This window comes from Desmodus rotundus, chromosome 8, assembly GCF_022682495.2.
Source record: "Desmodus rotundus isolate HL8 chromosome 8, HLdesRot8A.1, whole genome shotgun sequence".
In the NCBI taxonomy this organism is placed as follows: Eukaryota; Metazoa; Chordata; class Mammalia; order Chiroptera; family Phyllostomidae; genus Desmodus; species Desmodus rotundus.
In genome coordinates this window covers 13,994,670-14,066,758 of record NC_071394.1, presented here as the reverse complement: position 1 = coordinate 14,066,758, position 72,089 = coordinate 13,994,670, and the positions used below count along the sequence as shown (strand labels likewise).

Genomic DNA, 72,089 nt, shown 5'->3' with positions numbered 1-72,089 from the left:
AACAGAGAGGATTTTTCTTTGTTGGACACAATCATTTTCTTTGGCTTCCCTGATGCCTCTGCTCTTGTTTGTTTGTTTTTTTTTTCCTTCTATTTTTCTGGCCACACTGGTCTTCATATGGGTCACAGTCCTCCAAGTGGTGATGAGGTATTGGAGTCCCTTGGGATTTTGTCCAGTGCTGCGTTCCTGAGCCACCACTAACGTTTTAAAAACTTCCGTTACTACGTGTGACTCTCACCCAGACCGATGTCTGAGTCCATGACTTACCGACCCATCTGCTCACACAAGCGCCTAGAACTCGGCTTTCCCAAAGAAGGGTTCCTGCCCTTCCTGTTTCTCATGGGCATTCTGGATGGACAATAGGTATTCGTCCTCAGTCCCCACCTTCCCTCATCACCTCGCACAGGGAGTCCGTCATCCAGTCCCTGGTGGAAACTGTGTAGTACTTGTCTCCTCTGTCTTCTGGGTAGAATGGTATAATGACAATGTATTATCCTCCTAATTGGTCTCCTGCATCTAATATTGCCACTCTCATGCCACCACTGACCCACTCTCCTCATAGCAGCCAGAAGTATCTCTTTAAAACCGTAACTGTGATTAATGAAACTCCTCTGTTACAGCCCTTTGACATCTTCTTATTATTTTTAAGATTAAGTCCAAAATCCTTAATAATTTTTTTAAGAATCGACCCGGACCTACTTCCTGCTCCTTTCATATGATTGTCTTTTCAGCCCTATGATGCTCTCTCGAGACCCTTCGAACACACAATGCGTGTTTTCCTGAGTCAACCTACAGGCAGTTGCTCCTCTCTTCTGTGCCACCATCCTCTTCACCTTCCAAATGATCTCCACTCAGGGAAGTCTCCCTCTGCATCCCCACTCCCCCAGATCAGGACTTACGTATCCATGTATCCTGGTGAGTGATCAGGGCCCCAAAATATTTGTTCACTGAATTTTTAATCCACTCTTGGTTCCTCAAGGCCTGAAAGCTACTAAACTTCAGTGTGAATCAAGAGCAGTCGAGGACTCCTCACCCTAGCTTGTGCCCACGGTCAGCCATACCCGAGGGAGATATGTAGGTGGAAATGGAAAGCTCCCTTCCACCCAGCTGTCAAAAGAGGCCCATGGTAATTTGCAACATGGCCAATTGCTGTCAAAATGCTCAATTTCTCCTTCTACTGTGATGTGGTAACTAGGCAACTTCAATAACATTTGGAATCCAACCCACAAGCATCTCACTCACTCCAACATGGAATAAAATGCCAAAAGCAGTCAGTTTCCCTTGAGAGACACGCTCCTAAAGCCATGAATATGGGCCAAATGTCTGCAAAGAAATTTTGTAACCGCATAGATTGTAAGTGTGCACAGGTGTGTTTTATTGACTTAATTATGTAACATAGTATACCTGATACACTATGTGAAAGCATTGTATTTTCCTACTGTAAAATGAAGTCCATATGTAAATAATTATCCTGTTTTAGTATAGCATTTATTTGAAAAACTGGCCGTATATTGCAACATTGTAAATTTAGCAAAACAAGCAGATATTTCAACAGGACTTTTCCAAGCATAAAATCCTTGCTGTAAGATTTGTCCTGTAAATAACAAGCTTAAATGAAGTAATAAATCAAATGTCTTGTGCATACACACTTTGACTGAAGAAAAAGGCCTCAGCAAATAACCTTGCCACATAATGATTTTACGATGGTAGCAACTATTGCAACAGGCTTATTTCAGACAGTCCTTTATCTTTTCACAAATTCAAATTAGCTGGAGATTGAACATATCCACTAAGGGAGTCTCTGAATGTCACTAGCACTAATATGATTGAGTTATTATAGATTTTAAAGATGAGAAATGGCGGCTTCATGCTCTGCCCCCTCAAAATTCTCTAGTGTGAAGTGATTAAGTGCTTCCTTTTATTTTTTTTTAACTTGTAAATGTATATTTAAAGCTGTAATGAGAAAGTGTTAAGCCTAATGATATCCATTCCCTGGTCCAAACAGTGTTTTAATACATAATTAAAAATTCCCATTCGGGGAATTGCAGTGATATGGTTGGTGCAGCTGCTTGAATACAGAGGATTCATTTTTCTCGAGTTATTTATTAAGCAACCTAGATAAACAACTAATTTTCTATTTGCAATTATAAGCTCATTCTAACTTTCCTTAAAACTTTTGATTAATAATAAAAAAGCATTTTATTTCTAACAATGTAATAATATTTTGTTGTTTCCTAAATCTATCCATCAATTAAAACAAAGCAATCTCATTGCCTTCTATGATTATTCTTAGCCTCTAATGAATTTTTAGCCTGGAATTTGTTCAATAAAGCAAACACATTGCTATAAACTATAAACGTAATGATTATATATTTCTCGAACTCACATAAAATGTATGTCCATAGTGTATATATAAATATCTAAAGTATAATAAAACCTCTTAAAATATAATAAAATATCCAAATATTTAAACATAGATTTAACTTTTTAAAATTCCTCTCCAATTTATTTATGCAAATTTAACAAACAAAAGCTCCACTCCACTCTAGCATACACTTCAGCTGGTTGTAGAAGACACATATTTCGCTAAATCAGTTGAATGCAGATAAGTAGCACGACTTAAATTACCAGATGGAAATTGGGGCACATCTATCAGTTATCAGACAGCAGAATCCTATCCCAGTAAAGTCAGTTGCCAAGTAATTGAGCAACTGCCTAAGTGCATTTCAGGCTTTGATTTCTGAGCAATTGTCAAGAAGTTCAGTCCTGGGCCAGTTATACAGTATCATGACTGGAAAACAGCAAACCTCATTAAGAGGAAGTTTTACTGTCATTTGTGAGCTATCCCAGACAGCTCACTCAAGGACAGATAAGGTATTTGCTAGGAAGTAGCTGTATTGTACTAGATAGCAAGATAGTCACAAGAAACGGAAATGGATGTTGGCTTTCCTGTGTACTACTCCCGTGTAATCATTTACTATTCCAGTCATTTAATGTTCCAGCCTCAATTTTATTATCCTTCCAAAAAAAGGCTGCAGTACCCACTTCAAAGGATGGCAGTAATACTCCTATACAATTGTAAGGGAAAGTTCTCTGTCTAAAGGACTACTTATCAAAAAGATGATGGTTATTATTCTCCATACGATAGTCCTTGCCATAATATTAGTGAATGTATAACCTTGACTGTTGAGTTCTAAAGTCCCATTGAAAGACTCTACAACCTTTTCCTCTTGATCGTAGGTAAGAATGAATCAATATATAGAGAACATCTGAGAACTGTTAAAATAGTAATCTGGAGTGAGGTAGGTTTATGTCCAAACTTTGAATGCTTATATAGTATCTATAGCAGACTAAACTATGCAATATTAAATACATTGAACAATTTTTTTGTGTGCTCACAAAGGTTTGCTTCCTTCATGTAAGAGATGGATCCTGAAATATTAAATACAAAGTGACACATATTTAACTATTAATATATTTTTAAAAAATAGCATTAATCCATAGCATTAGATTAAAGAAATGCTATGGTAAATCTTTTGCAAAAGAAATAATCCTTCCGGTAGAAAAATAATGATCTTGCAAATTTGAATTTTTATATGCCTAGTATTCTAAAAGTGGGAATATAACTTCATCAGGATACTTTTCTTGACTTGGGAGCCTCATTCATGAACTAGAAGGCCAACGTTGGATCAAGAGACAACACAAATGAAGAGTTAAAACCTGTCATTTGAAAATTCCTCACTGAAATCATTGTCTTGAGTGGGTTAACACTGTCCCTATCCATGCCACCCATTTAACAGCACCTCTCCCTTCTGCAAGTGGGGTCACACTCACCCATTAATTGGATTCTGGCCTCTGTGTATCAGTACCTGAACCCGGACCATCAGCCTCTGTGCCATAGACCCTGCCTCTTAACAACTCATCCTAGCCTGTTTGCTCTTTCAGAATCCAGCTGCAGACTCTGGCTTTTGACTCCTTTTATGTGTATGTGTGTTTGTTATTTTTGTTGTTTGTTCTCTGATTGTGTCCCTAAGGGTTAGAAGATTTATACGGATGGCCTCTTAGTTCCTAATTTTTCTTTGCCCCTATCCTCAATCCCTGACCATGTAGTTCCACTCAGAGCCAGGTAAAAGCAGCATGCACTCCTCAGCCAGCCCTGACTTCAGGCTCGCTTATTTGTTCAGAGCCTGTTGGCCCTGGAGAGAGGATTTATAGGGTCTTGATTTTTTTGTGAAGAATTTTCTAAGTCAGGTTTACTTCTAGTTAAAAGTGACAGCAAGCCAACAGAAAACTAGATGAGCCAAAAATAATGGGAATTTATTGGAAGGCTTGAAACCACAAAAAAGAGTAAATGTGGCCCAGAAAAATACTACATGTCTTCTATGCACATGTTGGCTTCGTTTTCTTAGGACAGGTCTTCTCACCAGCAGCGAATACAGAATCTGGCAGCAGCTCCCTCTTCAGTCTCTCATTATCATCGCCAGGAAATGACTGACTCCTGCTGTCTCTTTTTCCAAGTTAAACAATGAGAGAGAAGATCTCTAGTTGATCCAGTTTGAGTGAAGAATGCATTCCCAGACCGATCAGCTAAGGTCAGACAGTGAGTTGTCACTCTGGATTTATTTACTCCGCTCGAATACTAAGTGTGGCTGGGACTTATAGGAAGTGGCAGCCCCCATTGAAACTACATGGCTAAAATGATAGAAAAACCATTTCCTGAAAGGATGGAGTAAGAGTGGAGAAACAATTTCCAGAAGGTGGGAAGAACAACTGGCCAGGTAGAGCGATGACTGTTCACTGGAGTACATAGCCAGTTGGCCTATTACCCTTTGACCTTTCAGTTTTCCTATTTTCCCCATTATCCCCTTCTTCTTGGTTCATATTAAAAAATTTTAAGATCAAGCTAATAGTTATAAAAGCAAATTAATCTTTAAAAACTTCGTAGGAGAATGAACACTTTTTGAGTACTGGCCATATTTCAGAAATATCTTATATAATCTTTTCTTTCCTCATCCAAACACCCCTGAAATGAGATATCTTAATTTCCAAATTAAAAAAAAAATTAACCCTCAGGAATAATAACTAACCACTCCAACATGATAGAATTAGCAGGGATGAAGCTAAAACTGAAGACCTGTGTCTATTCCACTGGGAGAGGAGGGAAAATGCAGCGGAGCCGGCACGGTTTTCATTCAGGATGACAGTTGTGAGGAAGTAGAGTTTGGTGTTCAGGGCTCATCTGCACACATCAGCCCCATAAAACAGATTTACTGCTTCTCAGGGATCACGTCCAAGAACAATTCAGGCCATATTACTGGATTGTTAGTACAAGAAATTTAAGTAAATAATTGCTCTCCTTTCTTTTTGAGAAGATCTATTTTACTCACCATCATAATATTAAGATGGAAAGTTGAGATTAGGGTGTAGGTCTAGAGAAATAAGGCCAAGGAGACAAGCTGTCCTGCTGACAACAGCCTGTGCTAAAAAGGCTTTCTCTTGGCATTAGACAAGAATACTATACCAGGATTTGGTGTTAAATCTTTAAAAAATAAACAGAATGACCTTTGCTAGAACATCCTCTTGGTATAATGCATTCTGAACTGATGGAGGCGGTAGCCAGCTATTGGAGAACTCCTTGGCCTTGGGTTCTTGTCAAGTACAGTTGCAACCCCAATAAGAATGGACAGAAGATGCTGCATATACAGAGCATGAAAGCTGAGAAGATAGTCACTCTGTATCCACAGAACATAGCTGAAGTCCTTCCTTACATCTGATTACGTTGTACAGGCAGACAAAGATGTGTCCCTTGCCTCAAACTCAGTCACATGGATGCACTTTGATGCATTCCTGAGTTCAAAACTGTAAATGAACCCTGAAGATAATTTTGTGGTGTGAGTACCAAGTATGCAGAGTGTTAGGCATAGACTATAGGCCACCCTGACAACAGGTTTATACAGCATCAAACGTCACTCCCATGTCATAGGCGAAGGAACCATCTGAGAGACTGAAAGACACATACAGTGAATAACTGGCCGGGGCAGCACTCGAGTCCATCTGCCCAGCTCTGGAGCCACGTACTTACCCCATTCTTCCATGCTCCCCTGTCCAAACTGCAAGCTGGGGATGAAGTCTTACCTTTCTGGTTCCCTCTTCTCACCTCACATATATGGCAGAGGCCTGGGAAATAAATCTGGACGTGTGTTTACAGATCCAAGTGTTGACACCCAGTAGAATTAATTTGCTTTTGACACTTTGCTCCATATTTATTCAAGCTTATATTGAATTCATTATAAAATTATAAAAGAGCAAAGCCTGGAAATCTGAGATAAAATTAGAAATGTTTGCCTACCTAATTTTCAAGCCTAGAATTACAACCAAATCTAAGGAGTCAATTTGTTTATTAAAAGAGTTATGAGATAGAAAAATATTGCTCAATTGAACAGTAACATGCAAAGAAATGGCTCTGATGTAAGAACAACTTCTTGATTTTAGTCTTTCATTCTTGGGTACAGTCTATTTTAATGAAAACAGAGAGAGTTCATCCACCCAGCACTAGCAGAGCCAAAAACTAGACACTGGGAATTGCAGTGAAGAACTATTGGCTATTTTATTCAATATTATGAAGGGCGCCATCGAGAAGAATGGGAAGCTAAGACTCAAAGGCCGACCTCCCCGGTGGCATGCAGGTTACATATCGTACAGGGTAAAATCACATGAGGCACTGTGGGTTAGAGGGCTTGGGGTCTGCTGGGAGCTGATTGGTCACAGGCAAGGTAAGAGTAATGTATCATTTCTTCAGGTCTTGAGGGCAGCTCTGAGATCTTTCCCAGCATCCCTCCGTCCAGTCTCATGGGAAAGTAGCCAGGGAATCCTACTACCCTAGGGCCCAGGAGCTGAAATATAATTTAGGTCAAGAAATTATCTTTAGTCTGCCAGAGGTCTAGACCCTGTGACCTTAGGTCTGGGCTACTGTCCTCTGCTTCCTCTGGGGTTGCTAATTTTTTGGTTAAGGGCAAAGTCTAGGAGGCGTATAGACAGAAAAATAGAGACAAAGACAGACAGAGAAAGAGAGAGATATGATTTCTAGAGCTACAATTTAAAACTAAATTTAATCAAAGTCATAAGACTCTTGGTTTCATGGGAACTTCTCAACTTACTTTTTACTATATGAACTCTCAACTTTTTCTCTTTTCTTCAGAACAGTCTGATTTCCCTGGTAGTGTTTTGGATTGACAAACCCTAAGACACTTGAACAGAACTTCATCATTTTTAATTTTAGCAAAGCCTCCTGATTCATTTCTGCTTGGCCAACAACATGTTATACTACCTACTTTGATTATTCACCTTTTATACAAAAAGTGGGTCTGTATAGCCTTCAGCAGTTTCAAAAAAATTAATTCTTTCCCAAAGGATTAAGATTTCCAGGTTCTTAGAGTATAATCCCAGCAGCGGAATTGCTGGGTCAAAAGGCAGTTCCATTTTTGAACAACAATAAAATAATTTTTTTAAAAGATGTCCCACTCGCTAAAGGAATCCAGGGCTGATTCTGAAAAGGGTGTATGAACAACAGCAGCTTTTCCAAAATGTGCTTGCCTACCGACCAGCCATACCCCGAGGTGGTTACTTTAAGTGACAGCACTCATTAACTGGGATAAATTCTTGAATACTTACCGAAAATAAAAAGTAATACAGAGAGAAGCTACGATAATTTACTTTTGTTTGTATTCTTATGCCTATAGTCATTAATTTGCTCATTAATTCAATACATGGTTATTAAGTCTTTATATTAGGACCTGAGCTGTGTGCTGAGAACAGAACAAAAAATAAGTAATAACTCATGCTAAAGGTAATTCAGCGCCTAATGGTTTTCCTTTAATAGTGTGCAGATTTATATAAATACACATGTGAATTAAAGTGACTTAAACCAAATTTCTGGCAAAAATTTACCTACCATGTTTGATTCTCCTTTGTAGTCTAATAAGCTTCAACTCTCCAAAGAAAGAAAATAATGGAAAGGGAAGATGAAAAAGTGTTCCCCACATATTCATGTAGTCACACTGGGGAGAATGTCAGGGCCAATCCCTGCCACGGCCCCTCAGTGTATCTAGCAGCAAGCTCTCAAGAAGGGTCAAAATAAAAAACACCTGAATGTCTCATGCCTACCTGGCCTAACTCTTCAAAGAGGTATTGAGGAGGGTCTTCATTACCATAGATTCTTTACTGAGCAACCATGTTTACCAAATTCTGATTGCCCTTCAAGCAAGCAGCCTATTTACACATTCCATTCCCTTCCAAACTTATTCTTTTATTTTAGAGAAAGCCACACCACGTGGGATGGTCTCTTCTAACCCCGAATGTTGGGTGGGGATGGTGTTTAAGATCTTCCCGCACTACTTCAGCTTGGTCAGTGGCTGTATTAAGCATAGCTATGCTGCAAATTAACCTCCAAATTTTAGAGGCTTAACCCAACAAAAGTTCATTGTGTGTCAGCAGAGGGCTTTGTTTCACCTGGTGATTTAGAGACTGTACAATCTGCGTGTCAGTGCAGATAGAAGGTACATATACAGGGAGAAATTTAAGAACAAGTAAAGAAAAGAATCACTCACAAGATGTCAATAGGGTGAGGGAAACCACAAAAATACTGTAGCATCTCAGGGCTATTAACAGTGGGCTGAACCCTAAGACCTGAAGGGGTTAAAGGGGGGCGAAGCTACTGGAATTTGGAGAGGGAGTGTGGAGAGGGCTACCTAATAGGATCTGTGAAATTAGTTCAAGAGGAGCTCAGCTAGCCTGCAGCAATTTCCCAGGGAAAAAGTTGGTAATAAATAATTTGACCTCACTGTGTTCCCCTCTTCAGTTCCCTTGGGGTGGTCTCTAAGCACAGCATGAAGCCAAAGGGAAAGGGTAGCAATTATATTGAGTAGCAGTTACAGACCAGTCTCCTGGGTGCAGAGGAAGGTAGACAAGATGGGGAAAGGAAGTCTGGAGGGGCAAATAAAAATAGTGCTGGAAACTGAGCTAACCAAGGCTCTGCTGTCACCTCTTGGTGGCACATGTTGTCACAGGCATATTCTTTGAAGCAGGGACTGAGAATCCAGCTCACATTGAATCCCCTACATTCATCGTGGTGCCTGGTACATGACAGGGGCTCCAGAAATACACCCGACATGTCCACTGAGTTAATTATTCAGAGCTTGTGCTTAAAGAAAGGCACAGAGCCCCTACACAATAAATATTTATCAAATTCACTCATTTGAGTAAATTCCTGAGCTTAGACTTTGTCCACAGAAGCACACCCCCGACTAAACTCCATTCACAATTCCAACCTCCAAGTATAATAAATGTGCACAAGTAGTCCTTTCGACTTTCAGTGTGCTCCAGAAGAAGACGCTTCATAATAACAATCATTCAACAGCTTTAGTTATTTGCAGTGACTATCAATGTGTCTTGTAAATAGCTGGCTTTCAACACATACTGCCTTTGACAAAATTGAATTGAAAGTTGCATTTAACTTAAACAGAGTTACGCGTATAGTTAATATGGATCCCCAGTGCCCCTCACCATCTGTCTCATTTCTGGAGTGATAAGGCAGGAAATTGCAAGTGGGCATCGCAGTGAGGTCTGAACATCAGTGCTCCCCGCAATAATAAAAAGGATATTACGCCGTGGTAAAGCACACTGCGGGAGATAAGATACAGCAGATTCCCTCACCTTTGCCATTTTTCATTTTCCATGTAAACATGCTCTCTTGATGCTTAGAATCTCAACTAAATACACCAGAATAAACATCTTAGACATTTATGTCTTCAAATGTTGACAGTGTGGAACATACCAGCATCATTAATTTAGTCGCAGTAGACTAAACCAAACAGCCTGATTTATAAGAAAACCCCCGGGGTTCTCAAATGGTTACAAGTAAGGCAGCGACGTATCTACCATCATTATTACCCAAAACCCACCTAACATATTTTTTGCTAAACTTGTTTAATTTTACAAAATGAGACATCTCAGGAAATTGTCTGCAATATAAAAATATAAAAACTTGTTTATGATAAGTCAGATGTAAAAAGGCAAACGCTGTGTGGTTAAGACTTGTTTATAAAATCTAAAACATCATTGCTATAGAAACCGAGAGTAGAATGGTAGTTACCAGGGTTGGGAAATAAAATGCTGGTCAAAGGGCGCAAACCTCCAGTTACAACATGAATGTGTTCTACGAATCTAATGCACAGTATGGTAGCTAAGTTAATAATGCTGTATTTTACACCTGAAATTTGCCAAGAGAGTAGATCTTAAGGGTGCTTACAACAAAAATAAAAATAAACAACTGTATGAAGTAATGATTGTCTTTTTTTATTTTATTTTTCAATTTTTTTGTATTTTTTTCCATTATCATTTACTCTCCTTGTGCTCCCCCCCACTACAATCACCCACTGGTGTCCATGTCCATGAGTCCTTTTTCTCTTTGCTCAATCCCTCCACCCACTAGCCTTCCCTCCCCTTAGCTGCCATCCTGCTTATTTTGACTGTAGTTATCATTTCACAGCTATACACATACCAAATCATGACACTGTACACCTTAAATATATACCATTTTAATTGTCAGTTATACCTTAATAAGCCTGGGGAGAAAAATAAACCTTTCAAGGGAAACTATTCTAAAAAAATCATCTTGATAAGGAAATAATAATAGTTTAAATTTGTTAGTTTCACCCAAACATTATTAGTGCTCCAAAGAAGCCTTGTATGCAATCATTTTGTTTTCAAACAGACCCGTTCTCTTCGCCTCTTGTTTTCTCTGACCTCTCTGAACTGTTTAAACTTCCAGGTCGTGTCAAACGTCAGTTTTCTGGTGATAAGTATTAGCTCCTGTGCTTGCAGAAACCAGGACTCGATACTTTGCAGGACAAAAAGTTATTGGCAGAACTGCGTCCTTATCGCTCTGGGGCTCACCGTACCCAGGTGTACTAGGAAATCCTGCCATGGAACTTGAGGTATCAACCCTCCCCAGCACACACACGTTCCTCTTGTGTTACCACCCTGTGCTGCCAATACCTCAACCAGACTGGTTTCTCAAAGGCAGTGGAGGGCGGGGTTTGGAATCGCCCTGAGCTTAAATCTCAGCACTGCCACTAGCAGGTGACATGGCCCTGGACAGGCTACTTAAACTCTGTGTCTCAATTTCCTTGGCTGTAAAGTGAGAATAAAATAGTGTCGACTAATAGGGCTGTTGCAAAACACTTTATATGGTGAGATCCAGGGGCCTTTTCTTTGTCTTAAAACGCTGTTTGCTCACATCCGGTAATTAGGAGTAGCTATTGTATTTACAGGGCACGAAGTTACCAGAAAAATAAATGGTTTCTAGCAAGGGGCTCCTCACCCATGTCATCTTTGCAGCTTCCATGATTAGGGGGCTGAAGAGGTGCGGTTCAGGAACAGCCCCAGACACTTAAAAAACTCTTCTGTATAGATGTTTTTATTCAACACACTTTTATGAAGAACCTACTAGGTTGAATCATATGAAATCGCCAGTGGTCTACATGGGTAATTGCTCATGTTTGAATGTAATATCGTGCCCCAGACAAAAGGTTAAGGAAGCCAAGATTAACAAGACAAATGTGGACTCCATCCTCGCAGAGCTGATGATGTAGGCCGTGAGGAAGACAAACACCACACTGGGGGGTAAAAAGAAGTGAAGAGGGTTTTGGCAGCAAATAGCATTTACCCACGAAACAAATCCAGGAGTGTTCAGAAAAAAATCTCTCTTCATGGAAACCAAATGAATGGGTCATAGTGGTTTAGAAGGTGTATTACTGTAACAAATGACCACAAATTTAGTGATTTAAAACAACACATATTCATTCTCTTACAGTTCTGGAGGTAAGAAATCCAAAATCAGGTTTATTAGGCAAAATCAAGGTTTAGGGAAAGTCAAGCTCCCTCCAGGTAACAACGCCATTAGGTCAAGTTAATAGCATATTTTGATTCAAACCTGAAAAAGTGGCATTTTATTCAGCAGAAAATACCACTAAGTGAGAAGCTTAAGAGAACCCCTTGATAAATGACTGACATAAGACATTGAAACTGCTTTCAGATATGATAACATGATTAATCATTGTTATTGTTAGTATTCATCTGGAGCCTAACAGCAACATTGAGCAGAGGGTCTAGAGATTTCCCACACACCCCTTCCCCCACACATGCGTGGCCTCTCCCACTACCAACAGTCCCCACCGGAGTGGTACATTTGTTATAATGGAGGGACCCACGATGACACAGCATTGTCACCCAGAGTCCACAGTTTATATTAGTGAGTGTATCTTTTACATTATGGGTTCTACAGCAGCTGACGTATAGTAGATTCTCAGTAAACACACGTTGCATTAAACAATATAAGGCTTTTGACTTGATCTGCCACACCACTCTATGGTCATGGGAAGGAGAAAAACATGACTGCAGCTAAAGAGGGACATCACTTCAAGGGAGTCTGTTGTTGGTGTTTGGTATTCTTGAAGATAGAAGAGACCTGAGCAAATTTAAAACCTAATTGGACAAAAGAACTATGAAAGGGTAAAATTCAAGATGTGCGGGAGAGGCATGTCTGATGAACTAAGGTGTCTGGGCAGTAGGGCTGCTGGGGATGCGGAGGCTGCACGCACGAATGGACCTTCAGGACAAAGGTCACTGGTGCTGGGGGCGGAGAGAGAGTGGCTGCAAAAATCTGTCAGAAAAAGGGTGGTGTGGCAGTGGTTTAAGAGGCTTGAGAGAGATCGTGGAGGTTTTGAATGCAATGCGCTGTATCATCCGTGTGATAAATCTGTTCTTTCCATCCTCCAAGAATTTCCATGTCAAGAGAAGGAAACCAATTTTTCAATAACCCAATGGAATATCCCACTCTCAGCTTCAGAAAGGCTCCTGAGTGAATGGAGATGAACTCGCACAGAAGAGTTTGGACCTTTTCTTTGGCAATGTTTTTCCTTCGCATACAGAACTCCAGGATATAAGGGAAATGGGTAGGTCTGCGCAGAACCCTGGAAACGGAACATTTCACTGACATTGATAATAAGAATAACATTAAGTGGTTACCTACCACTTATTTACTGCTTGTTATGTACCAATATAATGTTAATATTTCACTGTGTTATCCCATTTGAGCTTCATGAAAACCTCTAACGTTCTGAGTAATTTTAACAATTTTTTCATAATTTCAGTAAGCTTTTATGAAAGCAGACACACACTTACATCCATGAGTATGTAAGTTTTACTCTCTAATGGTACTCCATCGCCTTATAAAGGCTTTGTTTTGGGCATCTGCACAACTTTAAATTGGTTTTATTCAAGGGTTACTACTGATGCTCCAAGATGTGTTTTATTATCACCAGAATTGCTTCGGATTATTTTTCTTGTTGGAAAACATTTTCCTTGAGGTCATTTTATTCTATAATTAATTTAACAAGTATTTATTGAATATCTACTATCAGGTACTCAGGATACAGGGTGGACTGGAGAGTTCTCCAACATCCACAGTTTTATGAGTGGAAAAGTAATAGTATACAGATAATTACTGCACAGTGTGATTTTTTTCTGCAATAGAAATAAGTACTGGACACTATAGAAGCACTTGGTGAAGATGACAACCCAATAGTAAGAGATTCAGGGAAGACTTCCTGGAAGAAGGGACTTCTAAACTAGGATATAAAGCCTAAGTAGGAGTTTGAAGACAAGCAGTGTGGAAGGAGAAAAATATTGCAGGACTGGTGAATATAATTTATAAAAACACAGAGAGAACATGGGATACTATTTGGTCCTTAAATGGTTTAGTTAGTCTTCAGGCTAGTATGGGAGTGGTAAGGAAGTGAGAGAGGAGGCCACACAGTATGCTAAGGGCAGATCATGACAGGTTATCTGTCATATTAAAGAATTTGGATTTTATCCTTGGGGTGCTGATGTACTGGAGGGGATGTGGATCACTGAGGTTGTAACCAATGATGACATCAACAGAATTTAATTTCAGTTCAACTTTTTGTAGTGGAAAGTTATCGTCACCAACCCTCCATTGTAAACCCACCCTAAATACCACATTATGTAAGTAAAGACAGTGTACTTACTTTGCAAACACAGCTTGTAAACGATTCTCCTATCTCTCCATACCTGCCGTTGCGCACTTACGTGCCCTTCCTACCAGCTGGCCATCTGCTCCCAGAAGAAACTTCATTAACAATGGAAATAAGGTCAAGGGATCACAAACAGAAACTGACTAAGATTTCTTGTTAAGCAGTAAGTTATTTTAGTTCAAAATAGAAAGTAACCCACAATCCTGTCCTAACAGGAATTTCCCGCTGCTGAAAGCCACTTCTGAAAGGAACCAACAATTTAAATACACTTCTCCCTGCCCCTGGCGAATTCCCAACCCTGTGTCAGTTTTTCAGTCTTTCTCTCCTACTCCTCGCTTCCCTTTCAAGCTACATAAACCCCTGATCTTTACTGGTTCTCATTCTTCCTGGTCTCCTGCCCCCGCTGAAAGTAAATATGGAAGATCATTATCGAAAAGAAGAAAAAGGAGCTAGTATTTACGGAGCACCGGTTCAAGGCATGTTAGGTATTTCCTGATACCTTCCCTACATTCATTGATTGTGTCCTTGTATCAACCCTGTGAGGCAGGTGAAATCCCTATTCTGCACATGAGACATTGGCTCTCATGGTGATTCATTTCTCCTATCTCTGTGCCAGGCCCTGGGGCACTGGGCTAGAAGTTCAGGGTCACAGGGCGTGGCTGGGGAGGAATTTGAGGGCAGATTCTTTTGGCTCATGCCTTCCCACCTACATCATAAACAGGGCTTGGTCCCTGTTATCAAGGTCTTTTGTTACTGGTGCCAGAGCTCACTCAGCTTGCCGAGTTTCTGGTTCCCTGGTTTTCCCTGCCTGTGGTGCTCTCAGTTTATAACTACCTGCCCTCTCAGGCTTCAGAACCCTCATACCACTTTCCTCTTGGGTGCCTGTAGTCTCCTGATTGCTGGCAGCTCACCTGGGCATACCCCCTTTCCTCTTTGGTCCGTGCCCAGCTCTGAGCTCCACTCTACACCTCCAAACCCCTATCTGCCAAGCATAGCCCAAGATCTTCCTAGTTTCCAAGCACCTGTAGAACTCTCCAATCCAAGGCCTGCAGCCTGTTTTATCATATCCTTCAGCAAAAGATCTTTAGAAACTGCTATTTCCTGCATCCCCTACCATTGAGCATTTAAAAAAATTTTTGAGTTACTTTTCCAAATTAAGTCATAAAGAGCTTCACAATGAAGTAGTAATGCTCTCTGGTATTGATCTAATTAAATCCAGTTATTTCCTAAAGACTGAATGCAATACAATACAATCAGGCTTATGAGTAAATCTGGTCAAAGAACATCGCGAGAGAATCACAAAGCTATGAGATCTCTGAGCAGGCATTTAGCCTACCTCTAACCTGCAGGTAGAAATGTGGCTAAAGTTTACAGAAGACATTGCAAGGTAGAGAAAGAATAGGAATGATATATTTGTTTAAACTTCAGAGGATGATCTATTTAGGATATTCTTCATCTAGGGCCATTCATACTGGAGTTCAGCAGGTTTAAGAAATTAAACAGAAAACAGGGTTTGATTAATTTTTATAAAGGGAGTCTTTCCAGCAGCAGTTACCCAACTTGTAAAAATCAGTATGCAGTGGCCAAAACTCAGAACCTAGTGCTAGTTTGCTATTTAAAGAAATGCATAGATAAATTTTTAACTAATAATAATAATGTATTTTGTGATCCAAGGCAAGATACCAATGATCAAATCTCATGCCTCGGGCTACGAAGTAATTACTGCAGAGTTCTTTTGCCTGTGTTTCAGGAGAGAGAGAGAGAGAGAGATTGAGAACCTTGATGCACACTGGGTGAACCCACCCTCCCTCCCTGGAACCCTGACTCACTCCAGTTTTCCAACCAAGCGGCCCTGACTTTGAAACCAAGGTGATGGGCCCTGACTTTGAAACCAAGGTGATGTAGATTAACCACAATATATAAAGCTCTGATTTCTGCCAATCCTTTCAAAGTCTTCCCTTTATTTGTTCAGATTAACATTCTCTGCCTAAATAAAATAAAAGTATTATTTTGCTAGTTAATATAAAGAAAAGAACTCAATGCCTGAGTTAATACATGACTTTTTTTAATCAAGAGAAGCCTGGTGCACAGGCTCTTTTTAAAATTGATTATTATAACTTCACAGCAGTGCAGGCACGGTGCCAGGTGGCACTGATTTATAACCTACACTTAACTTAGACTTGTTATATCAATCACGGTAATCCAATGCGTAGTAAGTTTATTTGACTTCTTTTTATTTCTTAAGATTGCATTAAAACTAAAATACTAAAGCAAAATAATAAGCGCAAAAACTGTACTGTTGGGATTTTAATTTGACAGGCCTAGATTTAAGTGAAGACTTTTCCTATTGCTAGTTGGATGGTATCAAATAAGTGATTTAATCTGAGTTTCTGCTGCAGAGATTAAAATTAAAAAGCAAAAAGAGTAATGCTGACTACATAGTGTTATTGGGAGAATTTAAGGAGATAACAGGCAATATCCTGCATATAATAAGAATTTTCAACCAATGATATTATATTCCTATAACTAATACAATGTTTTTCTTATCCTTGCACTTAGATTTAGAAATTAAGAGAAATTTCTATACTGCTTTCACCTTAAATACATATTTTTGTGAGTAGCATATTCAATAAATAGGAACCTTAACACAGAAATTTAAGACTGGGTTCCCTTATCATTTTGTAGTTACTTAAAAATTAAACCTACTTATGCCATTGAAATCAGACTCCTTGGCTGAAAGTAAGGTTTCCAAGTTCTTATTACCCAGACGGAGTTCAGAGATTCAGCAGCAGTAGCGGCATCTGGCAGCTTGTGAAAAATTTAGAATCTCGGGATTTTCTGGACAACTGAATCAGAAAATGCATTTCACCAGAATCTTCAGGTGATTCATACGCACGGGAAGGTTTGAGAAGGCTTGTTTGAGCAGAATGGTTCTCAGACTTCAGCACGGCACGTACCTGGAGAACTTGCTGAAACACAGAGAGCTGGCCCCGACCCAGAGTCTCTGATTCAGTAAGTCTAGTGTGGGCCTAAGATTTTGCATTGCTAACCAGATGCTGCTGATGTTGCTAGTCCATGGACCACACTCTGATAATGACCAGGGCATCAGTAGGGACTATGGAAGGGTCATACTTTGACAGTAAGACTGAAGTAGACCTAGTGTAAAGGCTGCTCCAGACCTATTCTAACTGATATGAGATCACTCTTCAACTGATACAGGAAGAAAGAAATAGAGAACAAATGCTCTGCCCTTTGGTTGCTCATGTAGGGTAGTGGCTTTGCTGTCTGGCTGAGAAGATATTGCTCAGAGATCTCTAAACCTCTCCAACACTTTAGTACTAACCTGGGGTGGTAGTGGGGGTGGTGATACCTGTGTGATGGTGTGGGGAGACCATCCTTCTCAATGAGAAGGTGACAATTCCCACAAGGACACCTGACAGTTTTGAAGGCACAGCAGCTATGGGGGTTGATCAAGCCAAATTTAGAGATTTGAAAACAAAAGCTATAAGCTCAACCGTCTACAAGGTCCAGGCAATTAATAATAATAATGTCCAACATGTATTGAGCTCATATTATGTGCAGGCACCAGACTAAACATTTTATATCTGTCAACTGAATTGTCACAACAGCCAAATGAGGTAGGTATTATTGACCCTCCTTGACAGGTCGAAAGAGCATCGAAGTACACAAAGGTAAAGGAACTCACCAAGAATGCATTGTGAGCAAGCTGGTAGAGCTGGTTTTTGCAGCCAGAAGTCTGACTGAGAGCACATGCTCTGACCCATGAAGTTATACTGTCTTTCTTCAAAGAGATACAAGCATCACAGTGGGGTGGGCCTAGGGGGACAGAAGGGCACACACTGGAGGAAGCAGCCGTCTGGCCGACCCATTCCTAACATGCCAAAATGTGGGCTCCCTGTTCCCAGATCATAAGATGTTTTCAAAATAGAAGGTAAAATCTGAACTTGTAAATAAAATCTAACAACTTGTAAACATGGGCAGTTTACTTTTAAAAGTTTATGTATTTATGGCAACATGTCCCCAGGCCAAGTATGGCTCACGATGAGCCAGAGCGTGTCCTCTGCTTTAAAGAGACCGATAGGCTGCTAAGGTGTCCAAGAGGAGGAGAGATGTACATACACAATATGAACTTTGATAACTTCAGAAGTTCTGTGCATCTACAAACGGCATTTTAAATGCACAGTGTAAAGGGGAAATGTAAACACATTAAGAAATAAGCAATCACACAAATATGCACCAAGAAGAAAGTCAGGTGGGAACAGCCCAAATGCAAAGAAGAGAAGAGGGCAGGCAGTCTATTGTTTCAGAATAACGAACCGCCACCATAGAAGTGCCGGGCTACTGTCATTGACAAAGACAGCTGGGATCTCTAGCTTTAAAAATCCTGTCGCTCTTACATCAGGCATACTGTACTCAGTGAGGGTAAACTAGCAAGGGGCAAATCCATCACTACCTCACAAGGTCATTGGGAGAAAATATGAGAGCAGATAGGTGTGGGTCTGATGCACCTGATACAAACAGGTATGGGCCTAAATACATCCCTTAAAACACATCACTCAAAACTGTCAGGCTTTTCTTAGGCAGATCCAGCCATAAAATGTATACAGCTCCAAAATCCCTCATCTCCAAATAGTTTAAATGTAATTTTTTATTACTAAAGGTTGAACATTTTTCATCTGTTTATTAGACCATTTTGTTCTTATTTTATGAATCATCTCTTCTTACTCTTTGCCATGTAACTATTTAAAATACAATTTTGATTATTAAGTTCACAATTTTTGGAAAGCAATTTGATCTATGTATAAAGAGAGTTTCACATCTTTCTGCTTCATAATATCACTTTTAGAAATATATGCTAAGAAAATTAAAGACAGAAAAGTGTTTTATGATCAAAGATATCCAAAATAAGATATATTTATAATAGTGCAACACTAAAAACAGCCTACAAACACACAAAAGTTAATCTTTTATGAATTTTTTTAATAGTATAGGAAATGCTTATAATACCTCATAAAAGGAGAAAGCAGAAAGTTGTTTAGATGCTATTATTACCACTGTGCAAATACGCATAGAAAAATGACTGAAAGACAAAAATACATGTATTGGCTGATACAATGATGAATCATTTTCTTCTACTCTAATGTGTTTCCCATATTTTATACAATGAATAGACATCATTTTTAATCACACACTTTCTATCATGAAACCTGAAATGTCATCATTAGAAATGCATCTTTCTAGATCTTGAAGAATTAGACTGTAAAGACTCATGTAAAGATGGCTCGATGCTCAACGGACGGATGCCTGGGTGATGTACATGCTAAGCGGGAGGTGGTTGGTAGCAGGCAGGTCACAGAGCGTTTGTCCTAGAAGATACAGCCATTAAGAATCTTATTTGCAATTGAGAGAAACTCTCTCATTGTAAACATAAAACAGTATTCTTAAAGGCTATTGAGTTGCTCCAGGAGTCTCCAGGAGAACCCAAGAATAAAGGTGGGAAGCAATGCACCTCAACATAACACCGGAAGTCATTCTGCATCCCTGATGAAGACACCATTGCTGCCTCCACTGGCTGGGCTGTGCATTTCACTCCACGGATAATGGAAGTCGTTACTAGAGCTGCTGTCACCACAGCCACGGGAAGTTCGCCGGTATTTATGCTACAGAGATGATCACCCTCATCAGGACGGATTCCATGTGGTCTCGGCTTCATTTCGACACTGGCTGCTGTGTCAAAGCCAGAAGTGGACACATCTGATACGGACTGTACAGAACATACCCAATCCAAACCGCAGGGGAAATCAGAGAGTATCTAGCAGTTTTAGCTTCTGCACTGGGAGGTGGGTCTTCCTCAAGGTGCAGAGGAGGCTCCAAACTTAGAGAGGATTCTTGTACTACTGACAAAAATAGTGACAAATGTTTGCTAAAGAGGATGTATTACTCTGGACTTCTAAGGGAACCCCTCTATCGTGTGTGCCCTGGAGAGCCCACATATATCTGTATGGGCAAAGGCTGGAATCACAGTTTTTCTGAGTCTTGGAAGAAATTGTGATTCTCTAGAAACACAAGATAACAAAGGTCTCTAAGAAGCAACTAGAAAGCCATCTCCCACTTGACCTCCTGTCTCCCATCTTGCCTCTTGGGTTTCCTATAACATATGGGGCTTTTATCCACTCTCCTCAGAACCTAATAGAGATGCAGAATATAAACCATCTTAGCTGCCATCTAGAATGGGCTCCTCAGCAACAGGGCAGCTCACAGCTTGGGTTTCATTCATCTGGCTCCTTTTGTTTCCATGCCACTCTTTTTGGGGTGTGGGACACAGACCTGGGAGCTGGCACCTTTGGTGTACTCTCCTGATTGCTCTCTGTATAAATAATACACTGTCTAAATCCGAACATGGTCCACTGTGTCTTTACCAGTCAACACAGTTAGGCTTCGGCCTTGGCCTCACCTTGTCTTAGTTGTGTGTCCAATCCACCTGCTCAAACAGAAGGAAATGTACTGACCCACAGAACTGAAAACTGGGCCCAGGAGCTCAAACAAAATGATCTTGATGCAGTCTCTCTTCTCATTATAGACTCAGTTTACCTCTCTGTTTGGCTTCACTTCCAGACTACCAGCTCCACAAGATGTCCGCTGAATGACTGGGTTCACAAAACCCTTAGGATTAACAATCCAGCAGAATCCCAGGTTCTCTCTCCCAAACAAGTCAGCAGCAGCCATGGGACTGAACCTCCCGGGACTGGTTTGGTTTCTGACTAGAACATGAAGATCATCTGCGGCTCTGCCATGTTCTTACCCTCGGAGGCAAAGGTAGAATTATCCCCACCCAAGCTTCCTGGACTGACATGGGGGAGTTGTGGCTTATTCAAGGAAATGTAAAGTGTTAAGAAAGCCAGAAAACACTGACTTTGTGAACATCCCAGTATCTCTGTACCACAGGCCAAGGTACCACTTATTGTGTGAGGCACAGCCTACCCTGGTGCAGTTAAATAGGTAGACACTTGCAGTCAGAAAGAAAACATAGGCACCAGACAAACATTTGTGTGAGATGCGTTATTATCTGTGCACCCTTGGAACCTGGCTTAAATGCAGATTCTGATTCAGTGGGTCTGAGGTGAGGCTGGAGACTCTGCATTTCTAACAAGCTCCCAGGCAATCCTGAGGCTGCTGGCCCACACTGGTAACAAGAATCTCGGAGGCAGAAACTTATGGTGGTCTAGGCACAGCTGCCCAAGTAGTGTAAATCAAACCCTGCTTTTTATTGTTGCTGGTTTTGCTCTCTGTGCCTAGAAGCACAAATCTAATTGGTCAAGCTCGGATCATATGGTCACCCCTAGGCCAAGGAACATTGACCTTTCTGCATTGCTGGCAGAAAGCAGTTCCCCAAAAGCAAAATTAGGCTGCCAGTACCGTGAGAAGGGGCAATGGATGCCATGTGGTCCTGCAGGGACACAGGTAGGAAGGTGCACAGCTGGCATCTGAAAATAGATCGTCAAAGTCAGGACTATTCCACGGCCACCCAGGAATGCCAGGCCTAGAGCGATGTGTCTAAAACAACACTACACAACCATTCACGGCCTACTTTATAACACTCCTGCCTGCGCTGAAAAGACGAAAGGCAGAAGGCAGTGCGAAAGTAGCCTGCAATCGTTACAACACAGGCCCTAAGACGGCACCAAAGGTATCAACCCACACAAGAGTCCACTGCTATCACATTATTCACCCGGTTGCCCTTCCAGCCTCAGTCCCTGTCTGGGAGAAACTGTTTGCTGCCCCGAGGGAGCTCTCTTCTATTCTCACAAGGCCAAGTTGTCTTTTGTTCCAGTGAAGAAACGCTTGCTGCCAGTGCAATCCCGTGCTACACTTCCTACCGCTGACTCACATCTCTTCATCAAAGCCCACAACCCCCGTCCAGCAGGCCTGCTAAAACCACCCCAACAACACAGTGACACTGAAGCGTGGCGTTCTGTGGGCGTGGCCTCTCTCTAGGAGCTGCTGTAAGAGGGCACAGGCACCAAGGATCTCACTTCCCGCACCGTGTAGGGTTTAGTGCTGGCCTGTGCAGCTCAGCCGGAACTCCATTTCCTGGAGTCCCTTACCTGTACAGTTCCAGGTCAAGTGTGACCACAGGAAAGATTTGGCCAAGATCGGAGAGGTGGAAGTGAAGTGGCTACGCTTCTGCTCTGGTCATCATTGGCTAAAGGTGCTGAGGGACAGGTCCTGAGGTGCTGGTGGGTTCCAGCCTATTCTTAAATTTCCCTGGTGCATGCCCAGCTCTCCCTCCCAACTTCTGGCCCTGCTGACCAAATGTGACTGAAGACTAGGGTGGCCAGATTCAGCAAATTAAAATACAGGGACATTGAGCTAAATTTAGATTTCAGATAAGCAGCATTAAAAAAAAAAATAAACCCATAAGTATCTCCCATGTAATATTGGGGACATACTTATACCAAAAAATTGTGTTGTTTCTTTGAAGTTCAAATGAACTTGGCATCCCGCAGTTTATCTGGTAATCTGCCACAGACCTAACTCAAGGGTTTTTCCTGAGAATTCACAGAGGCTGCAGCCACGAAGAGCCTTCCATAGGCCTCTACAGCTGCGGGGTGTACCCAGCTTCTGGAACCCCCTACCCATTCACCCGTGTCGGGGCTGCCAGTTAACATTTTTCTCCTCTTCTCAGACCTGTATCTCCCCAGATCCCTCCCACAGTTGTGTAAGGTTAAATCCCCACAGTGCATGCACCATTCCACTACACACATAGATTTCTACTCCCCGACGAAATGCTAATACTCACTCTGACTTTAGGAGAAAGGTGCTGTTGCTATTTCTATTTCACAGGAAAATAAAATTTGATACAAAGAGGCAAAGTTACTTGCCCAAAGTCACACATCTGACAAGCAAGCTTTAAACCCAGGCAATTTACTTAAATACCTGGCTTAGCTATCATAATACATTGCCATAACAGAATATAGAGAGAAGTATTGCATAATTGCCATAGTGGTATACACAGAAATACCATATATTATTATATCTAGTATATATCATATATACATACACCATGTAGAATTACATATATGACATACATAACATGCATTATAAGTAGTACATATAATACATATACAAACTATGTAACGGATCAGATATAGGTATAGATATTCACCTTATATATAAAATTTAGCTCCAGGATTTCATAGATACTGATTTTTGACTGTATTCACTAGTGGTTAGCAAAATGCCACCACTGTGAAACTGAAAACATGCACACACATATGTGTGTATTTATATTCTTACCTGCACCCATGTGGGATTTATTAGTAACAACACTTGAAAAACCAGTTTCTACAAAGTCCTGGAACTAGATTGTCCTATAAACAAAAAGTAGTGAGTGAAATTGCTTCTTTAGGTGATATTGGTGACAGAAAAAAAGAAACAGACTGAGCTCATTAACGCTGGGATGGGGATGCACTTGAACAGAGAAGGTTAGTAAGTTCTCCATGTGGGAGGGTTCCTGAGATGGTTTAAGGCTGTGAAACAAATTCAATGTTTAGGAGAAAATGATAGGTAATTCCACTTAATGAGTACACTAATTATTGTAGTAAAATATGTGTAATTAAAGAGAAGCCTGCTTTCTAATGATCGCACCTCCATGCACCGGTTGGGAAAACCCCAAAGACAGCTGAAGATAATGCATGTAGAGGCTGCAGGGAAAGTTCACAGATGGAGGATAAGTATATGTGCTTATTATTGCACTTTAGAGTTAGCATTCTAGCAGTCCTAGGTTCTTTTAATAAAATATTCCCCGATTCCTTAAGGCAATGCCCATTTGAAGAGAAAAGAGTGTAATTGGAAATAAAAGAAAGTCTTAAGAGAATCACAATACTTTTGGAAAAAAATATACTTGAACATAAGTTTATAGACAAATGGGAAATTATAACAAGTTTATTCAAATTATTGGTACTAAATGACACAGATCTCGGCCCGCAAGATCCGCTGTTGAGGTTTCAGTATTCCAATACACATACACACGGACTACAGACGTCCTGTGGGGGAAAAGGTCCTGTGGGGGAAAAGGGACGGCACGGCCACTCTCTCAAGAGGAGAGCACCTCTCAGCGCCTCAGCCACTCCCTCAAAGGGGGAGCGCCAAGAGCCTTGGAGTGACCAGCCTTTATAGGTTTTTGAGGCCCTTAACATCAAAGAAGGTCCTCTTTACTATGCAAAGATTTGTCTTGGGTGTTTATCTTTGCAGACACAGGAGAGGAAGTCACTGAATACATCGAAGGAGGACATTTGCAATGTAAAAGGAGAAATGGTCGAAAAGGCTTTGTCCCAAACCTGGAGGGTCTAGCCCAGACTCTGTAAAGATAAAGATACTCAGTAAACATTTGCTTCCTCAATTCAGGGTGAGGGAGTTTTTTTAGCAAGAGCAAGTCTCATAGCAGTCTGGGTGCAATGCAGGCCTGATTTCCCACTGGAGAACTTATCCATGGACGTGGGTCCTGCCCGCCAACCTCGCTCCCCACTGGTTTTCCAAGTGGGGGCTGAGCCACATTTCCCATGCTTGGAACGGTTCCCCACAACTAAACCCCTTTCACGTAATCCAAATATCAACCAAGTCCATGCAGCCCCGATTTGCTGTGGAACTTAGGAATGACGTGTAAAATGCATTTTCATGTTCTACTTCAGTCCCCCAACCATTGGTGGCTCAGGGGACAGGGAACAGCATAGCCACTGCAGGGAGTACAATTGGGAGTTTTAAACCAGGGCTACGAACACGTGACCCTTTCTGTCTTGGATACCTAGTGGTGCATAACAGCATGTGTGTGAGTTTGGAGTGTGGGGAATGTTATCAGACACATCTTCATGAGAAGTTCAGTCTGGGGGGAAACACATCCTGATTCATTTTGTGGGTATATCTGCCCTTGAACCATCTACTTCGCTTGCCTCCTCCGGAACAAACAGTGGATGGAAGCAGTGGTGTTCTGGGGCCAGCCTGTACCAGCTCATGAGAGCTGACTGTCAAATTTTTGAGAAACCTTCAGGCTGCTTTTTAAACAGAGCCATTAGTAAAATTTAAATTATATAAACTTACAAGTAGGGAAAGTATACTATAATAAAGGTAACAACTACTTGACAATTCCTAATTATTTTACCAGTTTCCTGTTATCTGTGCTCTTGAGGTCATCTATATCTGTCGTATCTGTACAGTGGATAATACTACATGTTGGTGTCACCTCTTCATAACTCCGCTTCCAGTGACTTCACATTGATAGTTGGAAATTGACCACAGTGGAAATATTTGCACCATGGAAATTGGCACATGCTACAAATGAGAGCTCACTTCCGTGTTATATGGTTGTCAGCCATTTAGCAGCGCACCTCTGGATGGAGGCCGTGTTGGGAATTGAGACAGGTATGGAGCGGGGCACTCGAGCTCTGGCTGCTCTGTGGAGCAGAGGGAAGTGATAACAGGTGAGTCTGCAGAAGGAACCACACAGATGTGATCTAAATAGGTTGTCATTCTGTGCAAGCTAGGCAGACACAAATTGAATTTCTGGCTAGAAGCAGTTAAGATAAGATCATAGAAAAACAAGCAAAGCAAGAAGGTCTAAAGAATTGTCTTGGTGGTGAAACCACAAAATGTTACTGAACTAAGGAGATTAGCAGGTTTTGTGAGGTGGATCCTGGGCACGGCCAGGAAAGAAGCACTTAAAGGCAGGGGCACTGATTTCCACATGTACCCTACCCAAATCCCTTCAAATAAAACCCAATCTTTAAAAAAGTATTTTCCCTCTACTCAAGCTCTTGAATCTTCACTGTCTGATCCCACATTAAAAAGGAAAGAGCCAGGTTAAAACAACTTACACAAAGGTATGAGTAAGATTCTTTAATATGAGAGCAAATGTTCGCCCCCACATACACACACACACAGGCACACACCCCACGTACGGTCAGCTAGAATAGTATGTATTGGGGAAAAACTATTGGAGTTAAAATTAGCGGCAGATACATAGATTCCCAGTTGCTCATTCATTGTAGCAGGGCCAGACCTAAGATTCAGATGACTCTAAACCTTGAGCTGTGAACTTCAGGCTCCATTTAAAGAAGCACTGGCTCCTCCCTAATGTGATCCCTACTGTGATGTAGGACAAACTTGGCTTCAACTGTATCCTGCTGGTTTAGTGGTCATGAATGGTGGGAAATAGTCTCCGCCCTGAACACTAGGGTCCAAACCTTATAGTTTCAGTTATATGATACACTAGGGTCTGGACCTTATAGTTTCAGTTATACGATACACCAAACTAAGCAGTAATTGCAACATCGGGGTTTATGGCTAGGGAAGCATCAGTCCTTCATTAAGGGTTGGAGACCAACCCTTGCATTTGACTAGGCTCGCTCATCCTAAGGCCTGGAGTAGAGCCAGCTGCCACAGAGCTTGCTCCTTTGTTTGGAGTTGAGTCTGCAGGGTATCATTCTTGGTCACATTTATCCTAATTTCTCACTGACACATAGCCTAGATCTTCCAACAGATTGGGGAATGTAATAGAGGAGTTCCTCAACACACTAGTAGCCTCTATTAGACGGAACGTTCAAGGATTTTCTTTGAAGCAGAAAGGTTTTCTGCTGCCTGTTTCCCAGATTTCTAGAATATCTCATCCTCCTAACAGAACAATTATTAACAAATTAATGACCTTTTTATGAACACCTGGAACAAGAATAAAACATTTCTTTTTTTATTCCCACTGTTTTGATTATAAAGGAATCTTGAATGTGTTCATGGGGGGAAAGATTGAGTGTAAAGTAGAAATTAAAAATTGAAGAGAGAGAAGGGAAAATTAATGGATTAATTTCCTAAGGGAAGTACAAAGGGGAAATAATGAAAAGCTGAGATGGAGCTCAGCTGTGGATAAGGCAAGAAACACTTCTTATGAAACAGGAAGAAAGGAGGAGATTAGTGTGATGAAGCAGAGAAATTTAAATGTGGAGTTTATTCTGCCAGCCGATATTACTCGAGCCCCTATTATGAAATGTGAATAAATCTCAGGCACTCCCTGCCATGTGTGGGAGGGAATGGAGGAGGGGGAGAGGAAAGTGTGATTCCCAGCACAACTCTCCCTGAAATCACCTTTCCAAGCCCTCATTCCTGAGCTTTCCATATTCTTGATAGAAACAAAGGGTTTATGGATTATCTGATCTGTTCTGAATCAGCCCACTTTAAAACTCCTGGTGGCCTGATTTGCAGCTCACATTGGTGTCTGCTATCAAGCATCTCTTAGTGCCTCCACTAAACTTTTCAATGTAATATCCTGCTGCACACCACTAACGAAGGGATAGGAAACAAGTGAAAACACAATTTCATTTTAGTAACATAGATGTTCTGTGCAGAGTAAGTGCATCAGATGATGGAAACACATTGGGTGGGAGGGGACCCTACATGCTCTTCGATGACCGGAGAAAAGCTGCCATACAGAAATGCCCTTATGACCCAAAGGAAGTATCCAGGGACCCGATGTAAGAGTGGTAGAAAAAAGGAGGTTCCACTGGAGAGAAGAGAGTGTGTGAAGTTCTGGAGGCAGGAGAGTTATTGGAATTACAAACGGGTTAACAGGACTTTGCGAGCTCTGCCCCAGAAATACTTTGAATGCATTCCAGGGTGTTTGGAACTGATCCTGAGAACAGTAGGGGACAGGAAGTAGAAGAGTGACAGTGATCCATTTTGTTTTGAAATCACTCTGATGGCAGTCTAGAGCACACAACGGAGGGACACGAGACTGCTGGAGTATTCGCTGTGGGAAGGGGTGGTATCCCAAGGTAGAGTGGAATGGTGGGAATGGAGAGGAGTGCATACATCCTAGGCAGCGAGATGGCAGAACTGCCAGACACGATGACTGAGTAAATATGCGCCATGACAGGAGCTGCCAAGAGCAATGCCCACACGCTTGTTCTGGATAACTGGATTGATGCCCCTGTTTCCAAAGGAACAAGTCTTACTGGTTGGATGTCCTAAAACTTCTTGTAAAGTAAATGAAAGTGGGGAAGGTTGGAATTGTTTAGATTTGCTTTCATTCATTGGACATACTGTCTACTTGTGCCAGGCATAAAAATGGGGAAAGTGAAAGAAACTATGAAATACCAAAGAAAAGAAATGGAGGAAGGGGAGGTGGAGGAAAATGACACCTGGGAACCCCTAAGGCCCAGTCAAGGTTAGATAATATGACTTAATAGTGGAAACGTAAGTCCAGATTATGAGAGTCTTAGAGCAACCCTGAACACGTGAGAGCAGAATCAAAGAGGGCAGATGTGGGTGGTGGGTTGCGCCCAAGCTGAAGAGTACATGGGGCAGGGTGGGTAAGTTTATAGTAAAGTACGAGATGGGAGGCATGGCTTGGGACTAATACCAGAATCTATAAAATGCCTTCCCGTATGCAAGCACGAATAAGGAAGCCAGAAAAGCCAGGATGGGGCCAATGAGAGAACAGGAAAGACTAAAAGGCTGGAGTCCACTGGGCTGAGAGTGAAGGAGAGTCAGATGAATAGGATGAAGTCATCAGAGAGAAGGTCAGCGTTCAAGGGAATGGCAGTAGCAAAATCCCAAGTAGAAGGGTGGATCCAGATGTTGTGAGGCAGTATTACTCAGTGTCATGAATACGAACATTGACATTCCAAACAGTGGGGTCTGAAGGGTGTCCGCGAGCAACGTAAGAGTCACGCTGGAGGTCAGTAAACCGTGGGAACAGGATGAATACAGAGCAGAAAGGTGAAACTGTTCAAAGCTCAAGGTCCATTGTGTGGAGGAAGAGACAGAGTGGGGGAGTGGAGTGGGAATGACTACTTCTCTCCCTTTGATTCCAGAGCTGTGGCCTTTATTAGAAGGCAGGTGGTATTATTAAGAGAAAACAGGTTCAGGTAGTGGTCATAAGAGGGAAACTATTCCAGGGAGGAATTAGTTTACAGATAAATAATATGTTACAATAATAGAAGGGGCCTTAATGACAATTGTTTTCACTCCACTCATCACTGTGGATGCAGGCAGAAGAGGGAAAGCAGGATGGCTGAGGATGATCGGGACACATGGTATTATAGCAAGGAGCACGCTGGAAGGGACACAGTGAAAAACTTTCCCCTTGGTGGCAATTTTTAAAACATTGGCAACTGAGGCTCTTCTGGGTCATTAGCACTTCTAGAAACTCCAAAACCATTTAAAATTTATTCACTAAAATTTTGGTGTGGGGCATTATAGCTACTGAGCATCTCCAACAAGAATTTTTTGTAGAGGTCTTCCCTTTTAAAGGTTCTTTGTTTTTTGTTTTTTATCCTCACCCAAGGAGAGGCTTATTGATTTTAGAGAGAGGGGAAGGGAGGGAAAAAGAAAGGAAGAGAAACATCAATGAGTTGTCTCCTGTATGTGCCCCAACAGGGGGGGCAAACCTGCAACCTGGGCATGTGCCCTGGCTAGGAATCGAACCCGAGAACTTTCGGTTTATGGGACAATGCTCCAGCCAACTGAGCCATACCTGCCAGGGTCCTTTCAACATTCTTTAGGTGCATCATGAGAAATGTTAGGCAGGAAATAAAATAAAACAGAAAGATTATTTCCTTCCAGTTGGGGTCTGATCACACAGAGGGTTTACTGATGAAACCCAAGCAGTTCAGAAAACTTTACATTTCCTATGAAATAAATACCACACATTGAATATTACAAAGAGATGACTAAGAGGTGGAAAAGATAGGAAGGTGTAGCTTCAGAAGGTTTCACCCACACCCTATCTTGTGGTTTTCACCCGGATGCTGCCACCACACCTATGAGTTTCGCTTATAAAATAATAAACAGGTAGAATGACTGAAATCTGCTGAATAGTGCATAGTGGTAAACAGTTCCTCAAAGGCTAAACCTGACTGACAAGATCAGTATTTCAGTTTGGAGAATGTCTGATGAAGCCAACTAATATTTTTCCAACCTGGTCTACAGGTGTACGCTGGTGTGTGTCGTTTCACCTTCAGCTGATCTTTGAGAATGTTCATCTCATCTCCTTTATTTCACTCACAAAATGTTGACATTAAAACCAAGGATTAAAGTGAGGATAAACTGGGATGGGGAAATCAAAGCACACATAGACTTTGTAAATATACTTATTTATTTATTTATTTATTTATTTACAGTATTACTTTACATTGATTTCGGGCGTACACCATAGTGGTTAGACAATCTTTACAAAGATTGTATATACTTTACAAAGTGTTCCTGTTAACGTTCCCAGTGCCCACCTGGCACCATACATAGTTACTGCGATATTATCAACTATATTCCCTATGCCGTACTTTATTTACAACCCCGTGGCTATTCTGTAACTACCAATTTGTACTTCTTAATCCTTTCACCTTTCCCACCCAGCCCCCGACCCCCGCCCCTCTGGCAATCACCAGTGGGGTCACACACAGTTTAAAAATCCCTTTTAAGTGAAATTAATGATTAAAGTTTTATATGGAAAATATAACATCTGCATCATAGGTACACAAAAACGTGATGTGTGTATGTAAAAATTCAAAAACTAGCAGTCATCACGTTAGTTATCACTTAAGAAGCGCTTAATATACGCTAAACTCTTTTCATGTTGTGTCATTTTAATCCGGGAGTCCGTACCAGGAAGACACCCTCATCGCCATGTCACTGAAGAGCACATTGCACCACCTGCGCGCAGAGCAGCAGGTTGCCTGCCCAGCCTCCGCCGCCAACAGGTTTTGGAGCTGAGCCATCTGACTCCAACGCGCGACCCTATTCCTGATGAAGTTTGAAACTTACCACTGGAATCCCACTTAAAGCAGATCCACTCCAATTTTTAGGTGTGACTGGTGACCTTGATTTTATCTTCTGATTCACAGCTCCAAGATCAGTTTGCAGTTAAATTGAAGAAAGTGGAGTAGGGGAGCTGTGCGAGTGGGGGCAGACAAGTGGACAAGACCAGGTGGGGACCAGGAAGAGGAATAGAAGGAATACCTAACGAGCACAGCCGTGGAGCTGGACGTTGAGAGCATCCAGGGAGGCAGGGCGCTGGTCCACAGAGGGGGCACAGAAAGCGGAGCGGGAAGGATCGCGCCAGGTGGAGGCCGCACCTGTGCACGTGACCCGCGCGGGCACAGGGGCGGTGGCGCGCTTACCTGGATCCACGTGACGGGGCGGGACCGCGAGGTCCGAGGCAGTGCAGCCACGCCCCCTTCCGCGCGGCGCGCCCGAACGCAGGGACCCGAGCTCCACGGCGCGGCGGGAGCCCGCGAGGTGGAGGCGGGCGGAGGAAGGTGGCGGCGCGCGGAGACGCAGCAGCGGCAGCGGCAGCATGTCGGCCGGCGGAGCGCCAGTCGTGCCGCCCCCGAACCCCGCCGTGTCGTTCCCCGCGCCTCGGGTCACCCTGCCAGCGGGCCCCGACATCCTGCGGACCTATTCGGGCGCCTTCGTCTGCCTGGAGATTGTAAGTGGGGCAGCCTCGGCGAGGGTCGCGCCTGGGCGGCAAGGACTGGCGGCGGCATCCTTGGCCCCGGGGCCGTCTCCCTCCGCGCGCGCCCCAGCTCCCGTCCCTTTAACTTGGCATTTCCCTGCGCGCCTCCGGGGTCCCATAGGAGCCCAGCGCGGCGGGGAGCTGGGCGGCGGCGGGCCCTCGCGCCTGGCACCTGTTAACGCTGGCACCTGCGCCCCCGCTGGCGATAGAAATGGCCCCGAGAGAGCGAGCGGGCGGTCCGGCGGGACGGAGGTTTGGGGACTTTGGGAGAAGAGTGTTGGGCTTGAGGGAGCCATCAGAGACCCCCGGAGGCTTGGCCGGCGGCCGCGCTGGGCTGGAGCCAGAGCTGGCGCTCTCGGCCTTGCCTGTTGCTAACCTGCCATTTTGTTGGGTGGTGCAAAGGTGTAGCCGACGAGCGCCGACCGGGAGGCTACCACGCTGTGGAAGGCGGGCTGGAGGTAACAGGAAGAAGAGGAGGAAGGCTGAAGACCTGGGCTTTTCCCCTTCTTGCCATTATGAGTGCCCCTTGGATTGGGGAGAGGAGCAGGGCTCTCGAGGCAGGGCAGAAAGAAAGTGAAGTGGGTAAGGTGCCCTTGGCAGTTTCCAATCAAGTGGGCGTGGGAATGGGGAGGGAAAGGTAGGAACGGGGCTGTCGGGTTCCTCGGCCTGCCTTTGCGCCTTCTTCTTTGGTTTACCTATCTCGGCCCAGTTTGTAGCGCCCAAGTGAAGGTGAGGTCACCTGGCCTGTTGTGACGCCCGCTTGATCTGGAGACTGGAACTTTTTTCAGAGGAACTTTTCGGAGTTGGGAAGCTTTTGAAGCTCCTTGTGGGCCAGGGGGGGATTTGCAAACATAAATTGGGCAACCCGAAGTTGCGTCATGCCCTGAGAACTACAAATAGAGTGAAAATGTCAGCGCCTCCGCGGGCTGGTTTTGTTTGCTCCGTGTGGGCTTTTCATATCTCTCCCCTCACCCCCTCCTTTTGAGTTTGCATAACCTGGATTTGGGTCGCTTCGGTTTCCCTTTTGTGCTTGTGGGGCTGGAACACCTTGTGAGCATTGGTTTTCTGCCCTATTATGCTAAGGTGGCTAGGGCACCCTAAGTTTAGCTCAGATTTGAATCTGAAAAAGGAGATAAGTGAGTTACAGGCCATGACATCAGTAATCGGATCGTGACTGCGAGGCTAGGAGGGGCTGGTGTGAGTGGAGCCCAGCTCAGAAGCTTGTAAATGCTTCGGGTGAGGCGTAGGCCTTCCTGTGAGAAGCGTGGGGGGTAGATGGCGTCGGGCCCACTGCACCGCGGAGAACAGTGAAGAAAGATTGTATAGGCTCTGGGCTACTTCAGTTCCATGTTCCCTAAGCCCCAGCTGTCAGCCTGCCTCTTTCAGAAGTTTTTGCCCCATCCGCATGCGCTTGTAGTAGAATCTACAGACTGTTCACTTAAATAGATTCACTTTCTAAACGCCACTGCCTACCTTAGCCTCATCCTAAGTAATAATATGTGTGAATTTTCAAATTTGATATGTTGGTTACGTTTTTCTAATATTTATTCAAGAATATACTTACGTATTTACATATGTATGTATATATGTAAAGAAACATATATACATACATGGAACTACTGGGCTGCGTTCTTTTAGTTTTTTCTGTACGATGGCTCTAGTCGTGCTTAATTGTCTTTAACTTCATTAGAAACAATTTTGTTACATTGCATTGTGTGACAGCTGTCATATCAGTGTGCATATTTTAAAAACTTATCAAAATTGGTGAATTTTTGTGCAGCCATTTTAATATTGAAGATGGAAGGAAATATGCAACATTTTCAGCATACTATACTTTATTATTTCAGGGAAAGGTAAAAATACAACTGAAATGCAGAAACAGATTTGTGTAGTGTTTGGAGAAGGTGCTGTGACTGATCGGATGTGTGAAAAGTGGTTTGTGAAGTTTCTTGGTACAATTGACATTTTGGCCAAAGAATTCTTTGCTGTGGGGCTGTATTAGGCACTGGAAGATGTTTAGCAGCACCCCAGGCCTCTCCCGACTAGAAGCCAATAGTGGGAGATAGCCACCGTACTCAAAATACCCAAATCAATACAGTTATTGGTGAAAATGAAAAATGTGTCTTTATTTTACAGGAAAAAACTAAATGGACTTTTTGGCCAACCCAATATATATGAGTACATATGCAAAAAGGCTCATCCATGAGTCATCTAATCAAATCCCATCACAGGAACCACCTGTGAACATGTGACACTTTCAGAAACACTGCCTGGTTCTGAGGGGAAAGAGTGGAAACTGAGTTAATCTATTTCCTCTCCCCTACACCCATATCTCTTTATTTATCTAGCCCAGTGGTTAGTGCTCATCTCTTGCTGTGCTTAATTACTTGGGCAGCTTTTTAAAATACTGTTGCCAGCCCAGACTAATTAAATCAGACTCTCTGGGGGAGCGCCCAGAGTCTGCTAGGTTTTTTAAAAGCTCCCGGAGGTCCTAACATGCAGTCATGGCTGGGAACCACTGCGGGAGGCCGTCCCCTGGGTTCTGTGGACAAGACCGCTCTTTCTGGTAGGTGTGAGTTCTCTGTCTCTTGTAGCATGTCTGTCCCTCTCCGTCCTAGCAGGGGCCCCAGCATCACACAAGTATTCAGTTTATTCCTCTTATCTCTTCATTTCCTCTGGCTTCCTATCCCCAAACACACGGAGTACCCTTATCTAGCTAGAACAAAGTCCCTTCCAAAAGCCATTTCAGCTTCCTTTTCACTGAGGCCAAACATCTTGATACGTTTAAATCTTAGGCCTCCATTACTCCTTTTACTTGAATACCAACCTCTCTCCTTCCCATACTCTGCCCCCCAAAGTAAAAGGACCATAATAGTGCAATGGAACTAGTGACTTCAGCGAAACGAGACCACACTGGAAACAAACTGTGGCTCTGGGTGGATCATTCTATCTAGAATGCCCACCCTGAGCAGACGTACAGATATGAACTAGATAAGCACTTTGGAAGCACCTTTGGCCCCTGCTTTCCTAATTTCCCTCTAGTTTTCCAATTCCGCTCCCATGGCCCCTCTTTAGAAATTCCTCCAAGCTCTAAATGAAATGTGAGATTTGCCACATTTAGGTGATCTCCTTTCTATGGAGCCATACTGTTAGCCTCTTTCCATGTCTCTGGGTATCTCCAAATTTCTTCTTAATTTTAACCTTCTTTTCAAATTCATTTGTCCTTGTAATTTCTGTGTTTATGTCCTGTTGCTGTCTAAAACTTGACAGATGAAAACAGCGTCTGCCAAAGGTGGCCTGGCCTGTCAAGGGTTCACTGAGTTAATGAAACCGTGGTCTTGGAGTTCAGTTCTCACAGAACTTGGTTGGAAGAACTCAATTCCAATCTCCCTGACTGCACCCCATTCACAGTCTCTCAGCTGGAAGCCATTTATTGGGCGGTATTTCAAAAGATACAATAGTGCCTGCCTACCAGCACCAAGTAAAGCCACTTAGGGTACTAGCCTGATAGGCAGAAAAGATGCAGCCTCATGTGCATGGGGCAGCCTTCTGAAGCAGGTGTGTGCTCCACGCCCGGGTACCGAAGTTGTAGGGCCCTCATTTTTGTGCTCAGCTATATTTACCAATGTATGTTTGCCACAACGAGTTTACTACTGAGTTGGTTTTGTAAAGTGAAGCCTTTTAGTTTAGAATGAAAAAAAATCACTTTCAAAAGTTATTTTTAAATCTCTCAGGGGTTTCCTAAATTAACGTTTTTTAAGTCACTCCTCAGGTCTTTATTGAGTAACTGCTGTGTGAGAGGCAATGTTCCAGGAACAAATGTGCTGGGACTACCTTCCTCAGGTCAAAGAGCTTGTAACCTGGCTGAGAGGGTATACGCAGAAACACCTACCATTCAAGGAAGACAGATGTAAGCGTGGGAAGTGAACTACAGCTACGGCATTTCCTGGCCGGTCTCTTTATAAGAAAGTAACGTTGGAGCAGCTGTACTACTAGGCTGAATGAGATATTTTGGTCCCTGTCCTCAATGAGCTGATCTTGTGTAACGCACGAGAAAGATCCGACATAACAGTATTAAACACGAAAAAGAACAAAGGTCACTATTGAATTCAATGTTTCACAGTTTCAATGTTTAGAAAACCATTTACATTCCCCGCGATAGTCATTAACATTCCCTTTATCAGAGATATTTTGGGACTCTTATTCACATGCTTCTAGCTGTAGTGTTTTGGATGCCACAGTACTTTTTATTTATTCAACAAACAATTAAGAATCTGGTATGCATCAGGCTTTATTTTATGCCCTGGGAATAGGACCATTAACATAGCTCCTGCCCATAAAAGAAATTCCTGTACAGTGAAGTATAAAGTCAAGAAAGAATTACAGGGCTGTGGTTGAAGTGATAAAACTGGGTTATGCAAAGCACTATCGGAAGACAGGGTAGAGTACATCTGGCCACTGGGGACACCAGCACAGGCAGCTTCATCGAATGATGACATCCGAGTTAGTCTTAAACGAAGTGAAGATGTTCAATAGGCAGAAAAAGTGGGAAAGAGAATTCCAGGGAGAAACGTGGGCATGCGCAAAGCCCAGAGATAAGAAGGGCCATGGCAGGAAGGTTCTGGCAATGGTTAAGGCTTTCTGTTTGTTCGTTTCTACGTGACTTGTGGGAAGGTGGCAGAAAAAGAAGGAAAAAGCAGAGAAGATTCAAATTGTGATTTGATAAGAAATGATAGGCCAAGGCGTAGAACGTGCCCTGTCTGTGATGGGAAGCTGCTGAAGGACAGGGATAGACTCGATCGGACTTGGGTTTTAGAAATCTGTGAGCGGTGAGGTTTGGTTACGGAACAGACTAGAGGCAGTGAGATCAGTTAAGGGGCTTATTGCAGTGGTTTGGATAAGGGATGATGAGACCCAGAAGTAGGACGAAGGAAAGAAGCAGAGAAGAGAGATAGATTGGAGGCTCGGGAGGTCTCGCAAGTATGTGAAGTTTATCGAGCAAAAAGGAAACAGGAGTCATGGACGTGGGCAGCAGTGTGGTGATTGTGGGGCAAGAGGAATGGAAGGGGGATAAATGGCCATGGAAAAAATATAATTAAAAAAAAAGAAAAGTTAAAAAATCAGTATGACATGTCCTGAAATGAGACTATGCCAAACTGAAATATAAGCTGTAACTCAGAAGAATTATGCCAGAAAAGCAAACGCTAATAAAGGGGTGATGGGGAGGGAGGGGCTGTGGAGCAGGCATGTGCATTCACGCAGGTAAGTCTCTGGAAGGGATTTCAGGTTATTTTCAGCCCAAAGCTTTGATGTTCGTTGAACTAACCCACAAATGGTGAGATCCATAGAGATTTCTTTTCTTGCCCAGAAAATTGATTTTTGGTTGCAAAGGGAAATTGTGTGTTTGCCGTAGTAAAGAGGGGCTGGCCACGGGTACTCTCCCTCCCTACAGGGTTTTAATGCTGTGGGTCAGATTTTTCCTTTGCCTCTGAGTTACAATTTTCATCCCTGTGAAACAGAGTTTTTAAAGCTTTAGAAGAGAAAATAAACCTATGCCCCTGCCAGTGATTATGTTCAGCAGTCCCTGGCCTCAACTGGCAGCCCAGTAAGAAATACGAAGAACTGAAGTATGGAGAACTTTAAACCAAGTTGCTGACAACCTTGACCTTGAGCTCCCAAGTAAAAGATCAAGGAGAGGAGATTTGTTCTGCAGAGCTCCATAGAAATGTGGCACCCGGTGGTAGGAGCCATGGACATGGCGTATCTGTCCTGATGTGGACGAATAGAAAAGACAGACTGCAGTGACCCAGGATGAGAACCAGGCTGGTGTGCCCAATGCTGCGCCCCTGCCGTACTCAACAGCCGCTCTCCGATTGTTCTGTAGGACACGCTGCACAGTGCGTGGAAGTCCCCTAGGGAAGCTGGCCGGAGTGGAGAAGGGCAGCCCTTGTAAGTCCTGCCCGACTCTTAAAATACCACGATTCTTCTCCAGGAATTGGTAGTTTGACCTGATGTCCTTTGTCCTATTCTATGTGAAAAGGGCCATGTCCTTTCATAGCCGCCCTCTATGACATTCTTAACTTTTTTGTGTAGTAGTTTTCAGGAAGGGGGGAGATGAAAAGGAAGAAAAGAGGCAGATTTGCACAGCTCTTGCCTTTGTCGGGGACCTCGCATGCGTGGGCATTTTCAATTTATGGGCTGACCGGTTATCTACAAACATGAAAAAGAGGATTTTAAAAATCAAGGAAAATTATAAACAAGAATAAAAAGGGACCTGAGCGTATTTCTCCCATGTAATATGTGCTCTGCATTTCAAGGTGAACATCAGCTATCTGAGAAGCCAAAACGGAAGTTTGGGTCCCATGAGGAGGAAGAAAGTATAATTCTTTATAGCAAACATATTTCTACAGCTTTCAATTCTTTTGCATTAGGGTATTTTGTATCTAGACCTGTTCTATTGCCACCTCTCTTTGCTTCCCCAAACTTGCATTGTTTTTCTTTCCATGATTTAAACAAGAAAACAAAAAAAAACCTTGCCAACTTGTACCTGTAATTGAGACCTGCGCTAGGACCAGTCCATGTCCAGTTTAAATAAGAGCATGGGGGGGGGACAATGGGGATCGATGGGGAGAGCAGGAGGGGTGTGTGTTGGGGGAGTGGGTGAGGCACAACATAAACACTACCTTGGTCAAAAGTTTCCACGGCAATTGCAGCAGAATAGGTAACCTGAACAAATTTGGGGCTTGAAGAAGGTTGAAAACGAGGTGTCATGAGCTAGACTAGCAAAAGGTGCCAACTTCCCCATAATTTTCCACTCTAGTCTTCTGAGATCTTGTACTGGGTGGTAGGCGTTGCCAATAATAACTTGAAAATTGAGAAGTAATGTTCCTGCTTCATGAGATTCTTGCCCATTTTTGAACACCCACCATGTACCAGAGGGTGAGCTAGGCTGCAGATAGCAGCGTGTTCCTAGCATCCCAACCTGCACTTCTGGAGCATTTTCTTCTAGAACTGTTCATTTCACACATTGGTGGTTCCCATTCATTTCGAGGAGAATGCAGTTGAGCATCTTCTATAGAAAAAGCACTGTCCTGGGTTCCGAGGATTTGGCGATGTTTAAGGCAAGGTTGCCCACTCTGGCATCGCAGTCCAGTGGGTGAAACACACCTGTGTACCCAGGGTTTCAAACCAGTTGTTGTAAGCATGGAGGATACATGCATCCGTAACCATGGCAGCACCATTGATGGCACCCAGCAGGGAAGTCTTTTTGGAAGAAAAGCTTGTATCTTTTTGGAATATGTAAAGTTCAGTTATCCAGCAAAAATTCTGATGGCAGCATGACCCGTATAATGGACTCAGTGTGCAAGGGATAAGAAACAGAGGCCAGAGTACACACACAAACATATACACACAATATATATATATATATGGAAAGGAGCATTGCAGGGGACTAGGTGAGCTTGGAGAGCAGCAGCATTCTCTAGCACCACTACCACCTGACTGTAGGCACATTGTGAATGAATATACTTTTATGGGCTACCTTGTAAATACATCTGTCAGTTGTATCTGTTGACCAACATACATCCCCGGTTTAAAAAAAAAAAAATCTGTTGAGCCCTGGCCAGGTGGCTCTGTTGATTGGAGCATCATCCCATACACCAAAAGGTTGCAGGTTCAATTCCCGGTCAGGGCACATACCTAGGTTGAGTGTTCTATGCCCAGTTGGGATGCGTACGGGAGGCAACTGATAGATGTTTCTCTCTTTCTGTCTCTCTGTTCTCACATTCTCTCTTCCTTCCTCTCTCTCCAAAATCAAAACAATATATCCTCAGGTGAGGATTAAAAAAAATCTGTTGAAATACAAGTTGTGCTTTAAATGGAGGTCATTGTGGGTGAGCTCTTTACTAGGGGATCGATTGCTGAACGTATTAAATAGTTCCTTCACCATGTTGTTTCATTTATAGGTACCCAGTCAATAAGCACCCATTAAAATAGGAGGGGTTATCAAGTCAATAAGGTATTCTGAACTTTGGGGGGTGGTACAGTTTCCTTTGTGGTTCTGATGGAAGCTGTGGACCGTGTCCTCAGAAAAAATGATTATGTACTTATCTACCCTATTTGATTTCAGGGAATCAACCTTCTCTCTGCTCCCACCAAGCCAATCTATGGCAAAAGAGTAAAAACCTTGGTCTGGAATAAACACTGAACTTTGAAGGGGGGACAGAATAACATACTATTAATACCATTAGCTCTAGAAGCCAATTGCCAGGTTCAAATCCAGGTCTAACATTTATAAACTGTGTAACTTAGGGCAGTTATTAATGTCTCTCTACCTCACTCAACTTGTCTGTAAAATAGGAATAGTAATATTCTCAGATTTTGTGAGAATTAGATTGGTACAAATAACACACTTAGAATAGTGCTTGGAACATAAGAGCTCAGTAAATGCTAGCTAATATTTTTATTACCTTCATTAGCTCCACCCTCTTATTCAAACTAACTCTCTAAGCCGGACTGGAAGATATTTCTTTCCTCTGGGCTTGCTGGGTTGTTGATTTTCACTGCTGTAAAGTGATGAAATACCTAGTATGTAAATAGCATGAGAATTGGAAAGAGAGGGACATGGGTTATATACAGGAAGTTCTAAATAGTGAAGCATTTTTCCTTAGGGGCAGTTGAACAGTCCTTTACACCTTGACATTCACTCACCTCCTGTTCTCCTTCCCAACAGTGACTGAAAATAGGTCAGAGTTGGAATCGGCCTGTTTACTTGTGAATAGTAAGAGTACGTTCCGACGGTGTCAAATGGGTTTGGAAATTATTGGCTGAGATGTCGGAGGGCATATTTATATAAGCAGGCTATTAGGAAATAAGTGACATTTGAAAAGAAAAAGGGAATTTGCAAAGAGAATCCTTTGGGGACGTAAGAATGCCATCCAAATAGGAGACAAGTGACGAAGGCTGCTGTCCCGGCAGCCAGAATTACAAGAGTTGCTGTTTCTTCGACGCCATGCTTTCCCGTGGGGTCATGGGTTTTTACCAGCCCACGGCTTCTAGTGAAAACATGTTTTAGCTCCAACTCCGAGGGCTCAGTTCAGTGTGAGGCGTGGACGGGTACTTCCACCGTTTTCTTGAGGGAAGGCTTCAACCAAGCCTCACCCCTCTGGCCTGCCGGGGCCAAACTAAAGTGAGAATTTGTGGTCAGCCACAAAGGGGGCGGTTGTTCTGGGGATGTACAGCAATGTAATAACTGCAACTCAGGATGTATCTGAGCACTTGAGGTGTGTGGCAGGGACACACAAAGTGGAGCTCGGAGGGTGGGGGAACGGTCACAGGGAGGGCCCAAGGCTGCTGCTGGGAAATGTTTGCTTTTGCATTACCTGGCAGTTGGGCCATCGGGCCGTCCTTCGTTAGAGCTGGAGGAGCAGAGTCCTGGCCCTGACTTAGGTCCTGAGAGAAATTGCAAAATGCGATACAGTTGTTGTGAGCTGGTGGGTGTTAACTAAACTTGCTGTGCTAATCATTTCACAGTGTATGTAAGTTAGGCTTTGCCCTTTAAACTTACCGTGGGTGCTGTGTGTCCATTACATCTCAGTAACACTGGAAAAGACAGGTTTTGAAAAATGTGATACATTTGGAAGTTTTAACATAATCAGACATCTTTGGATGCCAGAGAGCAACGGAAGGCTGCGATAGACAAAAATGAGAATGCGGGTTTAGATCCCAGAAGAGAACAGCCTGCCTGGCGGCCATGGATTTCCGCCCGCCCTTCACAGCATGTTTTCCCTGCAGTTGCTATGACATCTTATCAGCTGTTGTCCCTGGGATTTTAACCATGTTTATGCTCCACTGTTCGTCTCTGAAAACAAGGCTCCCTCCAGAGTCACGTCTGCTTAACAGGCTGCCGGTAGTGACAGTGTATTTGGTAACATTCTGAGCTTGACGATGCCTGGAATTAAATGAAGAGAATATACAGAGTATTCGTAATGTGAGTCAAAGAATTTGTGAAGTCGGAGCCAGATGGGGAAGCTCGGGAGAAAAGGTAGCTTTTGGCCAAAGGAAATCATGAGGTAGGGAAGAAATCATTGTGTCGAAGCCCTAGTGAAACCAGTGTGGCAGAGTTACAGCGAGGAAGGTGGCTCTCCAAAGCAGGCTTCACTGTGTCCTCTGGCCCATCCCCCAGCTCCCAAAGCTACTGGGGTGAGCAGGACTTAAATCCGAATTTCCCAGGCTCTCTGAGATAGGGGTGTACTTTGTAGTCTCTCCATCTACCCCATCAACACACACACCGCAGTCGGGGAGGGGAATCTGCTCTCTTTGCACAGAAACACTGAGCTTCCTTTTCAGGCCTTTGAGGTGCTGAAAGGCTGTCATTTTGAGTATGACAAGAACAATTAATGTACACCACATCACTTTAGCATCTTCTGTGAAAGCCCTGATCTGCTTGAAAGCCTGCTTCCAGCCCCGCCTCCCCTGCTGCCTGCCCAGACCCCTCCCAGGGTGTTCCCTCTCCCTCCCAGCCTCTGGGAGCTCATGGTGCTGAGCTCTTTTTATAGCACTGTCCGCAGTCTGCTCCTGCATCAGATTCCCCGGTGTCTGTGTCTCTCTTATTTAGAGCTCCTGGAGAAGGAACCTTGCCTTTTTTTTTCTTTCTTTTCTTTTCTTCTTCTTTTCTAGAGTATCCTTCCATAGTGCCTGGCAGTAGATTTGAGGCTGGCCTGTTTGAGGTCCAGTCCAGGCTTATGAAATATTTTATTTCACTCCAAGAGATCATATACCCTGTTCTTCTGAAGTGTCAGTTTATCACAGTTCCTGTATCATATAATTACGTTATCTATTTGAGTCTGCCTGCCCCTAATAAACAATGGCCCATTGTTTTTTTATTACCCTTGATACTCCTACCTTCTCAATACATGACGCTTGTGTTAATAGATAGTTAATAATGATGCCTATTTCTTAAACAGTATTTAAAGGAATATAGGTTATTTGTAGTGGAAGAAAAGGCTACCAGGAAGAAGAGGCCAAGAAAAAAAAAGGATTTGAAGACCTTATCACCACCAAATATTTATTAAACAGTATGAAAGTGTAGACAATGTTTTATCAGGATCACTATTTTTTTCATACCTTCTAGTAATGTTGTGGTTACATTTTTTAATATGCATAGATCTTCATGACCTAGATTTATTTCATGAAACTTTCTGGGTTGATTGTTAATGTTCTATTTGAAATTAGGACTTGAGATATACCACCACAATTATAAATTGGTTAGGTTGGTGCTTTAGTTTTCATTGCTCAAGTGATAATTTATTATGCTTTCCAAAATGTTTTGCAAAGTGGTAACGAATTATATAACCGGGCCTTTTTTTTTTTTAAGCAACTCTAATTAAAACTTGTGTCTTTAATTATCAGTGGCTTGTGCGATTGGGATATTTTCTAGATACTTAAGAGGCAAGATGCACACGATGATGGGTTTCTAATACCTGGAGTTCCAGCTGTTCTCATATGGGCACTAGGAGTTTTTTTGCTCACAGAGCATGTATGTGACAGCCTTCTGTGTGCCAGATATACATGCTTCTGTGATATCACGTGTATGTAAGAGGGGACCGGTGCAGGGGGAGTGGGATCGATTCCCACTTGCCTGTAGGTGCCTTCAGGACAGGTACATAGCCTAGGTTTTGTGTTTCCAAATCTAGCATAGTGCCTGACGGACAGTTAGGGTCGGATTATCACACAGCTGAATAGATGGCTTCGGGTGCAGAGACCCAGGAAGCAGCATGCCAGGGACTGAAAGCCAGGGACATTCGGTTTCAGTGTTTCTCATCAGTGTCACGTACCCACGATGAGGAGGTGTAGTGCCCAGAGGAGGGGGGTTCCTGAACATGGGGCGGAACTTGGGAAAGACTCTTTGGCCCATGGGCTATCCAAGATGAACTGTGAATGGGAGTTTCTCAAATACACATGGGGGAGGGGAGGCATTCTTGGCCAGCATATGTCAGGCCACGCAGACACGAAAGAACTTGATCTTTGGACTGTGGATTTTTTTTTCTATAGCATAAAATGTGAGACAGTTAGTGGCAAGTGACAAGGATGCAAAAGGCAGGTTAGATCATAATGAAAGGGCCCGCGCACCACGCGAAGGCATGTCTTCGTGGCCTTCGTGGCCGAGACCACCTTTGTTAGATTCGTGAAGTTTAGTGTCGACGCCCCCTAGCCATTTCCCCCTGCCATGTTCTCTCACTCACGCCTAGTTGCCCAAGTCATAAATCTGGGTATATTCCATATCTTTTGCTGTCATGCACATCGGATCAGTCACCAGCTACCATCCTGTGTACTGTTTAAATTTCTGTCTCATCTATTCACGTCTCTCTGTGCTCAGCGCCCTGAGTCTAGTTTATACTCGGTTGTTATAATAGTGTCCTCTGTGGTCCCCAGCTCCATCCTTTCCTCTCCAGTCATGTCACACGCTAGCCAGAGAGAAATATCTCAATGCATACCTGGTCGAGTTAGACTGCCCAAGATGATCTGTGTCCTCCCGTTGCCCTTGGGCGAAGTTCACTCCTTGACCTGACCTTCAGGACCTTCAGCTCAGTCTCCAGCTCCACCAGGCGCTCTCTAAGCTCCCACCCGGTCATCTCAAGCCCCACCTCCTTCCCTGCAGGGGCCTTCTCACCCTGCCACTCCCCCCAGCCCTGCCCTCTGGGTCGTTGCTTCCAGAGAGTATTTTCTGACTTCTCAAATCTGGATTCAGAACCCTCATTGTGTGAGCCTGCAACCCTCAGTATTTGCCCGATTGGGACAAGCATGACGCAGCATTTTCATCACCTGCTTAACCATCGCCCTGCTATGCGAGACTGTGAATTCTGTGATGGCGGAGGCCGAGTGTAGCTTGTTTACCATTTTATTCCTAGACGCTGGCACAGTGCCTGACGGGCAGTAGGTATGTAGTGAATTAGATCTATGAATATCTACAGTGCCTACTTCCATGCCCTGCACATAGGAGAGGATCGGTGAATGATGGTAGATTTTATTGGCTACTATCACATACAACAGTTGAAACGTCTATTCTATGTAGGCAGTAATTTCACATGTACAACTAGGTCCCGACCAGGACTGAAACATGGCCATTAGAAGCGACAAGCTAGAAAGTGATGGCTGACCTTTGCTAGTAAACGTCGAGACGTGGTGAGAGCAGAAGCCACTGTGCAGTGCTCTGAAGAGTACCCCCCACAAGAGGTGGAGACCAAGCAGAGATGAATTTGTAAAAATGGTTAACTGAGAAGGAAAACACTTAAGAGAGGGCAGTAGTTAGGGAGGCAGCAAGGTCAGAGGAAAATATTTTTAGATGATGACAGAATACTGGACCTGTTCACGGGCTGAGGACAAGAGTCCCGCCTGAAGGCAGACACAGAAACAGGTGTGGAGCTGGGTGAGGCTTGCGAGTGAGAGCCCCGGGCTGGCACGTGACGGGGGAGGCACCTTACATCGTGATGAAGAAAGAGGGTGGTGACGCTGCAGGAGTGTCTGCGGGCGTCTGATACTCGCACATTCAATTCTGCTGCACAAACTTACTGCCGTTTTTCTTTTTCCCCTTAGCTGTTCGGGGGACTCGTCTGGATTTTGGTTGCCTCCTCCAACGTTCCTCTACCTCTGCTGCAAGGATGGGTCATGTTCGTGTCTGTGACAGCTTTTACCCTTTCCCTCCTCTTCCTGGGTGTGTTCCTCTCCGGCATGGTGACTCAGATCGATGCCAACTGGAACTTCTTGGTAAGGGATTTTTAGGTCTTTTCCAGGAAAATGTGGGGAACTTTTAACTATCTCATTCCATCCTGAAATGCCTGAGCTTCACTCTATCTGTTGCTTCTGTTGGGAGAGATGAGGTCAGACCACAGCGTCTGCTTTGCTGCCTTGCTGGGCAGCAGGATCCCAGGTTGTGAGATTCCTGTGTTGATAGAGCTGAGCAATCTTTCTGTTACTCCTTTATGAGCTGGATGACCTTTACTCAAAAGCTGTCTTAGTTCATACAACCAATGAATTGCATGACAGTTATTGAACTATTGAACAGATGCCTTTGATTAATGGATCCCGTGACATATAAGGTCTGTCCAGAAGGTGTCCAGCCATGTAATATGAAAAATAGTGACATTTCTTGAAAAAGTTACAAGAAACATTATACATAGGGCAATGACACCTCATTCTCCTTCAAAGTGGGCACCTTGGGACCTCACATAGTTCTCCCAATTGCCATCAGCTGCTCCATCATATTTTCCAGAATCTCATTGATGGTCTGAAATCTCTTCCCTTTCAAAGGGGATTTTAGTTTTGGGAAAAGCCAGAAGTCACAGGGCACCAAATCTGGATCATAGGGGGGCTGAGTGATTTGATGTTTCACCAAAAACTCTGCACGAGACGTGATACATGAGCAGGTGCATTGTCATGACGAAGCTGCCCATCTCCAGCAGCCGCGGCCTCCTGAGTCATCCACATAGTTGCTGGGAAGGAATGTTCAAGCTTAATGCACAATTTGATGCAGATCCATTACTCTGCTCACTCAGTCATTTTGAATGCAATGGCCACACAGTACACATGCTCACTCAACAGCATGTACTGCCTCCCACTGACTAGTACAGTGAAGTCATCATTGTTCACACATGCACATCCCAGTCCACTCTCCTTGGCTGCCAGGTTACATCGATGTCGTGTAAACCATTCTCGTTATATTAACAATGGCTGGACTTTTTCTGGACAGACCTTGTATATCCTGATATTTTCCATTGATTTCTGTTTCTAATGTTAAATACATATATTCTTTTCAGAAAACAGATGGCTATATATTCTACTCCTCAAATATTTAGGAAAGAAAAGGGATGTTTTATGTTTACAGACACAGCTTCGAGATACTGTGGGTTCAGTTCCAGATGACCGCAGTCTAGTGAATATCGTAGTAAATTAGGTCACAGACATTTTTTGGTTGCCTAGTGCATAAAAAAGTTATGTTTACACTCTATCATAGTCTGTTAAGTGTGCAATAGCATTATGTCTAAGGAAAGAATGTACATATCTTAATTAAAAAATACTGTATCGCTAAACTATGCTAGGGTTTTTAACTGGCCTTAATTTCAATATTGCTGTGTCTCAGGCAAAAGGGAGGTGAGAGGATAGGAAGAGAGTGGGGGCGGCCAGGGCAGAACACACAACAGTTATTGGTTAAGTCTGCCATCTTACATGGGTGCAGTTTAAGGCACCCTGAAACTATTACAATAGTAGCATCAAAAAACACTGATCACAGATCACCCTCACAAATATAATAACGGAAATGTTTGAACTGTTGTGAGAATTACCAAACTGTGAGACAGAGACGAAAAGCGAGCAAATGCTGTTGGAAAACAGTGCCAAATACATGATCGAGTCAGGGCTGCCTCAATATTCAATTTTTAAAACACACAATATCTAAGAAGCACAATAAAGCAAAAGCACAGTAAAATGAGGCATTGCCTGCATTTTCAATTGCTGTTCTAAATTATCAAGAATTGGTAAATTTTAAGAAATGAATTTGCAACCAGCGCAATTCTTAAAATTGTGACACCATTCAATTGTATCAAGTTATTTCCCTTTCCCCATGTAACAGGCTTGTGATGATTCATTCATTCTCTGGGCCTGTCTCAGAATGGCCCTGTGGAGCGTGAGTTCCAATCCATGGTGCACAGCGCTCTAACCAAGTTCATGACCAGCGCCCCTTTGGTTTCAACCACACATTGGTGTTTAGAAACTTCAGTCAGGCCTCTAGTCAGGCTTTATATATGTCTCTTTCAAGTATGGTAGCATTTTACTCAGCAACTCAGAACAGCTATTAGAGGAATATTATTTGTCCTTGCCTTATTGATAAGAGCATGAGGAGGACTGTCTTCCCAAATGTTATCAGCAGTCAGGTGAATGTGGCTGCCCTCATGAATCCAGCTGGGGTCAAAGGGCGGGTGTAAAGCTAAGGGGAAGGTGCTGCCGTGGTTACTGCACAGGCTTCAAGGTTAGGTCTGGTTTGCTTGATAAGTGTGGAGCCTCAAGCCAAATAGTGAACCTCTGTGAATTTCTATTTCTTCCTCTGTAAAATGATAACAATTATAGCTACCTCACCAGATGCTGTTAAGGAGTAATGAAATTAATGTATTATAAAGTGCTCACCTTTGTGTCTAATTCAGAGGAAGTAATCAGTGATCATTTCTTAGCCATGCCGAGGCTGGCAGTAGGAATCTTTGAAAGTCCTTCCGTGTCTTAGGTTGCCGATACAGTGTGCTCTTACCTTTTTGCCGAGAATTCTCATTAATGATGACAAAATAGTTGTAGTAGTTGGTCAAGTAATGAAAATCAAAGATCCGTATTTAAGTTACAGGTAGATGCCTACTCTCCTCTTTCTAAATGCTTGGCTTTCCCATAATATGTATGAATGAATCGGTCAGTCCCTAATATTGGTAAGCCCCGTGAGGCTCAAAAATGGTACCTGAGAGGATGCACCAGAACAGCCCTACTGGTGCTTTGGTGATAGTTAATACACAGTCACTGCCCCAGCCTCCCGCCTCCTCCCAAGGGCTTGGGCCTCCATCACCCTGGCCCTTCCTCTGGGGCCTTCCTGGACCTCCTCATAGCCCAGCAACTGACAAGTTAATTGGTAGAGAAGTAGTGAGTCTCCAGGATCCTGCAGGGCCCAGCCCTCTTTCTCAATGTCTAAAGCACATTCCTCATCCATGTTTGAATATTTTTCCAATAACACGTCTGATTTTATTAGACATATGTCCATACCATCTTTTTCCTTGTTGTTTATATTGAGTCTTATTGTCGGTATTGAAAACAGTCATTCATATTCTTTTTGATTCATTAGGTTTCCTATGAAATTAGAAAAACCTACCAGTCTGATCCATAGGTCACCTGCAAAGTTCATCTTGTGAGCTTGTTTTCCTTTTTAGCTGGAATGGTCCTCTCTTACTGAGGGGGAAAATGGTAATGGCAACACAGCGCCCAGCACAGTGCTTGTCACCGCACAGGCTCATGATACGGCAGGCATACTTTCTTTTCTTTCTTTTTTTATTATTGTTTAAGCTGTTACATAGTTGTTCCCACTTTTCTCCCTTTCCCCTTCCCCAGTCTCACCCTCTCCCCACTCCAAGTCAACCCCCACATTGTTGTCTGTGTCCGTGGGTTGTGCATAAACGTTCTCTGGTTGTTCCCTTCACCAGCTCTCATCTGGTCCCACCCCTTCCTTCCCGCAGCGGTCAGTTTGTTCTGTGTCTCTAAGCTTCTGTTATTATCTTGTTCTTAGTTTATTGTGTTCGTCACATTCCACACTGACTGGCTTACTTCACTTACATCATTTTCTTCAGGTCCATCAATAATGTTGCAAAATCCAAGAGGTTCTTCATTTTTACAACTGTATAGTATTTCATTCTATAAATGTACCACAGCTTTTTTATCCACTCATCTACCGATGGGCACTTAAGCTGTTGCTAAATCTTGGCTATTGTAAATAGTGCTACTATAATCATAGGGATGCATATATTTTTTGAATTGGTGTTTCAGGATCCTTGGGGTATATTCCTAGAGGAGGAATGACTGGGTCAAAAGGGAGTACCATTTCTGATTTTTTAAGGATACTCCATACTGTTTTCCACAGTGGCTGCACCAATCTGCATTCCTACCAACAATGCACTAAGGTTCCCTTTTCTCCATATCCTGGCCAACACTTGTTGTCTATTGCTTTATTGATGGTAGCGATTATGACAGGTGTAAGGTGATATCTCATTAAGGTTTTAATTTGTATTTCTCTGATGATCAATGATGTCGTACATTTTTTCACATGTCTATGAGCCCTCTCTATGTCCTCTTTGGAGAAGCATCTATTCAGGTCTTTTGCCCGTTTCTTAATTGGATTTGTCTGTCTTCCTGGTGTTGAGTTGTCTTAGTTCTTTGTATATTTTAGAGATTAAACCCTTGTCAGATGTATCATGGGCGAAAATGGTCTCCCATACAATGGGCTTCCTGTTCATCTTGCTGATGGTTTCTTTAGCTGTACAAAAACTTTTAAATTTGATGTAGTCCCATTTGTTTACTTTCCGCTTTGTTTCCAGCCCCTTAGGAGATAACTCATCAAAAATATTTCTATATTGAATATCTGAGATTTTACTCCCTGTGTTTTCTTCCAGGACTTTTATGGTTCATGACTTACATTTAAGTCTTTTATCCATTTTGAGTTTGTTTTTGTGTATGGTGTAAGTTGGTGATCTATTTTCTTTGTTCCTTCCTTCCTTCCTTCCTTCCTTCCTTCCTTCCTTCCTTCCTTCCTCCCTCCCTCCCTCCCTCCCTCCCTCCCTCCCTCTCTCCCTCCCTCCCTCCCTCCCTCTCTCCCTCCCTCCCTCCCTCCCTTCCTTCCTTCCTTCCCTTTTTTTGCATGTACCCAGTTTTCCCAACACCACTTGGTGGAGACTGTGTTCCGTTGTATACTCTTGCCTCCTTTGTCAGACATCAATTGCTCACACGGGCGTGGTTTGTTCCGGGGCTCCCTGGGCTGTTCCATTGATCCACAGGCATACTTTCAAAGAGCCAACTCTTGCTTTTAAGGAGTTTGCTGAAATGCGTGCCATGTTTGGAAATAGCGCCTTTTCTTTTCTTTGAGATTTTCTGCATGCTCTGCATTTTTGACCACCTGGTTGCTTTTGATAGTAGTTCTGTAATACATCTTGTGTGCTCTCAGCCGGAAAAGTGTTTGAGCCATGTGTATCACCACGTTGTCACCAGATGGTGACAGCTGTGAATTGCTACGTTCTGAAATTGTTAGATTTAATTGTTGAAAAAAATAATTGTTTCCCCTGCGATAATGGTTTAACGTTGCCTGTATACTATTCATGAAGGAAAAGAGAGTGCATTTTGATAAAGAATTAATTTTCTAGAAGTATTTGTAATGGATATTAACTACAGTATTTATAGCTTTTAGCTTTCACTGATTGTGAGGTTAAATTAACATGCTTGGTAAATGATTTTTGTATTTTTTCCCAAGATTTTTAGTGTTGATATATAAATGGTGAAATAATAATATAACATATAGTAAAATAAAAGTGGACTCTGGAACCAGAAAGACCTCTGTGGGGTTAAGTTCTCCCTTCCAAAGTTCATCTTTGTGTGTCTTTGAGACACTCAACTAAAAAAAAATTACAAAGAAGAAATTTCTTATTTGTAAAATGGGGATAATAAATGGCGGTTGTAAGGATGAATGATAATGAATGTGAAGTACCTAGTGTATGGCAACTGTTAACAGAAATACAAATCAGTATGTTGATGATATATTAATTCAGGTAAGATGATGTGAATTTTAATAGAGTTATGCTTTATGTTAATACCAGCAAGGTATGAAATAACCTAACAGTTGAGTTTTGTATGAACATTTCCCATACTTTTTGTAAAATACATGAATTTATTATTTGTTTTTTAGAATGTTTGGGGATATGTTATTGAATTCTATGACTTTATAGGTCTTCTGTATCTTTCAATGTATGGTGTAACAATGTAATGGATAAAAATAATGATTGCTAAAAAATAAAATAAGTATAAAATGTGTGTATATATTATATAACTATATAATATCCTACAGTAATATAGCTATTGTATAATAATCATAATGACAATATATAATTTAAATGCTATTTTACTTAAGTTTAAGGACAGTATATGTTATTCCTTCTTATATTCTGTTCATTAGTAATGACCTCGGTGGCACCTTAATGTAAATTAAATTACATGCGTCATTATAAAACTCAGTATACAGAAGGTTTTCCACCACACCGATTACACTGGGCCACTTGATTTTCATTGGGATTCTAATAGCTTGGCATTGCTAAAACAGCCAAAAGAAATGGCTAATGTAGTTCAGGTTTGATTAAATGTTCTAATCTCCCAGAACCTCAACTTCGTCATTTGAAATAAGGAACAGAAAAAAAAAAATGTATTATTAGTTTTCATTGTAAACGTCTCTCTCTCCCTCCTCTTTCAGGATTTTGCATACCATTTTACAGTGTTCGTCTTCTACTTCGGAGCCTTTTTGCTGGAAGCAGCAGCCACGTCCCTGCACGATCTGCATTGCAACACGACCCTGGCTGTGCAGCCGCTCTTGAGCAACAACCAGTACAACATAAATGTAGCAGCTACAGTGAGTGTTTGACGCTGACCCTGTAGCAGGACTGCCCTTCCACTGTCAAGGTCTCCAAGTACCTCCGCAGGCCACAGTAGTTTTCTGTAGTAATAGCTGTTAGCATTAAACGTATAATAGCTACACGTCTGTACAGTAACCTTAGGAGCAAAGCACTGTCATTACCCCTAGTGTTGTGGATGGTGAAAGCGAGCACAGAGAGGGTGACATTCGTGTAAGATTATAGCAGTCCATGGCAGTTGTTGGCCTTCCACAACAAAGTCTACTTTGTAAAAAGAATTAATTGTGCCTTTTACTTCTTGTAACTTCAGACACGGTAAGGGAGATGTGTTCTTCGGTGTTCAATCCCTACTTGTAATTCATTTGGATTCAGTGAATATTTACTGAGAGCCTACCAGGAGGCAGGTGATTTGCTGGGTGCTGGGACAGGGCTGAATAAGGCCCAGTTCCTGCCATGGAGGAACATCCACAGGAGTGGGAAGGTAAACAGGCCACTGCAACAGATGGTATAGGGATGAAATGCCTTCCATAGGGGAGTTTTTGGATTTTTTTTTCTTTCTTAATTCATAGACTTAAGTGAGTTTCATAGCCAATTTGAATGAATGATATAGTATTTCTGTTCTTATAGAGGGTATCAAACATCTAAATTATTCCCTGATATCTCTTGATGTTTCATATGACTGAACAGCAAGTTGTTGCTTCTAATGTTTTTTACACAGATAGCATATAAACTTCCAGGACTCCCCATGTAGCCCTTAAAATATATCTGGATTGATGCTGTCCAACAGAACTGTCTAAAATGATAGAAATGTTCTATAGGTGCACTATCTAATATGGTTGCTACTCATGAATTAATTTATGTTGATTAGTTTAAGTAGCCGCATGTGGCCGGTAGCTGTTCTACTGGACAGCACAGGTCTGCAGTGTAGGTTCTGAAGGGTGCAGGACTGCTGATTCCGAGATCTTCTGCCGTGAAGTTTTGCAGGCCTCTGTTAGGACGTCAGAATGCATTCATGGTGAATCAATTCATGGTCCACAGTGAGTTAGACTGAAGGTGGGATTGCAGCGGAAAGGAGGCGTGGTTCTAGCTTTGAAAGGCTTACAGATCAGTGAGCCTTTCTTTTATGAGAAATGTAACTGTTGTGCTTAAAGAAACCTTACTTAAAACCCAGTAAGTGTGGACAGTAAAAGCACACATGTCCTAGTGGGAGGGGGGAAAGAGGATCTTCAATGATACCCAGCCTTCCTCCCCACAAAGCCACCTCTAACCACCTCCTCACCTCTGAGGTGCTTTCGGAGAATCCTTGCGATCCCAAGATCATAGTCAGGAAGCCACTGATTTTAACAGTTTTACAAAGTGAAACGCAGGGACTTAGAATTGACTTTCTTCCCACTGAGTGTCCTTTGTGTTAGTCGTCCATTATTACCAAAAGGTTTTTCTTTGCTACTTTCATCCCTTCCTTTTCAGTAGTGCAGGCGAGATTCCCATGACAACCCCTGGATCCAGGAAGTAGCCCCATGATGATTTATTTATAGCTGCCCTAAGATCCTACTTTCATAAGAATAATAGGTGCTCAAGTACTTGACTGGTAGATACCATCAATTTTTCACTAATATGTCTTTGCCTTAGGAGCTCAGTTTTCAGTGTTCTGGCTGCCCCTCTTCTGTGACTTTGTCCTTGTTGTCCTTCCCTTTCTCTGTCTGCCTAAGGGAAGTTGCCTTAGTAAACCTCTACATGCTTCAAGTTCTACATTAAGTCCCATTTCATCCCAATACTCCAGTGGAAGTACAGCCTGTTTCTGAGTTTTAGTAACATTTAAATGTATGAGCCATTCATTTGTGATACATATTGAATCCCTCAGTATTAAGTGGAAAATTCCTCTTCACTAATAATAGATATCAAAAGTGTTAATTCTTACTCAGCAATGCTAGATTGGAGATGTACCAGAGAGGAAACCAGAAGAAGAAGGGGGGGGGGGCGGAGATAGCAGAAGGGTAATTACACTGGGAAAGAGTTCTTTCGGTTAATCTGATATTCCCTCGCAGAGCTGCAGTTTTCTGGTAAAAGACCCCTGCACTTAAAAATTCTCTGTCATATTTAACTGCTCTGTCTCATAGTTTATATGGACCATAAACCCCCCATATTGGCAGGGCAGTCTCTGCTGTTCATTTCTATACACCAAACGTCCTCACTGGTGCTGGAAAGATCCTTGTTGAACACTAAGGCCAGTAATTCAGAGCTGAGTGCAGCCTTGAGGACTGTCTCCCATGCCGACCTGATGATTTATTTCTGTGGGTTTTCTTGGGTCACAGAAATGATCAGCTCCCTCCCCAAGTCCTAATAATCGCATTTTCCTTGGCTGTGAGATCGCTGTGCGAATAGACATCTCATAATGCGCTTTTGAGCACCAACTGGGGGTGTCACGAATACTTAACAAGCGAGTCCCGTATGTGAACAAAGGCTCAACCTAAGGCTGTCAGCACATGAGAAAACCACTAGGGGCTAGAATCTTTAAAAGAAGGCTAGTGTTGTGCGGGGATAACGCAGCGGCACCAATCACCAAAAAAGAGAGATGAATATGAACACTTTCATAAGTGCTGAAGTATCTTTCGGTAGGTTGGCCAGTCTTGTGTGTAAGAACGAGCATTTCCTTAAAGTCATGTTGTAAATCTGATGAGAATTTGTGTTTCTTTTCCCTTAGATTTTTGCCTTTGTGACGACAGCTTGTTATGGTTGCAGTTTGGGTCTGGCTTTACGAAGATGGCGACCGTAACACTCCTTAAACCCTAACTGTCCGTGGGTCAGTTTCCCGTGTCTGCTTTGTACATCTCATCAACTCGGGTACCATCTGATCCAGATGCACCACCGTTCCAAGGGCAATTTGCTTAGTATAGGGAGAGACTCTTAAGTACAGTTTTGGGGTTATTTCAAGGATAGAATTTTAATTTTATTACACTATTAAATGGAGGAATGGCCTTTAATTTTATATGTCTCTTTTCTTCTATTTCTTTTTTTAAAGAAATTTTTCTTTTATAGCCATAAAATACACAGATTTTTTTTATATATATATATATAAAGGGATGTCTCTTTTGTTTAGTGGCTAAATCCTATGAAGCTTAATTTTAATGGGTAACTAAAACTCCCTAAAATAAAATACATTTCAAATAGGCCTCCCACTGAACTCTATTTTTAGTTCAATAAACAGAGATTGGCATCTTTTTTCTATAAAGGTCAAAAGGGTAAATATTTTAGGCTTGTGGGCCCTGTAGTCTCTGTCACGACTACTAACCTCTGCTGTTGCTACATGAAAGCAGCCGTAGATAAGATGTAGATGAATGAGTGTGGCTGTGTTCCAATAAAACTTTATTTACAAAAGCAGGCAGCAGGCTGGATTTGGCCTGTGGGCTGCAGGCTTTGTTTGCCAACTTCTGGTGCAGAACCTTAGTTATGCATCTGTTCATTATTGTACTGACCCCGAAAGGTACAACGCTAATGAGACAAGCCACATCATATTCAGTCTCCTTATGTAATAACCACATTGCCTTTGTGCTTCTGGTCAAATGCTTACCCTTGAAGGGGCGTACAGTTTCTCCAGCTAATTCAAGCAGTGTCTTGAGTATAGGAAAAAGTAATTTATGACATGACCCGAGTTGCTTAATCAAACTTGGGGTCTGCGAACCCCGGAGCAGAACTCTCCTCTGGTGTCCTTACCATGAGATCTCCAGAAACCACCAGCCACTACTGGAGTTGGTATCCAGCTACTTGTGTCTTACTTTGGATTTATTTATGCTTCAGAATACAGCTCTTTGCCCTGTGCATGAATATATGAATATTTGTATGTGGGTATGTGAGGCTTTACCAAATAGAGCTCTCCGAAGAGTTAACTTTTTACTTCTAATTATTTCAGGTTGCTTTCTGAGTTAAATTTAAATAGATTATTAAATGTAACTTAACATTGTAGAGTCTTACATGTTTTGTAGTAGCCCTGAGATCTATGTTGTTTCTGCATTAGTGACAGATACACAAAGTCAGTTTTAAAACAACAGCCATCACAAAAACTGTGCATGACCGAATAGCACAGGAAAGTATTTTAACCCCGTAGAGAGACCCTGGTTGTGGAAAGGTGCCAAAATGGCTTGCGTGGGAGAAGTCGGGCCCGGCTGCCACCACACTAGTCAAACAACGTACTCATCTCTGGCCCTGAGAGGGCTGCGTCTGAGAGAAGAGGGCTTTCGATTGTTCTGTATTTTCAACCCTTGCTTTCTGTCCAAATCACCTCCTCTGAGCGCCGCATAGAAGTCGGGCTAGTAGATTTCACGGAGCGCAGGACAATCCTGAATGTGTAGCATGACCAACGCTCAACAATCAGATGCCGTTGACTTAATAGTCCCCTGGACAGAAGGGTCTGACTGGGTCTGGCTGTGACGTCATTACAGTGATAAGAGACGTGGTTCCACGTGAGGCCAGAGGGTGTCAGTCTTAGGCCACTATACTCATGTCGTATCTTTTCTCTACCACCCTACGTCCTTGGTGTTTCTAGCTCCGCATCACACACTTAAACCTGTATGACGAATTGTATATTACTAAGTCCTAAATGTGCCATAAGGATATATAGTCCATTCTAGTCGAAACTGTTTCAAGTTAGTCTGCTAGGTCTAGTTGGGAGATTGTATTTTTGTTTCCAAGGTATAACAGGTCCGTGCTTGGGGGCATTAAATGTAATGATTTCCGAGAACTGCTTCGATGGCACTTTTGTAAACGGATTGCTTCTCGATCATTAAAAACCATGCCTAAGACTCACCCGGCTGGGCGGGCGTAGATTTGCAGACGAGCCGTGCTCTAGATTTGTGAGTGGAGTGACAAAGCACTTGAACAAAAATTATGGCATTTGAGAAGTTTTTACATATCTTAGCTGTAAAATGAGAAAGTGTTGGTCGGTTTTAAAATCTGGCAACTCCATGATGAAAAGAAATTTACTTCGTAAGTGTTATGACTCTAATAAAGTATTCATTTGGTAATCCTTTTTGGTCATCTATTTTTTATTCAGTTCACTTTGAAACTCAGTTAAAGGTTTTTAAACTTGACAGATTTGAAACGTCTAGTCTCATAATATATAAAAGGGTTCTGCTTTAAATATTTCAATGTAGAAGACAGTCTCTCGGGAAATGTCACTAAATCTTTTTTTCTTTAATGAAGGTCAAAGGGGGGAAGCCTTTGGAAGTAATATTGTAAAGGAAGTTTCGATTATATTCTATTTCATTTAAAAAAGCATTTATATGATGCTTAATACATGCCCAGCAGTGTTCTAAGCAATTTTTTTTTTCAAATATTGGCTCACTTAAGTGTCGTCACAGCAGCTCTGTGGGGTAGATTCTCTCCTCTGCCATCTCATTTAGAGACGGCAGAAGTAAAACACAGATCTTCAGAAACACCCAGGGCCATGTACCTAAGCAAGTGGGAAAGCTGGATGTGAAATGTCGCCAGTCTGGCTCCAAAGTCCAGGCTTAATGATGATGTAGCCCTCAGTTTTTTCCAGATTGTACATACGTTATATATCCAAAAATATGACCCTCTCCCCCCCCAGAGAAGTGTTTAGCAGAATGTTTAGTAGCATCATTGTATATGATAGATGTCATCTTTTAGGACTCGTTTTCTCATAACCAAGGACTCGCCTTCTTCTACTGTGTTCCTTGGCAGTTTCTCTAAGAGTATGTACCATCCAGGGCTAAGGAATTCTTTCTCATCCAGTCTCCTTGATAAGCATCCTTAAAATCCAATCCCATTCGAATTCCACTGTCTCCTGCTGATACAGACTAGTTACTTTCTGCAGTTGCTTTGGGGTATAATCTCTTTCTTCTTTATCGGACCCAACATGAATTCAGCTGGGCTATGCTGAGGTTTAACCGTAGTCATCAGCCTGGCATCCAGGAGAAAGGAGGGGACATGTCCTTGGGAGAGCCTTCTGTTGGTTTCCTGAAAGAGAGGTCTCATGTGGGGAGAGGACTAACTCTTAGTAAGGAGGAATGACACTCCTCTGGCTCAGAGAGTCAGAGTTCTGGAGAGCCATCATCTTGGGGGTATCCATTTAGACATCCCCATCCTAGTCTCAGCGTCCCAGATGCTCTCCTCGCCAGGGTGTTGAATTTTATGTCACACCTTTGCCTTAGTCAGGCATTCTGCTGCGTTTGAAGTTCAGTAAACCTGTCTGATCTTGAGTTGCTCCTTCACTGTGTTACTGTCCCACTGAAAAAGATGGAGTCCTCTTTGTAAGCCATGCAGTAGGTACTTAGGCTGTTATGTAGTTTTAACTCTTGGTTAGCAACCCTCGGCTTCTGGTGATCGATGCAGGGCATCAATTGAAACTAGTCACCATCTTTTGCTGTTGTTTCTCATTTAATGAGTTAATTCCTTTGTTTTCAAAGAGGAAATCATCACACGGGCCAGAGTGTCCCCTTGACCAGGGACATTCTCCTGTGTTATTTACCTTATAAGGTATTTGTGCTTCCTGTTTTATCAGCACTGCTATTATTACAAAATTTAATATAAACGGATAATTTTGCTTACAAACCAGAAAAAGCAGTATTTCACTCCCAAGTATCACGCTAAATTGGCTTAGATTCCAATAACTAATCCTAACTATTTTTTTTTAGTCCAGAGACTTGATTAGATTTGGTTTCTAGAAAGGGAATTCAGATTACTTGCTACGATAGTTTCCCCCAACTAGCACAAATCGTCAGACAATTCTCGTTTACCTGGAACCATTCAGTTTTGACTTTATTTACAGTGTTTGTTCATTTTGTCTTAATAGTAAGTATTATTTTGATAAATTATAAAAGTCCCCCTCCTGCCTCTTTCTTCTTTCTTTTTCCTCTTCTACTTTTGAATCTATGGGTCATTTCAGGTAAGTTTTAAATGTCAGACATGGGTATTTAAATTGTTAAAGTATCGTATGTGGTTAATTAGGGGAAATGCAAATAAGTTGTTAGTGTATTAAGTGCATTCACTCATTTTTCCAAAACTGCATAGTGCAGTCATGTACATACGCTAGGTTTTTGTGATTTTGGTTTTGGTTTTTTGGTCATTTGTGTAAATAGAAAAATAGCAAGATTGATATAAGAGACCTTTCGTTTGTCTACTTACTCAACAAATATTTTCTGAGTTTTTTATGTCAGCCATGATTCTAGATGCTACCGGGACGGACAGTGACGAGAGCTCTGTCCCTTCCTCATAGGGCTTGCATCTTGCTTGTGCAGGAGGCAAGAAGCAAATGCAAAGTACATGTACGAAATGTTAGATCCTCCTGAGTGCTAAGGAGGGAAACAAAGCAGAGAATCAAGGGAAGCAGAGTTACAATTTTAAATAAGCTGGGTGGACCAAGCCCCACTTTGAGGAAGGAGCAGAAGCCTGAAGCTGAGGGAGGGGAGCCATTGTCCAAGGGAAAAGGCCTCAGGGATTTGAATTTAAAGCTAAGTGTCAGCTTGTAGCCTGCATTATTTGCATCAAACAATGATGAATTCTACATTAGCGGAGATTCTTAAAATAAAAGAATTCTAGGGTGGTGGTTGACTTCAGGGCGTTTAAAGCCTTGACACATCGTTAAGAAATGCCCAAAGGGTGACCTTAACTCCAAGGTCAAATCAACCACCAAGTGAACTTCCCCAGTAGAAGTTCTGTGTTACTCCTAGGGAAAGAGAGTTTTTTCAGTTATGGAAAAATATATATCAAAAACCCATTTCCCGCCAGGCGTTGTACTGCAGATGATGGGTAAAACCCAGCAACTTTGTGCATAAGGAAGGGGATGTACAAATAAACATGTAAGTAGCACATAAAAAGCTAATTTTTGAGATAAGCACAGGGTGTTTTGGAAGCACAAGGAAAGACTAACCTGGTCGTGGAGGGGAGGCATGTTGGAATGCTTCCCGGTCGAAGTGACATGTAAGACACCTGAAGGGTGAGTTAGAGCCAGTCAGGAAAGTATCAAGAGCATAAGGAGAAGGGCACCTCAGGTGGAGGAACCTGCTTGTGTAAAGGCCCAGTGGAGAAAGAGGCTGTGTCCCGGGAGGCTCTGTGCGGCTGCAGCTTGGAGTGGGAGACGGTGAGGAAGGTAGGGGTGACGCTGGAGTTGTGACCAGGGTCCCGGCAGGAAGGCCCTCCTGTGTCATGCTAGGGAGTTTGGGCCCTGTCCTAAGGGGCTCACGGCCATGAGGGACCTACCTGCACCTGCCCAACTATCTTCTCATCAGTTCTCTTGCTTCACTTACGGATTGTTTTTTCTGCCTCAGACGAGTATTGGAATTTCTCCAGCTGTCCTGAGTTTGTCCAAATGTCATGCCTGTATCACTTTAGTCTGAGAATTCTGTGCTTCCTCTCAGGAACATACAGCAGTTCATCCTATGGCAATCAGAGGCAGCGGTCCTCTTTTAAGTCCACCTTCCATTCTCTTTATACCAGGGCGTCCTCATAATTCCCTGGTTAGCCGCCAGCTGTCCTGTGACCTGCACTCTAACACAGCATCCCACCTAGCCCCTACCTGTCCCTTTTATTTCTGAAATGGAGAATAGCCAGGAATCCTTCTTTCCCAATTTTTGCTGACAGATTCAAGAAGGTGTGGTGCAAAGTCATCGTCAGTCCGACTGCTGGAGTGACGCTCGATGACAGGCACACCACTATGGAGGCTGACCTGCTGTCCCCCGCAGTGATGAAGCCCTGGACGGGTACTTACCATCGCCTGGCCATTTGAATATGCGTTTTTCCTTCAGTCAGAGTAGACCACAGCAGAGACTAAAAGATATAGCTACGTAATGACTCTCACAAAATTTCCTATTTATCAATAGTAAATTCAAATCACTTCTGACATTTTGAGCTATCTGTGGGATACTTGGTCTGAAGACATTTTTAAGGAAGAATTTGCTTCAAAACAGTGGCAACAAAAACATTCATTCGTGTGTAGTGTGGATCTCAGTCAGGAAAAACATGTATAAGGCTATTAATTCACAAACTCGGGAGTTCCCGGGGTGAAATCTGAAACTGGCCCCGCTACCTGGAGGGCAAGGAGAGGGCAGAGAAAGAGGCAGATCGCTCCAGCTGGTCAGGTAGTTGGCAGGTTTAATAAGCAAGGGAACTCACATACAAGGCTTGCTTTGGGCAGACACAAGACAAGTGATTTTTTCACCTGCCCACCAGAATCTTAAAAGGTCATGCAGTGGCCTTACCTGGGTTTGTCATGTATAGTAGCCAGATGGTCTCAATAATTCCTTACTTTCTCAGCACTACGTCCTTGAAACAGCTCCCAGTGTAGGGAGAGTGGGCAGAGCATACGTTCCAAGGATGGGGGTGGGGGTGGCAAGGAGCCCCTGTCTTCCCAGGTGCAGCTTGCAGGTCAACCAAGGTTCCTCTCGATGACCTACTCCAACAAAGCGGTCTGGGGTGAGCCCCAGCAATCTATGGACTCTGCTAAAATCACTATAATTCCGCTCTCGAGTACTAGATGTGTACATGTTAGGGAATAATTTGATGGCTTCTCTGTGAATGGGACTTTGAGCAAAGCCTCCCCAACTTTCGACTGTAAACTAGTTAACCACCACCATTTGTTGAACACTCACTCTGTGCTAGTCACTGATCTGCGAATATTAAACATATCACATTTAATCTTTCCAACAACCCAAGACATACTCTTAGGGTCACCCTGTGGACACTGGAATTTGGGGACTTGTGTAGAGTCACACAGCCAGGAACTCGGCCACATTTCAAACCCAAGCCATATGGTCCAAGCAGCCAGGAAGTACTGGTATCCAAAATGTATTTAAAGGTTGCAGTTCTGAACCCAATGCAAGCAGTTGAGTAGATGGGCAATTTTTCCGGTTTTATCATAGTCATTCATTTTGTCAATAAACACTGGAGTAATGCTGGAGTATTTTACAGTGAAACACAAAACATTTGCCAAGGATCTTCAGCTACCTCGGTTTTTGCACTTCAGCCTGATATCAGCCTTTTTCATCTGCCACCAGGGTCCAGCAAGGGGCCCAGGCTACGAAGTGTATAAATGAATGACAACAAGAGCAACATTAGCATCCTAGGCTCGACGGAGTCCTCTTGTACAGTTTAGAGGGCTGGAGGAAACCTACCTGAACTCACCTGAGCCCAGGTCACTCAGGTAGCTGTGGGACCAGCCTACTGATCCAATGACCCTAAACCAAGACCTCAGTCCAAACTTGGGATCCTTTTTTGATAGCATTTGTTTTGTCTGGGTTTATGTGTGCACTGCAGAGTCACAGGGAAGAATTCTTTTTTTTGTCCCATTGTTTCTCAGTCTTGGTCACTTGGTACTTTCCATTCACATTAAATTCCCTGTGGCCAGAGAGCATGATGTGCTAAAAACGATTTCATCTTTTATTTTGGCTGTTCTTCTATCCAACCAGGAGAGGGCAGTCCAAGTACACGTTAGGTAATTGGTAAGCTGAGGCTGAAGCGGGAGACTTCAGAAAGATTTTCCATTTTCATATGATGTACTCTTGAGTCTCTGCCCTTGGGGTAACATGTAAATCTAAAGTTTAAGGCCACGTGTAGCGTGCTGTTCCAAGCAGAGAGCTATGGCCCCTTTTACGGCACTAGCAACACTTGATCACGGATAAAAGCATGGATAACATAATTGTAATCACAATGCTTGATTCCGTAGGGGAAGGGTGGGAACTAAAACCAGCAGGGCCTGTCCTGTCCTTGAGACTCTCACTCTCTTACAATTAAAAGTCATCTTTTCAACGCCTTTCAATATTTTTCACTGTTAATCAAAATACCATTTTGGAAAATACTCGCCGGGCTCCCCTTGCAAATCTTGGCCATTCCTTCCTTCTAAGGTTGGGCGCTGCCCTTTCCCTTAAAACCTTGGCAGTGATTGAATTATTAATAACCACACATTAAGACTATTGTGCATTTTATGCAATGCCTGAGATTTTTTCAGGTGCTGGGCATTGTGGTGAACTGCCTATTTCTCTCTCCTTCCTGAGAACGGTCACAGTGGCCATGGCAACCAGCTCGGTCAGATGATGTCTTGAAAAGGGCACAGAGTTTGGAGCCAGAGGGAACTTGTTTCATATTTTGGCTCAGTCATGAGATTTGGGGCAAAACTTTTCATTTCTGGGTCAGGGTTTTCCAGTCTGGGAGATGAACGCTGCTCTGATTTTACGGAGCGAGAAGAATCGAAGCCAGAGGTCCTCTCGCCATCGTATGTGTTCCTGTTATTTTGATGAAATTACCCAAGTGCTAGCCTGCAACTTCCCTGCAAAGGGCGGTAGAGTGTTTGTTTGCTTTGCTCTGGTGACACAGACATGAGCCTCCATAAATGTGGTATTTATCAAACCTCCCAGTGTTCAATGTTAAGGAGGAAAATTAAAATTTTCTTGTCATTCAAATACACAGGAGGTCATATATCTCAAATTTTCTCTTTTATATAAAATCCCCTTCTTCTATATGCCTTCTTTCCATCCAGGAACACCAACACCAAAGATAGTAAGAAACAGTAACACTCTCAATACTTTATTTGCAGTTGACTCTGTGTATATTGTAATAGTTACCTCTTAGAAAAGAACCTAATTTGGTCTTCAAGAAACAATGTTTTGAGCAAATACCACAAAATAATTAAAGTCTTTCTTACGTGCTTTGCATTTTGTACTGTCTTGTATGTGTAACTTGCATGCAGAAATCGAACTGTCAACTTAAATGAAACCCTTTCACAAATACAATTTGTTATTTACAATAGGCTTCTATGAAGGTAGCTGAAACCGATGCTAACACATGACACCATTAGCTCTAAATAAATCTCATAAGACTGATTTTCAGATCCTTAGTTCAGTATCTTTCTACAGAACTGCATCATCTTTCTAGCCCAATTTCAAGCAATTTAAACAAGGGTACATTTATAAGGGGTCAACAGGTGAACCATACCTCTCCTCAGCAAGGGGCTGGTGTGACATCCTTCACCTCCTTTAACACTATACAGCAGAGTGGGTTTGTCATGCACCATCCAACCCCAGAGGTAACCGAAGAGCTTCGCAAGTTCTGTGTGATGGGATAGAGTTTGGCTCTGCAGAGACCCCAGCAGCTAAACAATTGCTAATCTTTGACCTTCAAGTTAATAACACCTTTGAGTGGCTGCTTCCTCACTGGAAGTCACAGTGAAATTCAGCCAGACTAAGGGACTATTACATGTGCATGACCATTTGGGTGCTAAGACCTGCGATTTGTCATTGCAAAGAATGAGTGATAACTCTGGACCTAGTTTTCAATACGGGTACCTGGAATTCATGGGTTGGTTAGCACGCTCTTTATTCTCAGGGAATCCCACAGAATGAAGGGCGACACTGACATACTACGTAGGCACTGATAACTAATAGGGGTTTGCTAACGAGAGAGTCAGAAAGGGATGTGTTTATAAACACGTGCCACAATAGTACCAAGAGCCGACTGTAGGTAGTGATGGTGTGCTAGGGGTTTTCGTGTATGGTTTCATTCAGCCTTCGTGACAACCGTGTGAGATAAGAACTGTCATTAGTAAACCAGTGCTGATAAGAAAGTGGAGGCTCAGGAGGGCCCCTTGTATGAGCCAAAGGCTTTCACGGGGAGATGATGAGAAAATGAGGTCACAGGGGAGCACAGGAACACATTATAGCAGGCTTTGATGATAAGCTAGGTGTTTAATATTTTATTCTGTAAGGAACACTGAAGTGCAAAGAAGCGCTTTAAGAAGATTATTCCAGCTGCAATGTGCAGGGACAAATTGAAGGAGGAGAGACTGAGGATAGCCCGCAAACTAGAACTGTGTGTGTGTGTGTTTGTGTTCATTCCTTCAACAAAACTTTATTGAGGGCTATTATGGGTCAGGAATTTTTTATTTTTATTTTTAGGTAATGAGAATAGGAACTTCTGGGCCTCTGCTCACAAAAAGCTGACAACCCTGTGAAAGAAATAAGCATCGTAAAGTTTGTTATAATCAGATTGTGAACAGAGCGCTCTAGGTATGCGCGGGCAGACACTGGTCCCAGCTGCGCATGATCAGAGCTTCCTGGGAGAGCGGGTGTCTGGGCTGAGTCGGAACCACAAATATAAATTAATTAGGCACTTGAGGGGAGGAGCAGTTTAAGAAAGTGGTGACACTATGTGCAAAGGGACGAAATGGCTCGAGCATGTTGGAAGGACCATAAATAGTTCCTCTGACTGGGGCACAGTGTGGGACCTGCGATCGAGCCTAGAAATGAGCGGCTAGGTCAGTGCAGTAGAGTCTTTCTACAAAGAAGTTTTGGACGTGATCTTGAGGGTGAGGAAAGCCACAAGGGTTGAAGCAGAATCATGACTGATCAGATTTTTGCTTGAGAGAGATTCTGACACTGATGGAAAGACAGGGTTGCCGGGGGTGGTAACTGGACACAGGGAAGCGAGGAGGCCGCTGGGAATCCGCGCTGGAGAGGACGACGTTCAGAATTAGGATAGTGTCAGAGCACACGGCGGAGAAACAGAAACACCAGAAGAGGATAAACAAGCTGTAATGGATAGAACTTAATACCTCGGGGTTGTCTCAGGCTCTGGAAACTGAGTCAGAGGGCCTTGTTGTTTTGCTTTGTTTTTTCAAAAATCTGATCAGAACTAATAGGAGACTCTTTTCAGTCTTTATCTCTCAGTGTAAATATTCATATGTTTTCTAGCAGAAATACTGATGTAGATGATTACGGGGTGCTACCTTGTCCCCTACTTTTGGTAACATATGATATATGTTCAGTATTTCTTTTTCAAACCAACTCAAAAAAATTGAATTCCAAAACACATATGACTTAAAGGATTTTAAATGAGAGCTTATGAACACCTGGAATTATAGCCCTTTATTAGGACACCTCAGAAAATACACATATTTTTTTCCGGATTAGGCACTGCTGATGGGAGCCATATATAATATTTATTTTAAGTGTGAAACTCTCTGGCTGAAACCAAGTTATTGCACCAAACAACAGTCTATTTATCCCTCTCTATGGCAACTATCACCACGGCTCCAGCGCACTAGACCACGGAGTACCGAGCGGAGCCTGAAGGGTGCTCCTCAGCTTGCAGGGAGAGCGCCTGTCCCGGAGCTGACCTCACTCCCCTGAGCATTGCCTTCGCTTCCTTCGCTCCGTGGCCCAGGGTCTGCTGGCTCCCTTTGCTGCCCTGCACCTGGGCCCACTTCCGTTTTCTTTTCCATGAAGTCTTAGGCCAGGAGACTTCCCATTCTCATTTGGCAAGCTCCAGATCATTAACATTTTAGGGCTGGAAGGGAACTCAGGGAGAGCATTGAGTTCTGTCCCTTCCTTTTGCAAATGAGGATACTGGGGCTCAGAGCAGTGAAGGGACTTGGCGCCTTCACCTAGGTAATTTATGACGAAGCTAGGATGTTAATCCAGCCTGCTACTTCCCTTTCCGAAGCCAAGGGATCTCAACATCAGAGGAATGGGTGCCGCGGTTATACGGTGGACATTTTTGCTTGGCTTTGTTTATTTGATGGATTGTTTGTTTTACTATTCGATTTTTTCTCTGGAATATCACTTCCCCATTTTTATCTCTGTGGTTCAAGCAAAATTCACTCAAATCCCCAGTTTCACGGGTAGCACATAACTGGAGCCTGGCCAATCAGAGAATCACATCCTTCAAGAACAGTGATTGGCTCAGAAATGAACTCCTGACTCTGTCCACTGGGAGCTTCCGTACAATTACTGAGACAGGGCCTGTGCCCTGGTCTCTAATCCCCCAGTGGACTTCGGTGGAATCTAGAAACGCATGGCTTCAAGTTACTTAGAGCCACTTACCATCACATGAAATCGAGAGAAGTCAAAGCTTAGAGAGGTCGCAGAGTTCTGACGACACAGGGTCTTAAATTGTCCCATCCCTGAGAGATCCTTTCCCTGACTTTTTCAGTCCCATTTTCAATGAAGTTCTTTTGTTAAGCCCACTCTGGGTGTATTATCTGTCACTTGCTGAAGTGCCTTAACCAATAAAATGAACTTTTATAAAGTCTCTTCAGACACAGTCGGTTTTCAATTTGATGATTTTTTCCTAAAGGTCTGGTATTTCTAGAATCTCGGAAATTCAATAACTTGCTGAAATGAGTTGAAGTGAGGAAATACGCCTTGTGAAATTCTTGTATCTCAATAATATGCTATAGTTTTCTACTCTATAAAAAGAGACCATTGCTCATTTTACCAAAGCCCGATTTTCCCATTAAATCATAGATGTATGAATCTATTAGCTTAATTTGAAACTTACACTAACATCATAACTTATTATGTTGCAAACTGAACTCTAGCATCAGGCTTTTCCTTTCATTTGTGTTTATAAGATCATAATTTCCTGTTCTTCAGAACAAAGTGAGTTTAAAGCATTTTTTAAATTAAATAGTTGTTTCTTAAAATAAATAAGTCTCGAAAAGTTTCTTAAACTTCAAACCAATGTGAAAGAATGACATGATAATGAGCTAAATGTAAATGATACAGAATCTTCAAGATTAAATTTGCCTCCAAGTCCACATGAATTGACAAACCAAAGGGAAATTTTTTAATTTGCACAAAACCCCCATGGGAGAATGGATAATACTTAACATGTTGGTCTATGCTAAATTGGGCCCTTTTCTTGAATAATTACATTGTTTGCATATGGAAAGTGTCTTCCCATGGCCTCCCAAACAGGGGGTTCTCCTGAGTAAAGTCGCTGGAGGAAGGTCTGAGGCAGAGAAGACAGCTCATATACCACAGCTCAGGCGAGGCGAGCCAAAGCTTACAAGGAAGCTTCAAGTTCAGGAGAAAAGGACACAGGGACTTAAAGACATCAACAGTAATTGATTATGTCCAACTTCTTTTGAAAGAAGACTTCACTACTTTCATTCAGTCTCCAAATCACCTGCCTGCTCTTTTCTATTCTCATTCCTGGTTTTGACGAGCTGCTTCTCCAGAGCTACTCCATGCCACTCCCCTTTTCTGTAGTCCTTTAGCTAAATATCATGCCCCCTGCTATATCTTGAGCTCCTTTGTACCACAGGGCCTTTGCACTAGCAACCTCCTCTTGCCTAAAAGACTCTTCATGGCTCTTCGGGAATCTGTCTGTATGGTTCACTCAGAGGGACTGTCCCTGCTCATTCTCTCGCACAGCCGACACCCCATTATTCTCTCATCTCACCCTGTTACCTTCTTACATAGAAGGTTTCCGTCTGTCTCTCCCTTTTAGAGTATAAGCAGCTAAGGTACAAAGATAACTTTCTTTTTTGTTTACTGCTGTGTCTCCAGAGCCTTGAATCGTACTTGCACTCTGTGGTATAGACAATAAATATCTATGGAATGAATGGCAAGGTGAAGGGTAAAATTATTACACAAAGATGCTCCTTTTTCATCTTTTTCAACAAGATTTTCTCTTTACCTAAAGAATTATTTATTGAAAGGGATGGTTAATGTGCTTACATATTAGCTAGCCCAGAGAGGGTTGGAGGAAGAAGGCTTTTTTAAATTTGTTTAGCTTCCGTTGGCTTCCATGAAGGAAAGTAGCACACCCCGTGACTTCAAAGCCCATAGCCTAACCTAGGAGGATGGATACAGCGCAGTGAGTCATTCCAGCGGTGAATACATACCGCTTAATTATCCCCACTAATTAGAAAAGCTCAAATATCCAGAATTCTAGGCTACTAAAATGAATTCTATGATCTTTCTCCCTGGACCTTCACTTCAAGGTGAACCAGTAGTACAGGGTGCTGCTGTGGGCAAGGACAAACACCAGTGGGCAGAGGAGGGACTCAGCAGCGATGGAAGACGGGAAAGATATCCATCAGGCTGCATGCTGTCACGGTGAGGTCAATTATTAAAAATATATATACATTAACTGATCTTGCATTTATGTACACTCACAAAATAAATTCACCATAAACCGTAATGCATGATTTCATTCGACTTTGTAACAATGGAGAGGGCAGGCATAATACGTATTTCATATCCCCAAACCAGGTATGCGATAAGACCACAAACAATCTACTTAGAGACCAGAATACCAATGGAATCTGGAAGCCAAGTGAAAAGAAAAGCTTAGAAGGAAGGGATAATAAGGGGCTTTTCTTTATATTTCTCATATAAATGAGAGTATACAAACCAATAACTTACTGTGTATGAAATGTATGCCAGGTTTGGTGACATGTGCATGTAAGACAAAAATCTCCTGACCAGGAGGGGTCAATCTAGTTGCTAAAATCAAGCATGCATTCATAAGATGGGTTGATAACAAACAGAACAGAACAGAACAGATCAGAACAGAACAGAACTGCATGCTGTAGAAACAGATTCAGATCATTGGTGCTATAGTCATTGGGGAGGTGGGGAAAGAGGGCGCTGACTCTGAGCTGGGGGAGAAAAGGAAAGCACTCCTTGGAGGAGACAGAGATTCAGCTCAGCAGAGTCAACTCAGACACAGAGGCTTGATGGTAAAGTCTCAGCATAAATAAGCACAGTAACCAGGAGGACATTCAGCCATGCTCGGGAAAGGAAATGACCTGGACAAAGGATCTATTGGTGGAGAGGATCCAGGTTACAAAGGACCTGGAAGCCAAACTACAGAGGTTGAGCTGTTGTTAGAGGCAAATGTGTACACAGCAAAGGAAGGAAAAAGTGAGAAAAAAAAGATACTGATAAGAAATGAAGATGCATAGGAAGGACAGGGAGAAAAGGAAGAGGTATTATGGTGAGGGTGAAGCCGATTTTCTTTTTTAAAGTCATCTTTCTTCAAAGCAACTACATTTTTTAAGCCAAAAAGGACAGGTGACTGAACTGTTGTGGGGAATTCTATGTGCCCAGCTACTCTGTCCATAGGTCACACTGCTTATATGTGTGGCCTTCAAGACACGTGCTTGTAGATTACATCCTGGTGGACTTTTCACTGTCATTGTTGTCTTAAAGGGTACATGCATCCTTCAAGCAATTATATACATCTTAAGCAGTTTCCAGTAAATGAGGATCTTCTTGTAGATGTCCTTCTGGTATCTGGCAATAAGGGAATGAGAAGTGAGGATAGAGGGGCCAGGATTAGGGAATAGGATTAATGCTGCCTTATTCAGCAGAATGGAGAACTGGCCACAGGAGGTGGACCTGGTGAGTCCTCTCATGCTGTGGAGACAAGGGGCTTGGTTGGCAGAAGGGAAAACAGCCATGGAGGACCTCCTGGGGTGGGTGCTTGGCGCTCTAAACAATTTGCTCTTTAGTGTCTTAGAAGAATCCAGTGAAAGATTTTAAATGAATGAAAAACCATTAACCAATCTGTCCCAGCTCTCATGTTAAATGGTAAGTCCAGTCTGACGCTTAGTACTTGAAGAATCCACTCCTTTCTGTTCTCCTCCCCCAGCTCATTTCACCTCCCATCATCTTGCTCAACCCACTCTCAGCGCTTGCCAAGATTTCTACCACTGCCCCCCTAACGTTATCCCTGACTCCGATCCTGTCCCCCTAGAATCTATTCTCTCTCCTGCAACCAGAGTGAGGTGACCAAACCAGGAATCAGACCAATTCACACTCCTCCGAAACCCTTCCAAGACAATGCGTTTTCCTCCGACAGAAAGGCCCGATTCCTTAGTGTTGGCTAGAAGTGGGTCAGCTGTGCAATGTTTCATCCAACGGTGAAATATATCACCTTTTGAGAGTGAAAGGAGAAACTATTAAAATTAACCTGGGACAACAAACGTGAACCAGGACTGCCCCACATAAATAGGGACACAGCTTTCAAGAAGGAACAGCTGTTTCAAATAGGAACATCTTTCAAGAGCTGTTCTTAACTCTCCAACCTGACCTCCACCAATTTCCCCAAGTCCTTCTAGTACACTTGCTGTACTAAGCTACTGGAAATCTCCTCCATACCGTGTTCTTGTCTCTCTGGGTCTTAGACACACTTTTGCATCATCTCATGCCTTGTCACCAATTTTTTTTTCAACCAGCTAATTCCTAGTGTCCTTTAGAACCCAGATCAGAGTTTACTTCCTCTGAGAATTTTCCCCAACTTCTCCAGGCTGGATTCAATGCTGTTTTTATGGGTTCCTTTTCACCATGCCCATGTCCCTTGAATTACATTTAATAGACTGAACCATAATTGTCTGTTTTCTTGTATATCTTTCCTCTAATCAAATACCCCTTTAGGCCATCATTATATATTATAATTATACATCTAGCACATGGTTTTATTTCTAACATATAGCAGGCATTTACAAAGAGATATTTAATAAGCATATATTGAATGGACATATATATGGATGAGTAAATGAAAGGATAAATAAATAAAAGATATTTTCCAAACTTATAAACCACTAGTATGATTCAGCCTTCATGCTCTTCAAGGTAATGACTTCCTAGCCTGGCTAAGCAGCTGCCTCAGAAAATTGGGATATCAGATATTGGAGCTACAGAATCTGTATTTTGAACAAGATTGCCGGGCAATTCTTATGCAACCCTAGTCCAGTTGGTCTGAATTTAAGAAACTACAAATCTGCAATGATCATCTTTTAGATTTTATTCATTCCTATACACTTTGTTCTGGTAGAGAAAAATATTAACCCTCTATCTGAAACTTGGAGGATATTGGCCTTGAAGTTGGTAGGTTGCAATAGCTGCGGTTACAGATCCCTTGGATTGTCAGGAGAGGTCGGTAGGACAGGAAATGTTCAGGGGTAAGTCTACTCAGAGATGGACCCCAGGGCTCCCACTCTGGATATCCATCTCTTCAATCTGGAGCTAGCTCCTGTTGCCTCACTCCTCTGGTCCACATTTTTAAGATGAGAAAGATTTCTTAGAATAAGCCAGCAACTAGGAGTGAGGAAGAAGGCAAGAGTTCTCCCTGGGGACTACATTGCTGATTTTTTTTTAAATTGCCACATCTCCTATCTTTAACATTTGAAAAAGACTGACTGTACTGAAAAGTTTTAAATTTATGGCAGGTTCCTGGGGATTTTTCAGTGTGGCCTGATCCAATTATTCCCTTTGAAGTTGCCTATGATATAATACACTTCACCAAAGAAGAGAAAAGAAAAATAGCCTGACTCCTTGAGAGCGAGAACGAACGTCTGGCAAACATTCACTGAGAGCCTACTTGTGAGTAGTGGAGCTGAGCCGTTGAGAGCGAGTGATCAACACATCCGTAAGGCACCTCCACAGCTCCTTCACCTGCGGCTGGGAGACACGCTGGGCAAAGGCCTCCCCGCTGACTTCTCAGAATCATTAGCCTCTCCTCCATCAACCTGCA

The 72,089-nt window shown here is 42.7% G+C and overlaps 1 protein-coding gene across 1 annotated transcript; it reads left to right on the top strand.

Moving 5' to 3' along the window:
• Positions 1-31,359: 31,359 nt before the first annotated feature.
• Positions 31,360-56,838, top strand: MAL2 (mal, T cell differentiation protein 2). The gene is made up of 4 exons (XM_053929741.2): positions 31,360-31,605; positions 45,226-45,396; positions 51,662-51,817; positions 54,520-56,838. Exons 1-4 carry the CDS (start codon positions 31,474-31,476, stop codon positions 54,589-54,591), a joined length of 531 nt encoding a protein of 176 aa, XP_053785716.1. The 5' UTR covers positions 31,360-31,473; the 3' UTR covers positions 54,592-56,838.
• The last annotated feature ends 15,251 nt before the right edge of the window (positions 56,839-72,089 follow it).

Bases quoted from the DNA above. Each gene is read 5' to 3' on its own strand.
- MAL2 (XM_053929741.2), top strand. From the start codon at position 31,474: ATGTCGGCCGGCGGAGCGCCAGTCGTGCCGCCCCCGAACCCCGCCGTG. The intron at 45,397-51,661 runs GTAAGGGATTTT...CTCCTCTTTCAG, and splicing joins ATGCCAACTGGAACTTCTTG to GATTTTGCATACCATTTTAC. The intron at 51,818-54,519 runs GTGAGTGTTTGA...CTTTTCCCTTAG, and splicing joins ACATAAATGTAGCAGCTACA to ATTTTTGCCTTTGTGACGAC.